The sequence below is a fragment of the Carassius carassius genome, chromosome 16 (genome assembly GCF_963082965.1).
Source record: "Carassius carassius chromosome 16, fCarCar2.1, whole genome shotgun sequence".
NCBI lineage: Eukaryota > Metazoa > Chordata > Actinopteri > Cypriniformes > Cyprinidae > Carassius > Carassius carassius.
In genome coordinates, this window is record NC_081770.1 from 4364026 (window position 1) to 4436114 (window position 72089).

Below are 72089 nucleotides of genomic sequence, written 5' to 3' on the forward strand. Positions count from 1 at the left end.
TTTTCGTATCGCGTTAAGAGACAATGTTATCGGGAACGCAGCCCAGGTATGTTGCGTAATGGAGATTCCAAAGCGCTCTTCTTTGGTCAGAACCATCGATAGCGATTGCGGATAGGTCTGTCCTATGCACCGAAACTTTTAACAATGCAACAAAATATTTAAAGAGCATCAAGCTATTAAAATCTATATTATGTTTACGCATAGAGAATATAACAGTAGGCTATATGAGTCAATATTTTTATTAGGTTAAGCAGTGATTGGATAATCTTTTTTTTTTTTTTACGTTTTTAATTTAAGGCCCACCCACAATTGTTCTGGCCCATCCAAAACTGGAATCCTGGTGCCGTGCCTGGGCCACACTGAGCTGTGCGAAATGCCCACAGACGTGAAGTGAATCATACAGATGCTGTCCTGTACTGTCTGTAATTGCTAACTCTGTGGCGGAGCATGTGCAAAACAGATTTAACTAATCATGAAGTCAACCAGGATACATAACACAGCCTACTATAGGCCTACACCCAACATTGTCTGATGAAATTGAGTTACTCAGTTTTGTGGTAACGTTAGCCATGTTGTTTATGTACAGGCTTTTTGACAGCTTTGGCTGAGGTTGTCCTTGCGTTAATGCCAAAGGCCGTGTATTAACTTCTGTATGACCTGGCAATAAAATTTGAAAAAAGTGTGTCTAATGTGATTGGCTTAACTGATTTGATTTCGGGTGCGGGTCGGGTGCCGGTTCTATTTTGAGCGGGTCGGGGGTGCGGATTTTAATTAGTGCTGCTGTCGGAAAACGGGTCGGATGCGATTTTAAGCACTGCGGGTACGGGCGGGTGCGGATTTACAAAATCGGACCCGTGCAGCTGTCTGATACCACACCTGTGAGGGGGATGGATTATCTCGGCAAAGCAGAAGTGCTCATGAACATAGATTTAGACAGATTTGTGAACCATATTTGAGAGAAATAGGCCTTTTTGTGTACATAGAAAACGTCTTAGATCTTTGAGTTCAGCTCATGAAAAATGGGGGCAAAACCAGTGTTGCGTTTATAATTTTGTTTAGTGTATATACTATTTTATCATATTGTCTCTCCCCCCATTTATCAGTTTTTTTTTTTTTTTTTTTACAAATTTTTGGTTCAGATGGACACAAATAACCGCTTGTGTAATGATCAGTTCAGACCTGATTACACAAATTACTCCAGTGAATCTCATGAATCCTGTCCTGTCCTCCGCACGAGTCTATTTATGCAAAGCACTTTCATAAAAAGCTACTTACGTCTTTATTAACGGCTTTATTTCTCGTCTCCTGTTAAGGCGCAGCTGTGTGTTTTTGTTACACGTCATGCTCTGGTGGGTTATCATTCAAGTCATGTGAGCTTGAATTTACACACACACACGGAACTAATGAAGATATGCAGCAGGTAATGAGTGCAGGTTTCATTTCACATCTCTTCAGTACGAAGACAGCTGTGTCTCTAAATATCTCAGAGCATAAGAGGATTCATAACTTTATGAACGACGGCGTGCGCAGTGCATTATGGGATCTACAGTGGCACCAAACAAATCCTAACTGACATTTCATTTTAGTTGTGTGAAACAATTAGCCGATATTTTAAAAGCCTAATTGGTTTTTAATCAGATAAAGGCACATTTAGAGTGGCTAAATGTCAATGAGGCTTCGATTTGACAGAACAGCTCTACACCAGATTAATCTTTTTGCCTGGGATGATTCATGGTACTTTTTCATAATGGTTAATTTTTAATGGCTCTGGTCTGGAGAAAAGCTTTTAATCTTTTCTTTTGTGATCATCTGAAAAGAATAAACAGCAATTTACTGACCTCTGAACTTTGGAAAAGTAGTTTCCAGAGAGCAATTTATAAAAACGGCACATTTTCAAGAGCCAAAGCTCGTTATAGGTCAATTGATTTTCATGACCATTAAAATCGTTTGTGATTACTGAATAAGGATTCGAAGATGCATTTAGGGAAAGTAACTAATTTGTAAACTTGGTCATGTGATTCATTACAAAGACCAATTCAAAAAATAATTTGCTCACAAATGGAAATCACGACATAGTACTGTAAAGATGAACAAACCTAGCCAATTAAATATTTTTAAGGAAAATATACAAATTCAACATTGAACACTGACTGACTTTGTTCATTTTTTTTATGAAGGATTTACATTATAAATTTTACAATATTTTATTATTTATTGATAATTATTTCTACAATTACCTATTTATTATTCATTCCTACTTATTTTTACTGGTATTATTTAAACCAGGTTTTTATTGCTTTTTCAGGGAAATAAACACTGTCAGACACAAAGCACCATTTCACTTCACATTTTATTAGAATCTTTCCTAGTACTTCTGCACAGATAAACATTTGCCATCATCAGTATGCAAGCTGTGGTGGGTTATTTCAGTAAACCTGCCCCTTGTGACGTTTTTTTTAATGCAAAGCAGAAACCCCAGAAACACGGGAGTACAAATGCCATTGACACACTGTGTCTAGTGTCAGAGCGGCCGTAGGCAACTGGCAGGCAGAAAACAATAAACAGTGTTGAGATGAGAATGGTGGTTGTCACATTGAACGGAAGGAAAGAGGATGCACTCACTAGTTTCATAATCACTTCATTTTTTAAAGGTGTAATTCAGAGTTATGTTATTATTAAAAAACATGCTAAAGGAAAGAGGGAGGAATAATAGTATGAAAAAATCATGATGTAAGAGAAAATATATTGAAAAAGAAGGGCTGTCAACTTAATATTTAATAAGTTCATCTGGGGTCTTTCCTTGTATTAATTTATCTTGCATTTTTAACAATTCTCCAAAATCTTTGGGATGCTAAAGTGAATGATTATTCCATCTAAAAATATTTGGCCGTTATTTTGGTTTAGAAAAGAATTGGGAGTGAGGGATTGTGGGAAGGGTCTGAAGAGTGCGCCATCCCCCAAAGGTATGTACTGGGTTCGTTTTGGCTTCAGTCTATAATGACGATCCTGTCTGTAAAGGTCTTATCAGTGTTTGTTTACGAATCAATCAAGGGGCGCTGAAGCAAATTCTCAATGCTATATGGATGATGAACCTGCAAATACCGGTGAAGGAGGTGTGCCGATTGATAATCACTCACATCAGAAAATGAAATAAGGATGGGCAAACAAAATAAAAGAGAAAAGAAATCCAAAGCGACAACCAGACCCTTTATTCCAATGTGACATGGCATTTGTAAGACTTAGAAGTTACACTGAAGAAACTTTTTCCAATTCGTGAGCAGGACGTCTAGTATGTACACCTCATTGTGGGTCACCTGACCCAGATCGCCCCTCAGTAGTCTAAGACCTCTATAGCACCTTGAGAAGGCGGATTGCGTATCTGTTTAATATCACCTATGACTATACACGCTTAAATGTACGCCACTTCAACCTCTTGAATAAAAATTATAAACTCAACAACTTTTTTTTTTCATCTTACACATTGTGTTGCAAAGATTCATCAAAATAAAAATCATAATCATAACAACAACAGTAATCATAATAAAAAACAGACCAGGTGAATAGTATTCAATATCAACGTCTACCAAGTATGCTACAAAAACAAATCATCTGTGGCTGAAAAAACATTTTATCGTTGATTATAGAAGGATACATGGAGACGCACAAATCTATCGTAACACAAATGTGTACACTAACTGAAAACTGTAGCTTCCGATGCTGCAATAATGGATTTTCTTTATACAAATATTTTAAACCTATATGTGACAAAAGACATTTAAATACTTATTAAATCCCATGAGCCCAGCTAAACTCTTCCTGTGACCTCCCCGCCCGAACACTTGAGTACAGAGAAAAATACCTGAAACTGTACAGATATAGACTGTCTATTTGAACTGTGACCGGGTAGCATGATGTTTTGGCTTGAGTTAGAAAAATATTTAGCACTCGTTAGAGAAAAAAAATCAGGTATAAATTTAACAGCACATACAGTGAATGATTATCCCATCTGAAAATGTATGGTGGCTCTTTCCGTTTAGTGGAAGAACCAGAGAAAGGGATAGTGGAAATAGTTGGAAGAGTACGGCATCCCCCAAGGCCATGTACTGGGTATGTTTCGGCTTCAGTCTATAATGACACGCATGTGTCCCACACACACCATTCATGGGTGGGAGACACAGATTAGCACAACAGCGAATAAATGAAACAAAGACATGCAGTAGATGAATTTAAAGTCTGTATGAAGCATTGACAAATAGCTGTTAGCCCGCAACAGTGCTTCAAAACATAGGCTCAACGTCATGTTCGCCCTCTTCTGGAGGAAAGTCAGAGTTGAGGAGAGACTCCATGTAGGCTATGTAGCTGGAGCTGTGGGTGTAACTCTCACTGGGTTCTGGGGCAGGAAGTGTGGGTGCTGAAACAGGAAGTGATGTGGTTGGAGGCAGGCAGGGGGCAATGCTGGTGTTTGGAGTAATACTAGCGGGCAGAAAAGCGGTGACTATTTCTGGAGGTAGCACCGAGGGCTCAATGGCTAGTGTGGGTGGCGGTGTTGGCAGACGTGGGCGTTTCGCGGCCAAAGGTTCGTCTGATGGTTGCGCCTGAGGTTGCTGTTGGTTCACAGTTGTCTGCTGAAAAGAAAAAAAGACAATAATCCTTCAGCGATGTCAGTCAGAACTCTCCAAATGGACTCCAACTAGGGTTGCTCCGATCACGATCGGCCGATCGTTATGCGCATCTCGTCAGTAAAGCCGGTTCTCTTATCAGCAGTAAATTCCCTCAGGTGCGTGATTTCACATAGAGCAGCTGATACTACACGGAGCCATTGTTAACTGAGAAGATGCGCAAATCCACTTCATTTTCAGCGTTTATTTGCGCATCTTCTCAGTTAACAACGGCTTCGTGAAGTAACAGCTGCTCTATGTGAAATCACACACCTGAGGGAATTTACCGCTGATTAGAGAACCGGCTTTACTGACGAGATGCGCATAACGATCGGCCAATCGTGATCGGATGAGCCCTAACTCCAACAGCACTGTTAGCTTGAAAAACCATGAAAGCTGTAAAGTGTTAAGCCTGCACTTTGGTTTCACGTTGATGAATTCTGTGTGCAGAAACATACGGTACTTGGCCGAAGTGAATAAAAGCGCTTACCATACGAGACATGACCCTCTTAGGCAGCTCTTGGTTCAGAGAGTGAATCTCGCTGCGCTTCAGTAAGATCTGTGTCTCATCCTGAAACTCCACCTGGACAGAAATACAGGCAGTTTAGATGCCTCGGATCCTTTTCTTGTGTATATATATATACACACACACACACACACATATATATATATAAAAGCCATGTATATTTATATTAATATATATATTAATTAATATTAATATTTGATTAATTATTAATATCTAAATACATATTAATTATATAGTTTTTTTATACCACAATGTAAAAATAATTCTATATGTAAAAAAGAAATGAAACTAATGTATTTAACATTTAAATATGTATTATATATATTTACATTTATTCAAAATGCTCAAATTTGCACACATGTACTACAAAATACGAATTTCATTTTAAATATGCATTAAATATTTAATTAAATCAATTATAAGTACTGTATAACCTATATCATTTTTATTTTCAAATGTTGTAAATGACATGTTGTACGTATATTTTTATTACTTTAAATAATTTAAATAAAATAATGATATGAAATGAATTTACAGGTGTATATATATGAATTTAAATATGTACAAAATATTCAATCATATTTTTTATTATAAAATGCCGAGCACATATCCCGACAATGCATCAATCCACATGTATTGTATAATGCAAAATCTAGTGTCAGTGCTGTTGATAGAGCTGAAAAAAAAACTACATTTAACCCAGATCATTCCTTTAAAATCTCAAGAGCATCCAACAATAACATAAGCTGCAAACTTTCCACCAGTCTGCAATCAGCACCCTGTTCCAGATCAATTCCCAACGGCTTCAAGACCTGTCAGACTCACAGGCATCCAGTTACAGATCGCCCACAGCGAGTGGGAGAGTGTTTGTCACATCTTGCAAAGGTAAAAGTGACGTCAAAAAAAGCAATCGGCACTTGTTACGAATGCCATGACTCACACAGATCTGATAAATAATGGAGTTGTGGCGGAGGACAGAATCAAGCAGTTCGTTAATGCTGACAGAGGAGTCTCAAGAGTTCAGCTGAGTAATGAAACACTGTGTGTGTGTGGAGTTGAGTTTTAAAGAGAAAGAATTTGACGAAGTCAAACTAGTTCATACAATGTGTCAAACAATGTATTAACATAGTTTGGTATGCCTCGTTTTAGGAGAAAAACTGAAAAAGCATGTTCGTTTAAGCTTTCTGGTAGTTTCTGAGTCACTTTTTCATTCAAATGTGACCCAGATGTGAATTAAAACATCGACCCATCACTGCACAAGAACACAAAAGCACTTCCTGTGAGGATTGGTGTGTGTGCGTGAAATAGCTGATGAATAGCAGTCTACTTTCCACGTCTGCGGTCCATCACACCTCATAAGCTTCATCTAAAGACTCCATAAATCCCCCATGTGCCACATCTGCCTACTTTTCTCCTTTTCCCATTAATCTCAGCTCCCCTCCGCTCAATACATCAACGGCTGCTCTGTGTACAAGGAAAGCCAACTTTGCACCAAATGTGGGACTCCTGAAAGACTCGGATGAGATGTGGAATTACAAGAAAGCTGACTTATAGATTTAGGTTCTTAAAATTGGGTGTCACTATGGGGTCTTAACTATATACTAACTATAATACGGTAGAAAACAAACAGTAAAACAAACAAAGCAAGCAATGAAATGGTTTGGTTTGAAATGGATAACTCTTTATATATAAAGGCATAAATAATTACAACTAAAAATTGTATACGTCATAGCTACCTGGTAGTATCGTTGGACATTTTCCTTTATGAAAGACGCGTTGAGAACCCGTCCATCGAATGTATTGACCACCACGTGTTCGCCCAGTTCTGGAGGGCCGTTCCTCAGACAGTCGTGACTCTGGAACAGAGAAATCAAACAGATGATGGACCAAACAAACAGTTGTAGCTCTAAAATCTGATTAGATGAGCCGAATTAATGGGCCAACCATAATAACCTAGAGGTAGATTTAGCCAATCTAGACTTTGACCAATCAGCATCCAGGACCAGACCTATGCATTTTTGACCACAATAAGCCACAAGATGCCAGACATTATTACAGTTATTTATTTATTTCCATTTTTTATTTTCTATTTAGTGGTGGAAATGGGCTTCAAGGCCAAAGCCAATTGGCAACCATGATCACCATAATAATAATAATGTGAAAACATTCTCACCAGCAGGTTCTCTGGGAAGACATTATCACAGTAGGAGCCGTCATCGAAGTTGACCTCGTAGTAGTTCTGCGTGCCGATGCCGGTGATGGTGCAGCGATAAAACCAACCATTGCTGCTTCTGCCGATGACCTCCTGACCTAAAGACAGCTCACGGGTGCGGTTTTTTACCTGCAACGGAGGCAAAGCGTCAGTTTGAGGATCACCGTGTGCATTGAGATCCCTTCTAAAGCAGCTACGCACCTTCTGATTGGTCTGTTTGTGTTTGTGACAGGTGACGGACACCACGTAAGGCCAATCGGCCGGCTTCATGACGACTCCGGCGAGGAGGGCGCAGGTGACGTGGAAGGACGTGGAGCAGTTGTCCAACGAGCACTGGATACACGCACCGAAGATCTGCTTGGTCGTCTTGTGGCAGTAGACACACTTCTGCAAATAGTAATGAGGAAACATGAAACTTGAGTTGCAACCTTTGTAACATGACGAACTTCCATCATGACGAAAAGTGGTTTTATCCATCAGGCCGAATAGGAGTTCAGTGCTATAAAGCTATTAGACTAATGGTAAAGAGCTATATAAAAAAACAAACATTCAGAAATGGAGAACAAAGCAACAAATTAGTAAAAAAAAAAAAAAGCAGCCAGAATAAGACAAAGGAAACATATAGTGTAAGAAACAAGGAAAGAAAAGACACAAATGGAAGAATGAAAGAACAAACTAAAGAAATAGAAACAAAAAGAAACATACAAACATATGAGTGAAAACGTATAGAGAAAGAAACAAACTAAAATAAATGAAAACCAAAAATAGAGAAAGGAATGAATGAAAAACAAACACAATGAATGAATAAAGAAGAAAATAAACAGCAAAAGAAAGAGTCTTTGAAAGAAAAAGCTCAAGCCAAAGAAGGAATAAAAATAAACAATTAAAAAAAGATATGAACTAATGGAAACAAAAGTAGAGGGAATGAGCTAAAAGAAACTAAAAAAAGAAAGAAAAGAAAGAAGGAAAACAGATGTAGGTAAGAAAAAACTAAAAGAAACAGAAGAAACGGAAAAGAATAAAAGGAAAAATGATAAAGCAAAGCTAAAAAAACAAACCAAAGAAAATAAATGAAAAAGCACAAACAAATAGAGCTAAAAGAACCAAAACAAACAAAAAATATAAAACATGAAAGACAGATCAGAAACAAATTAAGAATAGAATGATAAAAAATCCAAATAAAATAAAGAAATGACACAAAAGAGAACAGAAACCAAGCTAATGAAGGAAAACAAACCAAAAAGCAGACGTTCACTAATAAACCAGATATTAAAGAAGGAAGTGAGATCATCATACCAGAACAGCGCCTGAGCCAAATGCCAATGCTAAATAGCTATTTGGCTCTTAGCTAACATTATTTCCATGTGTCAGCTAAAAATGAAAGTAATTTCAAGAGTGCAGCAGCAGCTCCGATGAAAGATTACAAAGATGAACATTTGCTACTAAAGCGAACAGCAGAAATGTTCACAAACACAGTCCATTTTGATTCAACGTTGACTTAAGAGGCAGAAATTAGGCTCGAATTTGTGGTATTTAAAATCAATGCACTTGATACCGCAGCATTTTTTACAAATATCCTCTCAAATGGAAACATGTTGTGTCCGTTCATCCCCGTCTCTCTCCTCTTCTCCTCCATTTGCGCCTCCAAACGTGCGCGCACACACACAGAGGAATATCGACGGGGATAAAAATTCTTTATTAAATTGTCAATACTTCATTTCAACTCCCTGTGGCCAAGCGGCCGTAATGTACGACGGCCTTTCGATGCGGCGCCAGCTCGGAAATATTTCATCGGCCTGTGAAAGCCTCTGATTTATCTTTCGCCAGGGATTGATTGCAAGACAGGCCAACGGACAAGAGAAGGGGAAAAAAAATGTGTGATTTACGAGCATCCAGCTCGCAGTTATTTATTCATACATCAAGAGCTGGCATCCATTTTGTGTCGTGGCGAGCGAGAAGATAAAGCAACCTCCTTTTAATCTACAACACAACGCGGTTTCTTGTTCTAGAGTGAAACTGTGCAAATAACGAGACTGAATGCTTGATGTTCTTTCGTTTCTCGCACTGATTTGTAGTAAACCTTTGTGTTTCTGCTTGCTAATGGCGACTGGAAGATGAAGTCAGATGCATGAACAGTACGAGAGGTTTATAGCATGTTTTTCATGTCTGAAGTTGCTTTGGGTTGTGTGTTTGTGCCGACACATTGAGCAGCATTCAGACGTAAGGCAGAAGAGGAGAAACCCGCCTATACAATCAATGCAGTTCATTTAGCACAGTGAGGAATGACACCTGATTATTCAAGTATTGCACATCATTAATAATGCATCATATCCTCTGAGAAAGAGAGAATGATGGAGAAACAAAAAAGAAGACATGGAAGATACGAACGAAAGAACAAATAAGATGAAAGAAAAAAACTAAATGAAAAACACAAATGAACAAACGAAAACAAGGCAAACTGATGAATGAACGAAAAATTTGGGAATTAATGAACAATGTACAAAAAGAACAACAGCAACAAGACAAAAAACTTTAACAATAGAAAATTATACTTAAATCTGAGCAAAACAGAACAAACTAAATAAAAACAGAAAGAAACAAATTAAAAATGTATATATTAAAATGAAACAAATGGAAAAAACTAATATAAGCAAAACAGAAAAACAAATTAGGAATTAACAAAAAAGCATAAATGAAACAGAATAAACAAAAGAACGAGCAAAAAATGTAAAAGTAAAAAAAACAACAAAACGGCAAAACTAAGAGAGAAAAACAACTTAGGAATGAGCAACAAAACGAAAGGAACAAATAAAAAAAATAAATGAACGGAAAATTTACGAACTAGCAAAAGTAAAAAAACAAACATTGAAAAAACAACAAAAAATTTATAAGGCCAATAAATGAAAATGCACACAAAAACAGACAAAACATAATAAGACAAAATAGGACGCACACTAACAAATGATTAAAAATGTAACAAATTAACAAAAACAAACAAAAGTTGAAGCCCAACAGGAAAAATAAAATAAATAAATAAGGAGAATAAAAGAAAACAACAACAACAAAATAAGTTGAAAAACAAATATAAGGCCAGTAAGGAACAGAAGAACAAACAACTGAAAACAGCCGTAGAAAATAAATGAAGCTACAACATGAACAAAAAAGAAGGAACAAAAGAAATAAACAAAAACACAAACGGAAAAATGAATGAGGACATCATACACAATGGAGCAAATCAATGGAGGCGCCAACAAGTGAGTGAACGAAACTGTATATAAGTATAAAACGAAGCAAAAACACAGAAAGCACAAAAAGGACTGTCATGTCATCTTCTGTGTGTCTTGACTCACCAGACTCTTCCTGGTGTCAGGGACGGCGGTCACGTCCACAGGCTCTCGCTCCACCGCGTTAACAAAACGAGCCTCGGCCACAGCGACGGCGCAGATCACATGAACCCACCTGCGGACGGGACACCAAACGCACGGTTTAGCAGAGTTCAGAGCATGGACAGATGCTTCTCGTAATTGACATGCGATATGAGAGAAACAGAGTTTGAGATATTAGACCTGTCATCTGTGGTTTTCTTCAAAGCTCCTCCTCTTAAACTGCACAAACAGCAGGCCTGCGACGAGAAACAACACCAATGAACACAATAATGTACTAAACTTTTATAAAAGAAATAAGACCAGTGAAGCCGTGGTTTACAGTGAATTTATAGCAGCTAAGGGGTTTGTAGGCACTCTGCTTTGCGTCGTTAATTGTTATAAATTCACTGTAAACCACGGCTTCTTGGGGTTTATTGCTTTATCAATGCACAGGTTTCTGCTTAGGAGTTACATGTGAACAGTCATTGTTAATATAAATGGTTATAACTAGTCGTAGGACTGGTCTATGTTTGCGTGAAAGGTGTTTGCGATACTTACGGCTGTCCATTCAGTCGCAGTACACCGAGAACACGTCCAGCCCTCCTGTTTCGTGTCTGGATTAACGCCGTAACAACCTGAGAGGAACGAGAACACGAACTTAGCCGTCTAAGAACGTAAAAAAATAAAATTAAATAATATATAAAGAAAATAAGCACAAACAAACGTACGTAGTTACAAAATAAAAAGGTTTTGTAATTTTTCATTAAAATCTACTTTATTCACCTACATTTAATACAATAAGAATACAAGACGAATGAAACAAAAGAAGAGAGCAAAATCGTATTAAAACAAAAATCAGAAGTCAAACCAAAAAGAAACAATTGGAAGAACAAAACCAAAGAGAAAAAGAATGAAGTGGCAAAAAAGCACAAAAGAAAGAATAAAACGAAGTAAAAACAAACAAAGCGAAAATAAATTAAACGTAGTATGTACGATTCACTAGCGTATGTTACTTAAAAAAATATGTTGCAATTAAACAAGCTTAGAAAGAGGAAAGGAACGAGGAAACGGCTATCATTTAATGAATCTGCTAATCTTCAACGCGTTTTACACTAAACAACACTTTTGGATTGAACTATTTTTAGTGTACCACAAAAAAAATGCAGTTTTATAAGAAAAAAACTTTTTCTTTCATTCCTATGGGATCTATAAACTGTGATTGAGTGTCACACAACACAACTCGACATAGTACAGGCTCCAAAAAAAAAAAAAATAGACGACAGCTATGTTTAAATGAGCAGAAGATCAAAAAAAGATTGTCCATCGTATAAATGATTCTGGTTTCGTCCATTAAAGTTAACCTTTACAAATAACGATCATAGTCCCAGATAGTGCGTGACTTAACATATGCAGGTAAAATCGGATTTCCTCCAAAAAACAACAAACTTCACAGCTAGCGTTAGTGAAGCGGTTAGGTGAATCTTTCTGCCTACACCCACAGAAAAATGTCACAATGTTTACTAACAGAAAATTTTGATTTATTTTAATTTACAAAAGCACACGCCTATTTTTACAGGAAGAAAATGGTGAATAGTAAGTAATACAGACCCTCTTCATCTCTCTATAGCAAGACCATCTCTGGTAATTACCGCAGACTCCTTGCAAACGCGCACAACAGGAAAATTAAGCTTGATATCGCGTGCATCGGAGGTGAAAGCTCACGAGAACGGAAAGCTGCTGTTGACATGCTGTCATTTACTGCTCTTCCTGCCTTATCGAAATCAGCAGCTTTCTGCAGGTAAACACGAGCAGCGGGACATCGCAGCCGAGCCCAGCCGGAGCCGTAATGGAGGACGGGATACACACACGGCCTCCGGGCATTAGTTTAATATGCGACACGCGCACATGTTCTGGAGAGCCATTTTCATAAGCTCTGTGAGTGAATTCAAGCGTACAAGCGCTTAGCAAAACCCAAAATAGCATGGAGAAGCAAGGAGGCAAAGACAGCATCGACTAACAAGCTGTCTTTCACTTCACAGCCCTTTCTTCAAGCCTTCGAAAAGCAAACAAGCTGGAGATGCTGCTGCTGCTGTTGTTGTTTTGTTCATTCGGGTCGGTGGTTCGCTGTTGCCGTTGTAAGAGGAAGTCGAGGGAATCTGAGCGTTTAAAACACCTCTGGGGAGCCGCGGGGAGCTCACGGCTTGGAGACAGTAAATGAAAGCACTAAGCCACTTGAGGTCAAAATTGAGTGATTTTACTATGGTAAAGGGATTTTTACTATAGGAAAGGGGCTTTGATGCAGTAAAATCCCTATTTCATACAGCCTTGAGTGGCTTATTAATTACATTAAACCAAGTTAAGAGTAAAATGATTAAAGACATGATTTTATTTTTTCCTTTGAAATATTTTGGGGGAAAATTATTAGATTAAGATTATACAAAAACAAAGCATAAACAACTAAAATAAAGACAGATGAATAAAAATAAAATATGAGAATAACAAAGAATAATGACAGTTTAATTTACAAAAAAGCTGAAACAGAAGAAAAAAAGACAAACACAAACTAATTAAATAATGCATATTTAAATAAAAATTATAATATTAATATATATATTTATTAGTATTAAAAAACAAATGAAAGACAAACTTTAAAGACAAAAAAGAAACTAAATAAACAAAAAATAAATAAACAATAGACACAAATTAAGGAGACATGACAAAAAAGAATAAAATTTTTTTAAATTTGCTAAAAATGTTTTGTGAAAAAAAAACTATGGCAATACCAAAAAAAAAGAGGAAAAGAAATAAAGAAAAAGAATGGCAGACAAATAGACAAATTAATTAAGCAAAAACAAAGTAACAAACAAAAGAAATAACATACAAAAAATAATCATACTTTATTATTATTGTTATTATTAAAGAAAAAAAAAGATAAAAAAGCACCAAAATAACCAAACAATAGAACAAAATATAATGGAAGAAACGAGTAACACACTAAAACAAAATACACAAATGAAGGAGAAAAGGGGGAAAAGAACGAGTGACAAAAATAGAATGACAAAAAATATACAAAAAGAACCAAATTAAGAATAAACAAAACAAAAAAACAAACAACACAAAATTAATTAATAAATGATCAAAAACAAAAAATGAACAAAAAAAAAGTGTTAAATGTACAAAAATCTAAAAATAATACTTATAATTATTATTATTGTAGTTTTAATAAGAGTTGCATAAACAATGCTTCCACTAGTTAATACAGTAACTGTAGGCCGTCTTCCTGTGCAATAATATATAACTGATAGGACATATGAACACAGGTGCACATTAAATATCAGCTATTTCTATCGAACGCGGGTCATCGGGTGATAATCGAGCTAGAAATATCTGTTTCACAAGCTGTGCTTCTTTCAGAAAGCTTGAGTGGAGCTGACAGCAGCACAGGTAAGATATGAGCAAGTACTCCTCAGACACACAGTGACGACTTGAATTAGTTTGACAGAGTGAAAACAGAGCGAAGGTAAACTGATTAGTGCTGCTAAAAGCAGACGAACACGCGACAGCTCATGCGAGAGCGATCGCACTTCATAAATCTGAACAACTCGCCGTGATGAACTTACAAACAGTCATCGAAAGGTATCTGAGCGAAACAGAGCGGTTTTTTTTAGCACGCTGACGTTCATCTGTCGTTCTTTCGCGAGTAAATCTAATCATACCGTCAGACGATGGCAAATACCACGGCTGGATGCTTCTGGAAAACACAAAAACATCAAGAAAACTGAAATAAGTTTAGTCTAAACTGTCATTTTCGTTTAAAGCACAAACGGGCCAATCAGAGTGCGGCGTCACCTCGGTGAACTCGCGGCTAATTGGCTACGCGGCTTAGACTCGCGCCGTGGAGAGAAACCGGCGAAACGAGCCTCTTTCCCGTCTCTGTTTTCCTCTTCGGGAGGTTTATTTTCTGTGCTCGTCTAAATAAATAACTGGAGTTCAGCCTGACTGACGGTAAATTGGCTGGAGTGACAGTCGGGCTGCCGTGAGACGCTCTCGCGGCCAGATGAAGACAGAATCAAGGGCGTTTATTAGCAAACACAGACACAGGAAATATGCAGATTGGTGTGAAGGAGGCAAACATACAGCTGGAGATACAGGTGCAGACGTGAAAAGATGGGAGAGTTTTTGACTTTTATTATTAGGAGAAAGGCCAAGAGACTGACACAATACTAACATTATATATTAGTATTATTAGTTATTATATTGTACAATAGTCTATTAAGGAAAAACAGTGGCAACCCCAATAAAGAAACAACAAATAAAGAACAAATAACCAAAGGCCTCCATCAATTCCATTTGTAAAGAAAAATGATTAAATGCCAATGCACAGTAATTCCAAACCATGTTCTGTCTGAGGCTTTAGTTGAACACAGTAACGCAGTATCAAGAGTGTGGGGTGTGTGACTCACTGGCGTGGACCTGAAGGCCACAGCTCCCGCAGGACAGCAGGACGCTGGTGCCGTCGTCATCGATGTGGGAGTTCGACGGCAGCGGCTCGGTGTTCTCAGCACCCGCGCTGAAGCACATCTCTGGAACCAGCGGACGCGTGCGACAGCCGACCCGTGACACCAGACCGGACGTGTCCGAGAGCTGGAAGGGGTCCTTCACAGGCTAAACATGCACAAAAACACAAGAGAGGGGACAGCATGCTAAACCAAAGAGAAATAAACATGGATTCAAAACAACTTCCTGTTCAGTCAGGCAGTTTTTGATTAAAAAAGCATTGAAGTGGACCGGACTTTGTGACGATAGTCTGATAATGTATTATGATATACACAGTATTTCAGTAATTTGCTACTATAGTTGCGCTCAGTGCATTACCTGTGTGTACGGACAGAAGAGCATGCAGACGGCGCAGTGTGGCTCAATGGTCGCCATCGCAGCATTGAACTGTTTCTCGGACAGGAAGTTTGGCACGCGGTTCTGCCACAAGGCGCTGTCCTCTGACTTCTTAGCCTCCGGCTGCACGCCGCCACCTACAGGCAGCCCAGAGTACAGCTCTACAGAAACAGATCAAGAGAGAGAGAGACGACGTGTGAGAGAGAGTCACTGTACTATCTCACTATACATCACCTCACAATCAATAAAGAATAAAAGAACAAAACTGATGAATGAATGGATGGATGGAGGGAATGAACTTACAATAGATGGATGGATGGATGATAGAATGAACAAACAATAGATGGATGGATGGATGGATGGATAGAATGAACAAACAATAGATGGATGGATGGATGGATGGAATGTACAAATGAACGAACGACAGACACACAGAGATAGATGGATGGATGGATGGATGGATAGACAGAATGAACAAACAATAGATGGATGGATGGACAAAATGAACAAACAATAGATGGATGGATGGATGGAATGTATAAATGAATGAACGACAGACATACAGAGATGGATGGATGGATAGACAGACAGAATGAACAAACAATAGATGAATGGATGGATGGATGGATGGAATGTACAAATGAACGAACGACAGACACACAGAGATAGATGGATGGATGGATGGATAGACAGAATGAACAAACAATAGATGGATGGATGGACAAAATGAACAAACAATAGATGGATGGATGGATGGAATGTATAAATGAATGAACGACAGACATACAGAGATGGATGGATGGATAGACAGACAGAATGAACAAACAATAGATGAATGGATGGATGGATGGATGGATGGATGGATGGATGGATGGATGGATAGATAGATAGATAGATAGATAGATAGATAGATAGATAGATAGATAGATAGATAGATAGATAGATAGATAGATAGATAGATAGATTGATGGAGAAAATGTACAAATGAATGACAGACAGACAGACAGACAGAGATGGATGGATGGATGGATGAATGGATAGAATGAACAAACAATAGATGGATGGATGGATGGATGGATGGATGGATGGATAGATAGATAGATAGATAGATGGAGAAAATGTACAAATGAACGACAGACAGACAGACAGAGATGGATGGATGGATGGTTGGACAGAATGAACAAACAATAGATGGATGGATGGATGGATGGATGGATGGAAAGAATGAACAAACAATAGATGGATGGATGGATGGATGGAAAGAATAAAACAAACAATAGATGGATGGATGATGGATGGATAGAATGAACAAACAATAGATGGGTGGATGGATGGATAGAATGAACAAACAATAGATAGATGGATGGATGGATGGAATGTACAAATGAACGAACGACAGACACAGAGATAGATGGATGGATGGATGGATAGACAGAATGAACAAACAATAGATGGATGGATGGATGGATGGAATGTACAAATGAACGAACGACAGACACACAGAGATAGATGGATGGATGGATGGATGGATAGACAGAATGAACAAACAATAGATGGATGGTTGGATGGATGGATGGAATGTACAAATGAATGAACGACAGACATACAGAGATGGATAGACAGACAGATTGAACAAACAATAGACGGATGGATGGATGGATGGATAGATGGAGAAAATGTACAAATGAACGACAGACAGAGATGGATGGATGGATGGATAGAATGAACAAACAATAGACGGATGGATGGTTGGAAAGAATGAACAAATGATAAATGGATGGAAAGAATGAACAAACAATAGACGGATGGATGGTTGGAAAGAATGAACAAACGATAAATGGATGGAAAGAATGAACAAACAATAGACGGATAAATGGATGGAAAGAATGAACAAACAATAGATGGATGGATGGTTGGAAAGAATGAACAAACGATAGATGGATGGAAAGAATGAACAAACAATAGATGGATGGATGGAAAGAATAAACAAACAATAGATGGATGGATGGATGGATGGATAGAATGAACAAACAATAGATGGATGGATGGATAGATGGAATGTACAAACAATAGATGGATGGATGGAAAGAATAAACAAACAATAGATGGATGGATGGATGGATAGAATGAACAAACAATAGATGGATGGATGGATAGATAGATGGAATGAACAAACAATAGATGGATGGATGGATTGTACAAATTAATGAACGACAGACAGACAGACAGACAGAGATAGATAGATGAGCGATGTTCTCTTCCTCTGAGCCGTGACTCTACAGACAGCAGGTGAAGATGTATTTTTGGAGAGTTTTGATGCCCCTCTGTCTGTATTTTGCCCCCTACAGTGACAGTGGGTGGTGCGGGTTTACAGCTGTCTGTCTCTTCATAACTCACAGCACAGACAAATCAATAACCGTCTTTCACCCGCCCCATCTTATAAAGCGCTGATTGTTTGTGGCTGCTTTCTTTCATACTTTATTGCTTTTTCTCTTTGTGCTTGCAAGTGCACACTTTCACAACAAACAAACATAAAACAACATCTCGCCATCAAACCAGAACACTCCGAAATGAAACGCCGGCCTGAAATGTTATAGAAACATTCATATTGTAAAAACATATCTAACTTTTAACATTTTTTTCTTCAGTGGAAAATATGCCATCAGACATTTAACCAGGGCGCAGAGTTTCTTTTGTTCTCCTGAACTCCATTTGATAACAAATGCTGAATATTGTAATTTAATAACTTGCATTGTCATAAATTAGGCCTCATTCAAGAAGCTAGTAAAACAAATTTACAAATCGTTTCTAAAACCTTTCTTCCATAAAATGTTAACCAATAGTTTTCACCAATTTATAAAATAACGCAAATTGTATACTTTTTAAAAATCTTTTAAGAACATCATTTTGAAGTTCATTCATGAAACAATGAAATGTCACTGATTTAAATTTACATAGGATGTTTTCTTTTACAAACAATTCTGCAAAGTCATTCGATTTAACAACATTATGACTACAAATAGTATGGTCATTTATGAAACTAGCAAGACAATTTTGCATCATTCAATTGAGTGCCACTCAATACTTTTAATGGACATTATTGGATTAATTTAAGAGCAGCTTTATGAACAATTTAAAAATTGTCTAATTACAATTTAAACATCATTAGTTTTTTCATACATTATTTCAAGTGTAATTTTTGAAGCATAAGGAAAAAACTAGTTTCTGTGCATGCAAGGATGGCTCCATTTTCATAAAATCATCTGATGTCATCAAGAACTTTTAAAATGATTTAAGAGTAATTTATGCATAATTTTTTTCTGAACATCATTGATTTTATTGGCATTATTACGAAATACATTTTTAAAAACAAAGCAAAACATGCAATTTAACAATAGCTTTATGAACATTTTAAAAATATAATTAGATTTTACGACTGCCATTGCGAACACTATCTATGAATGTGGAGCAAAATGAATTCAGGAAAAACTTTTATTAAAAATATTTTTAAATTGCTGCATTAAATTTATGCACATTTTATACAAAGTTGTAAGAACATCCTTAGACTTTTCGAATGTTATTTCAAATGTAATATTTGAGGGATTCGAAAAATTATTTTCTGTGCATGAATGGGTTTATAAACACATTTACATACAACAGTTGATTTTACAAATGTAATTACGAACTTAATTTGAAACATGAGCAAAATTAATTGATCAAAATTTTTCGTAATACTATTCTAATGCAAATTTCTACATTAAATTCAATGAACTATGCAAGAACACTTTACAAACATTCCATTTTACGGACATTGCTACAACCTACATTTAAAAAACATGTAACTCTACTAACAATTAGAAAAATATAATTAGGAATAACCTTGAAATCATAATATTTTGCAAGAATATAATTTTTGCATGCAAGAATGGCTTTATGGATATAATTTTGAGGATGTCATTATGAAATTCATTCGAAACATGAGCAAAACAAATTTGAGAAAATATTTTGTAAATTCATTCTTACATAAAATGTTACACAGAAATTAAGTGATAGCAATTTGTTTGGAAAAACATTATTAGAAATCTGCTTACATTTCATGAATGAGGATTCAATTTCTAACTTATTTAAATGTCATAGTTAAAGTACCCATGACATCAAAATTAAACATTTTAAGGTTATCTATAAGCTAGAAGTTTTTTGGCGTCACATCATACTTCATCTTCTCATCAATTCTTCTGACCAATCGAATGGTCTCTAGAATCCTGCACTATAAATACAGACGCTGAATTTCCAGCTAAGGTCAGTCACTTGTTCACAGTGTAGTATTTCCTGTACAGTAAATGGCTCGTAGTGCACAATATAGATGATAGGGAACGATTCAGTGTAAATATGCTTTCTGTTGGTGCAAATGAGGTCTGCTTTCACATTGTTTCACACAAACCACTGCAGCACACATCTGGACTTTAGCTCCGGTCCAGAGACATGAGCATTTATTAAAAAATATATATATTTTACTGAGAGTTGCATAATTAATTTAGGAGTAATCTATTAGACTGTGGCTGACAAATGCAGCTTTACCAATCTTAGCTGTTCTGGCTGGCCCAAACAGATACAGTCAAAACGCTATTGGCTATTTAAAAAAAAAGGACAATATGTCCCGCCCTTTCTTCAAATGAAATGATGTCACCACATAGAATGTCACACATATTGATATTACTGGAACTCCTCTGTCATATCTATCTGGACGCAGTCAGCATATTCAATTAAAAGGTTTTAGTTCAAGAATATCTACAGTCACCACTGGTGTTCCCCAGGGTTCTGTTTAGGGCCCGCTTCTTTTCATTATATATATGCTCCCTCTTGGTTATATTTTCTTGGTTATATGTGGATGACACCCAACTTTACCTGTCTGCCAAACCAACCTGTTCTTTTCCGCCACCATCTTTGTCAAGCTGTTTAGCTGAAATTAAGGATTGGCTTTCAGCGAACTTCTTGAAGATAAATGGCAACAAAACTGAGGCTCTGCTTGTTGGCACTAGATCTGTTGTGTCTAAATCTAACCGTTTCTCTCTATACATTGACAATATTGCAATCTGTCCTTCCTCTCACTTCATAATCCTGCACCACAATACCTTACTCAACTTCTCCATGTTTACACTCCTTCACGTGCACTTAGATCTTCATCTTCAATTTCTCTTGTGGTACCTCGGATTCGACTTACTACCATGGGTGCCAGATCTTTTAGTTATGCTGCCCCCCTGCCTATGGAACTCTCTTCCCCTCGATGTTCGCGATAGCGAGTGCTTGTTGACTTTTAAAATGCGTCTTAAGAAATATCTTTTTATACAGGCTTTTTTAAAACATGTTTTATTGAGACTTAAATGCACTTTATATGTATATGCAGTTTGTTTGTTGTGTGTTTTGTCTTATGCAGTGACCTGTATATTACTTGTAAGGTGACCTTGGGTGTTCTGAAAGGCGCCATGAAATAAAATGCACTATTATTATTATTATTAGAAAAACACTGCTTGTTTCAAAGCACTTCGGGGGGGGGGGGGGGGGCTTTAAAGTGCGCTTAATGTTTATTGTTAATGATGTACTCACCCTCATCGCTGGAGGCTTCCTGTTTGACTATGGAGTGAGGAGAGCGCATGGGCGGCTTGCTGATCGGATGTCTTCGACTCTTCTTCACTTCAACTTTCTTCTTCAGCTTCGGGAAGGGACTCAGCTGGGAACAAAAACATTTAACGATAAATTTCCTCATTGTTTAAAATCCCCTAAAAACCCTTGGGATCAGAGAAAGCGCTGACCTGTAGGTCTGGAGTGGCTCTGTTACTCTCAACATCACTGGAAGCGAACTGCTCAAACACCTGCTGGAAGGAGAGCTCGTCGGGATGCTTTGGCTTCTTCTTTTTCTTCTTCTTCTTCTTCTCCTCCTCCTCCTCCTCCTCCTCGTCCTCTCTGTTTTCCGGCGGAGGATCCTGGGAATCTATTTTTCCGTCTTCTTCACGGAAGATGGGAAAAAAACACATTTACCATCACACATTCAGTAATAACAAGGTGTGTTACTCTGTGGTTTCTAGGGTTTATGGGGTGGTTTCTATATGTTCAATGTTCACTCCTGTCACCTTCTTCCCGAAGCGCTGCTTCCGCCTGCTCCTGCTCCTCCCTCTCCAGTGCCTCCAGTGTGAGGAGTGCCTCCCGCGCCATGCGCTCATCCCTTTTCTGCCGTCGCTGCTCCTCGCGCTCCTCCACCTTGCGTAGATACTCACTCATATCCAGTGTCACTCCCTCCTCCACCAGGACCTTCACCTCCTCTAGCTTCAGACGCCGAAACTGTTTCATCCTCGCCTGAGCTCTACAAAAAAATAATGAAAACGGTCAGCAAAATTATTTCAACTTACACATTTCCCACTTCATAGTTCTTATTTATTATGATTTGAACTGTAATGGTAAAAAGTCAATAAAAACTTTGTTGGAGCTCTACAAAAGACATTGCAAATGGAAAAACGTTTATTTTAAACAAAACGTTTCCTGCTTGATATTTTGTATTTATTACAATTCAAGCAAATTTTACAATTCAGTTAATGGGTCAATAAAACTTTGCATAAGCGTGGCAACAACAACACAAACAAACTTTTATTTCAAACAAAACCTTTTCCGTATTTACGTATTACGATTCGAAAATGAAAGGTTAAATGTCAATAAATACCTTGCAGTGGTCTACAAAAAACATCGCAAATTGATAACGAACTTTTATTTAAAACCAAATATTTTCCCATTTGAATAATAAAAACATTACCTAAGCTCTATTTAACCCTCCTACTCCCCATCCCAAAAAAAACAAACAAACAAAGCAAATAGATAAACTTGTATTTCAATTCAAACGTTTACTGCTTTGTAGTTTTATTGTTACGATACTAATAGTAAAGGTCTAAGGTAAATAAAAACTTCACCTGAACTCTGCAAAAAAAAAAAGCAACACAAGCAGAAAACAAACATTTGTTTAAACCCAAAAAGATTTCACTTGATAGTTTATTACAATTCGAACAGTAAAGGTCGATAAAAACTTTGCCTAAGCACTTAAAAATAAAATCCTATGGATAATGACCTTTAATTTCAACCCAAACATTTCCCGCTTGTTTTTTCTGATTACGATTCAAATTGATTCAAAATGAAACAATTAAAACCATTAAAATTAAACAATGATTTTTTTTTCCAGCTGGAAAAACCTCAAGTTTTCTGACTTGATAAAATTATATTTATTAAAATTCTAACAATAAAATTATATATAATTTCACTTCTGTGGCAAAATATCACAGAGACATTGTTAAAACAAAACAATGCATGTACCAGTAACAAAAACTTTTTAAATTAAATTTGTCTGTATTACAATAGCTGTTACTATATCTGACCATATATGTGTCCATAGTGTCATTCCTACGTCACACTATCTAAACTTTTTACTTTTATCTTTCCATAAGATACTATGAGCGAGCAATTTAACGTTTTGTGTTTTGCATTAAAAGCACATACTGTACTCACTGCTTCCGAAAATTTTTGTGGTGACATGTTGTTAAAAAATAAAGAAGTTTCCATTTAGCATTATTCCATTTATTTTTGTTTTTAGTTTCTAAAATCAACGAAAAATGTCAACCAGCAGATTTTTGCCAAAACCAAATAAACACTGAAAATTGCCCAGCACCTGCGCAGGAGCTTCTCTCTGTACGTGACTCTGGTTTTCCTCCAGTGCTCCAGCTCGGGGCTGGTGAGGCTCGTGGGTTTCAGGTGGTCCAGGACCATGTTGTCTTTCCCCTGTTTCCACAGCTCGTATCGGTCAGGCTGCAGACAGCGAACGAAGACATCCATGGAGATCTTAACCATGTCCTTACGGCACGAGCACTGCAGAAGACAAACGACAACCAACAACATTAAAACAGTTATGTCTCGAAGTTTTGATTGCATAATATATGATGTGACACAATGACGGCTAATCAGAATGAAAGTTTATTACACAAATACGTGGAGTCATATTGGAGACTAATGAGATTCCATGGTGGGCGGGGCTAATCAGCACAATTATTATTTTTTTTTTTATTGTATAATATAATTTGCAAAAATTTTATTAATTTAAATTTATATTGCATTATATTATTTTTTCATTCAGTTTTAAAGTACACTTTTGCATAAATGCATTTTTTTTCATTTTGAGATCTAGAGTAATATTAATAAAATGCTAATTAATTTAAAATGTCTTAAATATGTATAAATATTATAAATTAAAAATATTGATGTAATTATAATGATGAATTAATTTAATATTAAAACACATTCATTGTTATAAAATAAAGTTAAAAATGAATACTATACAAATTTAAAATAAATATATCTAACACAAATACTAATTTAACTAAATTAATATTTTAATTAAAAGAATAATACAAAGTAATCTTAATTGAAATTAAAATACATAAAAATACTAAACATTAATACAAATATTTAAATAAAAAAACAATGTAGAGGATTTAAATGCGTAAGTAATTTTAAATCAATTTGCTAGGAGCCGATTTGAATGAGAACAAAATATTATGTTTTTCTAATATATATGCAAATTAACTAAAAAAGGACCTTAAAAACAAAAAAGTATTGGGGTTCAATAAGATGAAACTATATAACAGATGAGAATCAAATAAACTGCATCATTGGAGTCATGTCTGAAACAACGATTGATGAAGGCGATAGAGAGGAGATGTGATGATTAGATGAAACAAGTCTTCACGCAAGATTATTAAACGATCAGCGCCGACGACTGGAAGGAGAAAAAAAAACAAAACAAGGTTTTAATCACAGAGTTTGCGCGGCGTGGACCAAAGTGAAAAAAAAACGCACAAATCAACATCTCTCAATCAACAGCGAGAGAGAGACGGATGGAAATAAAAGTAATATTCCTGCGAGCTGCAGTTGGCTGTATTACATCGAGCCGTTATTTCCTGCGCCGCGCCGGAGCTGCTGTTCAATTACCAGAAACATTCTGCAGCTGAAGTGAAGACAAACACAGCAAACCCTGTGTGTGCGTGTTTGTGTGTGGGCATAATAATGGCAACAAGCGCTATTCTTCACTCCGAAATGTCAATGTCTCGCAGCGTAACTCCAGGGCTTGCCATATTATGCTCTGAAATGCAATTCCAACCCGACTGGAAGGATCCGAGTCCACCTGGAAAACAAGCAGCGCTGAGGAGAGGAACCAACCAAAACTAAGAGTACAATCACACTGTGAACATTTTTCAGGAGCATAACTGAGACTCTGCTGTTTCCAAAACACTTCTACATTTCTTTAGCAAAGATTGTGACAATAGGGATATACATGTGTGTGTGTGTGTGTGTGTGTGTGTGTGTGTGTGTGTGTGTGTGTGTGTGTGTGTGTGTGTGTGTGTTTAAGAATATGTTTAAAAAGAAAAAATGTATTGTGATTATTTTAGACCACAACAATGAAAAATTTAATGGGAAAAGGCATATAAAAAGCATATATTTATAATGCATTCAAGTAAATTAAAAGAGTAATACAAAATAATGTATAATAATTTAAAGTAATAGGTTAAAATTAAATTTATAAATATAAAATTAATAGTATAAACTAATTCAAATAAATTACATAAAATAAAAAACATTTTTAACATTAAATTTGTAGTGGAATACTTCCTTAATTGGAGGAAAATGATGAAATAAAATTACTAGTAATAGTTGTAAAAATGAATATATATACACACTACGGTTTAAAAGTTTGAAGCAATATTTTTTTCTGTTTTTGAAAGAAGTCTGTTCTGGTCACCAAAGCTGCATTAATTTGATTAAAAAAAAAAAATAATAATAATAATAATAATAATATAAATATAAATATATATATATATATATAATATTGTTTGTGATACAAATTAATTTTTCAGGATTCTTTAATAAATAGAGAGCTCAAAAGAATAGCATTTATTAGAAATAGATATCTGTTGTAAGATTATAAATGTCTTTACTTTAGCTTTTGATCAATTTAATGCATCCTTGCTTAAAAGAAATATAAAAGTTTTGCATTGTAGTGAATATTTAAATTTAAAATGAAAAAAAAAAAAGAATTAAAGATAAAAGTGACTAAAAAGTGAGTATAAAAGTATTTACGCCGTAAAATAAAGTTGATAAAAGAACAAAAAAAAAAAGATTATTTTTGACACTGAACTCTCTGAGATCAATCTCTTTTATTGCTGCATTTCTCACTGCTCAACCAGTAAATAGAAAAGGAGAGAGAAACAATCACAGGCCTCTGAAGACACCAGAGCAATGAAGCTGCGTCTCATTTCTGAGATGAACATGTTAATAACTCTGTAAACTCATCGTGTCTCTCTCTCTAGACCAGGTCTGGCCATTACACGAGCCGCTGCAGGTTTCTCTGAGATCTCACACATGATGGGCGATTCATTCACAATGATAAAAAAAACAAGTAATACTGTGAATATCACAATGATTTTAATGTGCTATTTTTTTTAATCTGGTTAAAAGATTCATTCACGGCACCATTAAAAAAAATTAAAATTTTCATGCATAAAAATGTATATATAACAAATATGCATATTCACAGCATCAGCAAACACCGTTTCTGCACATAACAGATTCTCTAAGAGGCCAAAAATCAGTATTTTGTCATGAATGTGCAGGTTTCAAGATCTCTGACTAATGAGGCCCTCCATCAGACGCTTGCAGAAGAGGAACGGAAATAATGAGAGCGACGCGAGAGAGATTCACACACTAGAGCCGCTCATGCGCTTTAATTAGCCGTGTGTCTGTGATCCCACATTCAGCACATCGCTAATCATTACAATACATCCAGATCATCACGTGTGACGAGTCTCTAAATGCCAGAGTGCAACACAGGCAGGAAAAACCACTCGCACATGTGTAATATTAGAGAAAGAGAGAGAGAGAGAGAAACGAGAAGAAGGCAAGCAAGGAGGAACTGGAAAAGAACAAAAAAACAAACAAAAGGAAATAAAAAGAACAATCAAAACGAAAAAAACTAAGAAAAAAGACAAACAAACTGAAAAAGGACACACAAAAAGAACAAACAAGGACAAACGCAAGGAGAGAAAAAGAAACAATAAATAGAAAGAACAAACAAAAAGAAAAACAAACAAAATAAACGAATGAAAAGGGCAAACAAAAGTAAAGAACAAACAAAAATGACAAGCAAAATTAATACACGAAAGAACAAATGAAAAGAAAAACAAAAGAACAAAAAAGACAAAAAAAGAAGCAATAAATGGAAAGAACAAAAAAAGGACAAACAAAAAAAAACTAATAAAAAGGACAAACAAACAAACAAAAAAACTAATAAAAAGGACAAACAAACAAACAAAAAACTAATAAAAAGGACAAACAAACAAACAAAAAACTAATAAAAAGGACAAACAAACAAACAAAAAAACTAATAAAAAGGACAAACAAACAAACAAAAAACTAATAAAAAGGACAAACAAACAAACAAAAAAACTAATAAAAAGGACAAACAAACAAACAAAAAACTAATAAAAAGGACAAACAAACAAACAAAAAACTAATAAAAAGGACAAACAAACAAACAAAAAACTAATAAAAAGGACAAACAAACAAACAAAAAACTAATAAAAAGGACAAACAAACAAACAAAAAACTAATAAAAAGGACAAACAAACAAACAAAAAAACTAATAAAAAGGACAAACAAACAAACAAAAAACTAATAAAAAGGACAAACAAACAAACAAAAAACTAATAAAAAGGACAAACAAACAAACAAAAAACTAATAAAAAGGACAAACAAACAAACAAAAAACTAATAAAAAGGACAAACAAAAAGAGAAAACAATAAAAAGATAGAACATGAAAAGGTCAAACAAAAATAAAGAAACAAAAAGGACAAAAGAAAAGCAAACAACAAAAAGGACAATCAAAAAACAATGAGAAGGACAAATAGAACGACAAAAAGAAAAGGAAAAAGAAACGAAAAGGACAAACAAAAAGAATGAACACAGACAAACGAAAAAGAAACTAAACAATCAAAAAGAAAGATCAAGTGAAAAGGACAACAAAAAGAACGAATGAAAAGGACAAACAAAAATAAAAAACAAACAAAAATGACAAGCAAAATTAATAAACGAAAGAACAAATGAAAAGAAAAACAAAAGAACAAAAAAGACAAAAAAAGAAGCAATAAATGGAAAGAACAAAAAAAGGACAAACAAAAAAAAACTAATAAAAAGGACAAACAAACAAACAAAAAAACTAATAAAAAGGACAAACAAACAAACAAAAAACTAATAAAAAGGACAAACAAACAAACAAAAAACTAATAAAAAGGACAAACAAACAAACAAAAAAACTAATAAAAAGGACAAACAAACAAACAAAAAACTAATAAAAAGGACAAACAAACAAACAAAAAAACTAATAAAAAGGACAAACAAACAAACAAAAAACTAATAAAAAGGACAAACAAACAAACAAAAAACTAATAAAAAGGACAAACAAACAAACAAAAAACTAATAAAAAGGACAAACAAACAAACAAAAAACTAATAAAAAGGACAAACAAAAAGAGAAAACAATAAAAAGATAGAACATGAAAAGGTCAAACAAAAATAAAGAAACAAAAAGGACAAAAGAAAAGCAAACAACAAAAAGGACAATCAAAAAACAATGAGAAGGACAAATAGAACGACAAAAAGAAAAGGAAAAAGAAACGAAAAGGACAAACAAAAAGAATGAACACAGACAAACGAAAAAGAAACTAAATCAAAAAGAAAGATCAAGTGAAAAGGACAACAAAAAGAACGAATGAAAAGGACAAACAAAAATAAAAAACAAACAAAAATGACAAGCAAAATTAATAAACGAAAGAACAAATGAAAAGAAAAACAAAAGAACAAAAAAGACAAAAAAAGAAGCAATAAATGGAAAGAACAAAAAAAGGACAAACAAAAAAAAACTAATAAAAAGGACAAACAAACAAACAAAAAAACTAATAAAAAGGACAAACAAACAAACAAAAAACTAATAAAAAGGACAAACAAACAAACAAAAAACTAATAAAAAGGACAAACAAACAAACAAAAAAACTAATAAAAAGGACAAACAAACAAACAAAAAACTAATAAAAAGGACAAACAAACAAACAAAAAAACTAATAAAAAGGACAAACAAACAAACAAAAAACTAATAAAAAGGACAAACAAACAAACAAAAAACTAATAAAAAGGACAAACAAACAAACAAAAAACTAATAAAAAGGACAAACAAACAAACAAAAAACTAATAAAAAGGACAAACAAAAAGAGAAAACAATAAAAAGATAGAACATGAAAAGGTCAAACAAAAATAAAGAAACAAAAAGGACAAAAGAAAAGCAAACAACAAAAAGGACAATCAAAAAACAATGAGAAGGACAAATAGAACGACAAAAAGAAAAGGAAAAAGAAACGAAAAGGACAAACAAAAAGAATGAACACAGACAAACGAAAAAGAAACTAAACAATCAAAAAGAAAGATCAAGTGAAAAGGACAACAAAAAGAACGAATGAAAAGGACAAACAAAAATAAAAAACAAACAAAAATGACAAGCAAAATTAATAAACGAAAGAACAAATGAAAAGAAAAAATAAAGAACAAAAAGGACAAACAAAAAGAAGCAATAAATAGAAAGAGCAAAGAAATAACATGAAAAGAAAAACAAAAAACAAAAAGGACAAACAAAAAGAGAAAAAGAAGAATAAAAAGAGAAAACAATAAAAAGAAAGAACATGAAAAGGACAAACAAAAATAAAGAAACAAAAAGAACAATCAAAAAACAATGAAAAGGACAAATAGAAAGAAAGAACAAACAAAAAAACAAAGAACAAATGAAAAGAAATAAACACAAAGAAAGAAGAAAAAAGAACAAAAAGGACAAATGAAAAGAAACGAAAAAGAAAAAGAACAAACAAAAAGAATGAACACGGACAAACGAAAAAGAAAGAAAATGAACAATCAAAAAGAAAGATCAAGTGAAAAGGACAAACAAGAAGATAATGAAAAGAAAGGACAAACAAAACGAATGACAAACAAAAAGGAAAATTCAACTGAAAAACAAACAAAATTGTACAAAACCCAAGAGAAAGAAAAAAAAGGTGAAGGGCTGTGAACGAGCAAACAAAAACAAACAAAAGCATCAAATGAAAGGACGAATGAATCAGGAGCGAAGCAGCAAGAATGAATGAAAGTATGTGAAGTATCTAACGAAAGCAGAAAAGAACGAGTGAAAGAGTCGTGTGTGGAGGTATAGTCGCGCTCACCAGCGTGGCCATCTTGCCGTAGTCGACCCAGCGCAGGGTTGCGAAGTTCGTGGACTCGGCACAGTTGAAGCCGTGGTTGAATCCAGCGTGATATCCGTAGGGGAACGTGATCATGAACTCGCCCTCCTCCTGCGTGATCTACGAGAGACAGACAACAACAGCTAAATCATCACAAAATCTACGTCACTGTTTTACGCCATCTGTGCTGATTATAATGTCGCACAAAATTAATACAATGCAATACGTAAGTGGGAGATTTCGATTCTTACGCCAATGTTGGAGAACTGTAAAAAGTACAGCATTTTATAGCAAAAAAAAAAATATTACTAAAATGGTATTCGATAAAAAGCTGTGAAAAAAAACAATGAATTTATTTATTTATTCAGTTTTTAACTCCATGCTAGCATCATGGTGATCTCTGAAAAAATTACACAAGGTATACGAAAAATTAAAGAAATCATGTGAACAAATTGACAAAACAAAAAAATAAACAAAAGGAACAAACAACATTTATTAGCTATTTATTTGATGAATACTTAAAAATAAAAAGTCAAATTACATATGAATTAATACTTTTAAATTAAATTGACTTATAAAGGGAATAAACTACTTTGATTATTATTATTATTTAATTAATAAATTAATGATTATCAACTAAAATGTCAACTTAATGCAATTAATTTAATTTCATAAAAAGTGAGGTATTAACAGTAAAAAAAATTAAAATTAAAATTTGATAAATAATAATAAACTAAAATAAATTAAACAACCTATTTCTTTTGTTACTTTTATTGTTTGAATTTTTAACTAATAGATGAACACTTTAAAACAAATTTAAATAAAAATTATTTCGTCAAAGTAAAAATAAAAAATAAATGACAAAGAATTATGAAGTTGAAAGAAAAATTTAAGAAAAATGACAAATGAAAAAAAAAAACTTATGTGTAATTTAAAAATGAATGCATGGATAATTAAAAAATAAGAAATAAAAAATAAAACAAAAAAGCAAGAGAGAATTATGAATGTGAAAGAACAAAATGAAGGATTAATGAAAAATTATGAACAAATTAAGGAACAAAAGCATAAAAATACAATACAAATAAATGATAGAATGAAATGAAATATACACACACACAAACACACACATTATATATATATATATATATATATATATATATATATATATATATAAGCTCCAGTGTCCTTGCAAATAACTGGAGTCTGAATGTCAATATGTGCAGCACTTTCTTGTGAATTCTGCATGTGTAATAATCATGAAGCTCTTGCCTGATCCTCATGGGACGCATGTGTCTCTGAAGATGGAAGCGCTAGATGTTAAATTTTTTCCCGGCTATTGCTCCGCTTCCCTACATATTATTAATTTCATCCGGCTGCACAGTGATCTGGGCGAAGGCAACATTTAAAGGACTCAGTGAACTGTACTTTGATGAAAGAGCCAATAACTGCTGAATTAAGCTGCAAACGACACTTCAGAGGGAGAAAAAGCTGTCGCGGGAAAATCAGCCGGGACCGAGAAACACGCCGGCTTCCAGCGCTAATATCTGCAGCCATTAGTGGCTGATGGGAAAAGAAATTTGCTGTGAGAAATCCTTAGCCTCCCCTCAATTTATCGTCTCCTTCAGACCTCGGGCCCCTCAGCCGCAGGCCAAACGAAACGCTGGAAAGACATTTCCAGATGCTACGAGCGCAATTAAGGTGGAGGCGTGGAGCATGGCCGAGAGTTAGCCAGCCTTAGCTAATTAATATTTTCATTTCACTCCGTTTTCTTGCTTTGTGATCAGTGGAGTCACTCTTCAGCATCACACTGGCATCCATTAGAAAGAAAGTCAGATTCATTAATGCTGTTTGGAGTTATATTTCTCTGCTACGTGTCTGGTTTTTCGTAGAATTAGTCCTCAGGCATTTCTACCGTTAACGAAATTAGATTAATTCCACACTTGTAGAGAACGCGATACTGTGTTAGTGACGATTACAGCTCAAACTAACATAAATTAAATAAAATACAATAAATACATTTGAAATAAAATATAAAAACAACATTAAAGTAAAAAATATTAAAAATAATTACAATGAACAAACAAAAGAAAAAATGTTAATGTGTTAAAAAGCACCAAAAATAACATGAAAAAGTATAATAAAAATAATATGACAAAACTAATTTTTACTGGAACTGAATCGAGTAATAAAAGTTAAAAGTTAAAAGTTAAAAGTTAAGTTTTAATAACTTAAAATTTAATTTTATTTTAATTGTAAAAATAAAGTCTGGTATTATGGTGTACATTTGCATTACAAAAAAATCAAATTGCAAAAAATATAATTTTAATAAAAATACATTCAGAGAAATTCACTGTCAATGTTGTACATTTGTATTAAATAATAATATAAATAAATCTGATATTATTTAAATATCATATATATATTCAATGTACAAAATATTTAATACAAATGAAAATGACTAATTTTGCATTAATGCATTGTTAATAAATTAAAAATGTAAAATATTTTGAAATAAATAATAAAAAGTATTTATTTTAAATAATTATTAAACCTAATAGCATATTAATGTGTCTATAAGTTTTGAAACATTTTCCCACCAAATATTAACGCAAGTTTACAGAAAATGAAAGAACCAAAAACAAGACTCAAAAAGTCTCAAAAATCTGACCCGCAAAAAAAAAAAAAACGTTGAAAAGTATTTTACATCTCTTAAAATTAACATAAAATATTTTTTTTGTGTATTTTAGAGTGTAACAGGTTGTTCAACAAGAATCGAAGTACATTTTGATTTCATGTTGACATTACATTAAGGTACTTAAAAGAATACCAAGGTATAGCATCCGAGAAACTTCCTATATATTGGTATTAAGTGTTGTGGTATGTTTCGTGCAATCTTAACTGTCACCATAATGGCAGAGCGGATGAGATTTAATGCATGATTCCTGGGTTACTCCTCACACTCTCACCGACTGTTCACTAGCAGGAGTTTGAGCTGAAGCTCTAATAACGTCCCCAGACACACGGAGAGAGACAGACAGACAGGAAACCTGCTGAAATCAACACTTCAGCTTCTCCCTGTCTGTTTCATCTCACTCCAGCTCCACCGAGTGTCACATCGACTCAAAAGTGACAATAACATCCGTCGCATGGAGGAGCAGTGGAAGTCAAAATCAGGATTGTAAGGGTTGAGCATAACGTATAGCTGTGCTGAACTTTATCTAGCCTCATTACAGAGATTTATTCCCGGTTTAATCTCACCGCGAGGGTCTCCGGCTCATAACAATGGGAATTATCTGTGGAAATGACTAATTTGCATGGACGGAAATGGGCGGCGGAGTAAATTGAAATGTAATCCGTGGCGCGGACGCTAGCAGGGGTCCGTGGTTGGCATATAAAGAGCGTTTGTTGAGCAAATATACTTAAAATTGTGTGTGAAGTTTAGCACCCTTGCCATCTTTGAATGCAAAGCTAAGCACTATAACACTACAATTTCTACATGCAGGCGGCCTGCAACATAAGCATTACATAAGCCTACATTAGAATTAGCATGCATAACGTATCTTCAGAGACTCCCACAACTGTGTGAAATAGATAAGTTACTAAGAGTAGCTATCTCAGATGCATTTTCTTTAAGAAAAACCATGTTCACGAAAAAGCGTGCACTGGAAGCAATGTCAATTTTGACCGGTTGATGAAAAACAAGCTTATGTGGATTCTAGACATTTAAACAATCCAGATAAGTTATCTAATAATATTTTGGAAGTAAATAAAATACGTTATCATTATTTAATCAATTATCGTTTGGACTTAACCCTTTTCTTTATTTAAAGTCTTTATTTAAACGTATTTTTCAACGTTTTAAGCTTTATTTGAACATTTCAAACTTAGTCATGTAGTCATTTAAAAACAATTTGGTAATGTTATTGTTTTAGTGATAATGCAAACAAAAAGTCATTTTATTTGTTGTTTATTTTAAATATAAAACTTGCAGAAGGGATTTATGTGTCAGTACTTTTTGAACATTTCCAGCACGTTTTAACAATACCGTGATGATATAAATAACCGTAACTTAACCGATAATCGTTAACCGATAACTGCACTTTAGTTCATTAATTTTGGACACTATAATCATGTTTATACATTTTCATAACGTTACATGCCTTATTAATTTTTTTTAATAACTGAAATGTATTATGCAAATTATCAGCATGATCACATAAATTTTATAATCAAAATTTATAATTTATTATTATTAATGATTGCATAATGACAAAACAATGACCCATTTCTTTATTTAAAGTCTGAAATGTGAGGTTTACCTTTTTATTAAATGTTTTCAAATGCTTTATTTGAACATTCGAACATGTTATAAGACAAACTTTTGTTAGTCATGTTTTCATTTAAAATCTAGACATCTTTTGTAATGTTGTTTCAGTGATAATGCAAATAAAAAGTCATTTTATTTGTTGTTCGTTTATTTTACATATTAACTTGCAGAAGGGATTTATGTGTCAACATTAACAAATGTAGCAGATTCAGATACAAAACTGGGAAAAATCTTTGTTCACAGAAGTTTGATACTTTACACAGAAAAAAAACGGGAACATTAAAAACCGTAAAGCTAGGTGTCTTATTGATTACAAATGAATAGATTGATAATTCATCAGCTCGCAAATATGACACACGTGTAAATTATATCTGATCCTCTTATATAGCCCACCTGATCTTATGCTGATCTTTTATGGCTTTTATAGATTTGCTCTTTGCGTCTCAGTCAATATAAATTGCACTGTTGGGTTGCTATGGATGCGCTGATCTCTATAAGTCCCATCAGATACCATTTCTATGGCAACATCGAAACACACAGACCAACTTATATAAACTGGACTATATTTAGATCATTACTGAATCAAACTCTAAGAACATGAAGATCGCATGATGTTGCTGAAGGAGAAAAAGTATATATAAACTGGCATTTAAAAAAAAAATATATATATATATTTTATATTATTATTTCAGAGTTGGTAAAATTTTAATAAATTTACAGTTTATTTTATTTCAATTTCAAATGTTTTTTAATGAAATTTAAATCTGTTTAATTTATTTCATTTTATGTGATAATCCGAATAATATATAAGAATTAAATTAATATACCAACAAATTGTAAATGAAATCTTATATCAGTGATATTTATTTAAAAATAATAAGTACATAAATTATTAAAAGCAAAGTTTTTTAACTTGCATACTTATTTACTTTTTATTAATTTTATATTATTACTACTGTATTTATAATTTAGAATTATTAATAATGATTCCATAATGACATAAAACTAAAAATACTTAATAATCTGCATAATACAATTCTAATTATATTAACAGAACATTAATAAAATAAATAGAATTAATAAATTAAATTAATAAATTAAATGCATATTTTTGTTGTTGTTATTATTATCATTTCAGTAATACTTTATTTACTAACAATATTAACAATAATAATGCTAAATAAATAATTAGAATAAAAAATTTGCTGTACTGATAAGTTTTTGATTATTTAATTATTATATAATGTATTGAATAATATTACAAAAATCAATGTTTGATTTCGTGAACCACTATGCTTATCGTTTGCATTGATAAAATCATATTCAATTTATTCCAGTTATCACCAGCCGTATTATCTGAATTAACATTTGTGCTGTCCGAGTGACAGGAAGTGATGCAACAATGTGAGAATAACTCACCCTATCAAATGGGATGCTGTATTTCTTCAGGATGGATGGCGAAAGGAGGGTCATCTTGTGACGGAGAAATGCGTCGCAGCCCTGAGAACTTCCTGGGAAAAAACCTGCAGAAAGCCACAAACAGCAAAAAGGGCAAATTTAAGACGATGCCAATGTATGAAGCCCTGAAATAAACAGACTGAAGATCTTTAAAGGACATTACAGACAGACATTATTAGAGGATATTATGTAATTCATTGTTATTAACTTCTATTATGATAATGCATTAACAATAACAATTCATTTTAATTCATAATAAGATTAGAATACATTAGAAATAAAATAAATTAAAATAAAATAAATCTTTATTAGATTAACAATCATTATTAGTATGATATTATTATTGCTGATGCTGTTGTTACTACTTATACAATTAAATCCTTATAAATACATTTTCAAATATTATAAAATCATTTGTCCTATACATGAAAAATATATTAAATAATGTTCAATTAAAATTAATAATTTGTATACTAATAATACATTTTAAATAAATTAAATATATTACTCTACATATTCATTTATTAACATTATTATCATGATATTATTATTATTATCATCATCATTATTATATTCAAAATCTTTTTATAAAGCGGAGAGTTCCGGTCCTTGATTCTGATTGGTTGAGTCGCGTTCAAAGCTGTTGTAAATTACACTACAAACACACACTGTGTTTGTTTACATTTGTCTGTTGCTCGGCAACCACTCTGTTGGAACCACAACTGTTTCTGAAGAACTACATTGTTTGGTGGAAGAATACTGTTTTTAATTTAGACCATTACACTTTATTTGCTCTGTTTTATTCTGTGAAAACCTTACTATGTAGATGGTTTACAGTGAATTTATAACAACTAAGGGGGTTTAAGGCACAACGCAATGCCCCTTAGCTGTTATATATTCACTGTAAACCACGGCTTCATGGGGCACATTGCTTTAATATAGCCCCCCAAAAATGGCGTAGTGACACCCATGCCGGTTAGCATACTGTCTAATGTAGTTGGTACAGAGCAGGGCTTCAGCACAGAACCGATGTAAAGCCATTACAGTGAAATCATTTGTGGAGATTCAGTAGAGAGTGCTTATTAAGCGCAAAACATATAATCGCCGGTTTTGAGGATATGGGTAAAAGCTGCGTCGGTGCGCCGTGGGTCAAACACATCAGCCGCGCGCTGAATCATGCTGAAAGCCTTTAATTATTATAATTGTCTCCACATTCCTGCCCAAAGATAACAATAAAGGTCACAACGACACAACCAAAACGTCTGATAAATGGCACAATAGCACAAACACACCATTTTAGAGCGTGATTCATAAGCAGCCTCTATCATTAGCCACAAAGTGGCTTAAATACGGCAGATTTTGAGTAATTTTCACTTAGCAGAGAACTTTTGCCACAGTAACTTGACAGTACGATAATTCATCGGCCATTTTCTCCTTGTTTAGCGTGCTATTGTTGAAACACTCGTGCTAAAACAAGTGAAGTTTTGCTTCTTTTTGAACAAAGCAGTGGTTTTCCTGCGCTAACGGTGCAAACGCGTGTATTTGTGCGCAAAACCAGCGTGTGAACGGTTTTACACAGAAATCAAGATTGATCAGCATCAAGTTACAACTTAAAACTTACTCTGAATATATATATATATATATATATATATATATATATATATATATATATATATATAAAAATCATCTTGTGTTTACATTTATATAGATGCACAGATATAAAAAAAAATAATAATACAATTGTACTACTATAAAAACATTATTACAATGATTAACATAAATAATAATACAGATAAATACAATAACAATTAAAAAAAAACTTTTGCGTCTGTTAGTCCATGTTTGTAGTTTAAGCTCATCGATATAAACTACATAACCTCTTTAGCGCTGAACATAAAACGTTTCCAGCCAAAAACACTGGAAATCATGCGAGTTACAGGAGTTGTTCCTCCTGCAGGAGAATGGAGCGGATTGACTCTTAGGTGTGAAGAGTGATGCTGAGGTACAATACTGTCATTTAGAGCCGCGACTGCCTTTGTTTCGTCTTTCAACGCAGAATTAACAGACGAAAAGGACGTGGCGATGGAGTGTGAATTCATATTTTTATGCACAGATATGAAGTACAAGAGTTTTGCATACACCATTAGAAACGCGCGTGTGAAGAGTTTCACACAGAAATCATGATTCATCATTGTGTTAGCACTTCAAGTGTTCACCCATAAAATAATAAAATTAAGGATATTTATAAAATGTTAAAATGTTTTATATACATAGTTAGAATACATATATAAACATAAACATTAGAAAGTATAAATTTGTATGAAATGGTGCTAAAATGTTATATAGATGAAAACAAAACAATACAGTTGTTAACATATTTAATATAAATACAATAAAATGCATATTTAAAAATACAGATCTGAATATTTCAAAAATAATCTTGAATCTATATCTATGAAGAATAAATGAAACACTATATTCAAAAGAGAGATAAAATATGTATTTTATATAAATATACGTTATGAAAGCACTTAATTTTATTTTCATTATTATTATTTGTTAACATTTACTATAAATAATAATAAAAACAAAACAACAAATAAAAATAAATAAGAGCAAGGTTAATAATTATTGAATATAATATATATAAGAACGGAATAAACAATACTGTTCAATAATAACATATGATATTAGTATTTTTTTAATATAATACAATCGTGATTCATCAGTAACTTTAATTTAAATGTAGATATATATATATATATATATATATATATATATATATATATATATATATATATATAGTATTTAAATAAAAACAAAATAATACTTAAATTAAAAATGTACATTTTTATTTGATTATTTAAAAATATATATAAAATATTCATCACGCAGACTGCAAAAGAGATGACCCAAAAAGTGTTCCTGAAGCTCAATTGGTAGAGCATTGCCTTATCAAGCGCAAGGTTGGGGGTTCGATTCCCCGGGAACGCATGAAAGGTAAAAATTGATAGCCTGAATGATCTGTAAGTTGCTTTGGATAAAAGCGACTGCTAAATGCATAAATGTAATTTAATTTATAAAATATATAATATATATATATATATATATATATATATATATAGTGATAAAAGTCTTATTTCAGATTTATAAACATGAAGTGCAAGCTTGATGAAAGTAAAATATAACATTAATCTTCTATCAAAGGATAAAAAAAAGACGAATTGTGGTATGAAAATGCTGTAGGTGTTTGTATATACGTCTGTTCTCTGTGTGATGTCTCAGAGCTGATCACTGAAAGCAGGGTGTTTGTTTAAGTGGGACAGGAGTTTGTGTACGTGGTTTATGGTAGCGTTTTGAAGTACAGCAGCCTCAGATCTAAGAGACGCACAAACATCTTCACATCTCATGATCCACACAACCACAGGCAGACGCCAGGGCTTTCCTAGACAGCTCCGCAAACTTTCGAGAGGTGCGGAGAGGATTTTCTGTCAGCACCGTCTCGCACCTCATTCAGGATTACGGCAATGTTTTGTTTGTGTAATTTGGGGCAGGAAAAGACCAGCAGAACAGGACTTTCCCTCTCAGACCGGAATCGTTCATCCGATGATGAACTTCTGCCATTATTTATACTCAAACCTGTATGATTTTCTTCCTTCAGTAAAACAAACTGAGATCAATTTGCAGGATATTCCTCACACAAATTTATTGTGCAATTACAAAAGACATGTAATACAGCGTGCAGCTCATATACACTACTATAATGGTGCTTTATATATATTTATTTATTTTTATTTTTTTTGCACTAAAGAAGAAGAACGTTTCCAACATTTCTGTTTTCACTCCTTTTCCTTTAAGACTTTTATATGCAAATGACCTCTATTTTGATCGGCTAACCCACCATGCTCCATTTCTGCATGGAGACACGCTAGCGAATGGAGGTCTTACCTTGCGCCAGCCGCTCCAACCTCTTGCCGTGCTCGGGAGGAATGGCATACCTGTGGAGAAGAGGAAAAAACCGAGATCAATTAGCAGGATCAATGGAAAAAGACGAGAGGGAAAGACACTTGAGGGACGCGCAGCGAGACGTCTCTGTGAGATTCGCTGTCTGATCATCACACAGCCCTCGAAATCATAAAACACACAGAGAACATTTCACCCCTATTTCACATTCACCAGTCACACGCTAGTTTAAAGACAAAGTACTCAAACGTCACTGAGACAAAGCCTGGAAAATTACTGCGTGAGAGCCAATTTATTTTGGCTAATCGGCTCAAACACGCGCAGTGCTAATACTGATTGTGCTGTGCTGCTTAATTTGAAATGATTTTGCTGGAGAAGGAAACAGCACAATATCTTCTAAAGGTTCAATTCGCTTGACGTTGTTATTGACGTTGTCTGTATTAGCCTAATTATTTCCTCAAGTTTCCGGAGAGCCGAAACCCTCCCGAGGCCTCGAACGCAAATCCGGTGCATCACCCTCCCTTGGGCTCAAGCTACAAATCACACATTCACAATGAGGGAAACATGGCTTCAGGAGGGTTTTGAGCAGCGTCACACTGCCCTCTACTGGCAGCAGGAGGCAAAACGGGTGATTTTATGGGCGAGTGGCACTTTCTAGTTAAACACAGGCCAATTTCACAGCAGTGGTTTTCTCTACACAAGCGCAGGATCGTCTGAAAGTCAACTGAATACCAAGTGGATGGATTAAAGGTTTGTTTTTGTATGCAGCTAATGTAATGTAGAAGAAGAGATTTGTTTTATTTTACAATGTGTTGTTGCTTTTACTGAAAAGTTAAAGGAGAAAAACTACAAGTATTATGGAGGGAAAACAAAGAGGGATGGAAACTGGCTATGAACTAACCAAACGGGAACAAGTACAGGATGGAAATAAGATCTACGGAGATGGAAACTTGCAAGCTAAGAAAGCTGCTAGTTAGCAGCATGTGTTTCCCAAATTCATATAATTATGGAATTGGCAGGAGCACAATCTCATAATTAACTGAACTGTCTGAAATAAACTATACCTCCTGAATTTGATGATCCTGGACTCGGCATATATTTTAGAAACAGTGCCATTGTGTTGGCAGTTTCATGTAGAAATTACTCTACTAGAATTGCATTCAAAAATATTTAAGACCAAGCACAATTTAAGTGCACGCGGGGATCCGGACACTACTTAAACCTTCATACAGTGTCTTAAAACAATGCAGGACACTAAAAAAACTGAAGGATGCCACTAATAGGCCTTGACCCGCAACAAACATGAATTCTAATCAATTCCCATGATGACATGCATTTTTTGCATCTATTGCTCCGAAACACCAAAGACGGAGCCAATGAAAGGCTGGGCATAAGCACCCCAACTCTAAGGACACTGGTTGTAGTAGATTCAGTATGGTCTTTGAGGTGCCTCCACAAATCAATAATAATTGCTTTTTCTCTCCTTTTCTTGCACATAAAAAGCTGGATCTGATGGGCAGCTGTAATTAAGGTATGAATGCCAGCAAGAGTATCCTTACACCCCACTAACCCCACCAGATCAAGCTAACAGTAACTCTATCTGGCAACCAAAAGTTGCTTTATTCGATCTGGAACTGTCTGGGGAGGAAGGCAAATATTGATGAAAATCACACCAGGGGCACCATAAATCAAGGTAAATCCAAGGTGCTTGACTTGGTGTGACTGTAAACACCCACTTGAAGGATAGCCTCCAGTTTCTGTAGGTTCCTCTAGTACCACCGGAATGATGAAATGAACACAAAGCACCTACTAAACACCGTTTGAGATTTTGATACAAGGGAACATAGGTGCCTGGGCTTATGTAAGGGACGCATCCCATTTACCTTGTTTACGGCCCATGAAAAAATTCCGTACTTCACTTCCCAGAAACAATCTCTCTCCAATCCCACGGCGGCAACACAAAACCCCTACCTGCCAAACGGCATCGACACCACCGGCAGCTTTAAGGTTTTATTTGTCATCGTCTTGAAGAGGACAAGAACAAGAAAACAAGCAATAAGGATAAAGCTATCCTCTCAGCTGCAGCATTCCCTCGCTCAGCGATTATTTCCGGCAGCATGCACACCACTTCGGGCCACTCCGCAATCTTTAAGAATCTGACACTAGATCTCAGGAGGCGGCGAGAATTATGACTTTGATGGGAGGAGAGTTGGAGGCGAATGAAGTTAATTTCACAGTGGCTGAACAGAGGGTTAGGCAAACAGCTACCACACACACTTTAACATACTGTAATTACCAGAAAAGTAAAATGGATTCAATTTCAAAAGCAGAAGGGGGTGTTTGGGTGGGGAGGATGAGCGCATGCATAGTTGCATTAAGCAGAGTTGAAGGGTGAGTAAATTTTCCACACTTTCCTTTTTTCTGAGCATGAGCCTAGCCGTTCTCTGCTGTGCGGAAAGTTAACTTGAGATAAGGCCTCCAGAGAGCGGGAGAAAGAGAGAATACTTAGCTAGAGACATCAAGAGCTAACACTTCAGAGATATATGAGGACACAGAAGAAATGGAGACGGAAAAAAACTCAAGAGAGCAAGCCAAGACTTACACAAGACCTCTTAAAGAATCACAGTTTTGCACCCTTATCCATTTGGACACCTGTGCCTACCGGAGCCAAACATATGCTACGACCCTTTCAACATGATTCATGTCTATGCATTAAACTCTACAGAGACAAGCATCAAGCACTATCTTTAAATATAACCTTAATGCAACTTTTAAATAAGGGGTTCTTGATGTTAACTCTTGCATTTACCATTCACGGTTTCATTTGGGAACCAACTTTGGATCAGGGAACTAAACATTTTCATTATAAAAACATTATTTTTACATGTAGACTCTGATGTTATGAGGTCTCTTTTGCAATACCTACACACCACAAAATGAAAACATTCTTTTTAACATGAAAACTTTGAAGTTAAATAAAGAATAGAACAATGTTTCTTAAAGAAATAGATGCAGTTTTAACTTTTGCATTTGTGTAACATTTACATTGGTGTATTTTTGTACTTCTGAGTAAACTGTGCGGATAAGAATGACTGATGTTTGACAAAAACGCACCTTACCGGAGCCTTTTTGGTACAAAAAGCACTAGTCGTTGTCTGTGCACTTTTATAAAAGGATCTGACAAAAGAAAGTTTATTATGAAAACCAATTAGATTTTATGAAAAATTAATTAGTTTACAATCTTGAACAACTGCAAGAAGATTTGTTTGCATTTTCTATTAGACTACGTAATGAACAAAATGTAATTTCTGAAGTATTTTAAATACCTTCTTGTGACCTATGCATTTCAATGACTTTCCCAGTTATTTGTGATTATTGGTGCACGTTGTATAGATTGCTCTCACAATAAATATTAAATTTTAACACTCAGCATCATTAAAAATATGAATAAATAAAAATGTAATCACTTAATAAACTTGGCTTTTCAGTCCTGGATAATACTCCACCATTTTGTGGAAACCCTGCTGTTTACTGCAAACACTTCCTACTTTCCACTTCAAATCACAAAACCTTCCTTCCTTGATGCAACCTATTATGCTTTTCATCTCATGCACGTTTTGAAGCCCCGATGTTGTTCATTTTACATTTTCACCAGTTTTAAATAAACTTTTCCAAGGCTGAAAACACCCTTGATTTACTACTGCTTTCCAGCTTGATTAAAAGACACACAGATGGATGAAATATCCCTCTGTTCGACAGACTGCGTCTAATGTTCAGGGTTTCTTTAAGACAACACAAGCCAAGGGCATCAAGGACTTGTGTGCAAGTGTGCAAAACACACTTGCATCTTTCTCTTACGAGGGAAAAAATGAGAGGATACACCAGGGAGAAGATGCAACATGAGAGCGAGGGGGGATGTGATAAAAGAAAAAAGTCTCACATGTGGAAAAAAAGGACACTGAAAGCATGTTTATTTGAACTCTTTCAGCACCAGAAAGACGCCCAGCCGGAAAATTGTGTATTCTGAACCTCAAAATACAGTATTAAAGCCTCTATCCACAAGAACGGAGAGGAAAAGTCAAGCTGAACTTCAGGAAAACAAACCAACAGAATACCAAGTCATTTCAACAGCATTTTGATTTCGATCAAGGGATGTTATGCTTGGATTTCACATCTTTTAGTCAATTATTATCAGCTGTTCTTGTTAAAACCTTGATTTCAATGTACATTTATTCTTCTGTCTATTGAATTAAAGCATGACACATATTCTTCAGCATTATCTCATTCACGTATATCATCCCTAACGATTCTCTGGAGGATTTACTTCACAACCAAGTTCTTCTGAAAAGCTCTGCTCCATTATAAAAAGCCTGTTGTGTGTTTAAATGCGGCAACAGGGAGATACAGTGAGACAAAGCACAAGGCACATAATTCATCTCTCTCGATGACATCATCCTGAATGTCTACAGCTGATGTGAATGACAACAGCGCCTCCAAGAGGTCCAAAGCAGATCTATATTTAAGTTCCTTCATACTGCACCCATGGCAGGTTTGTACTGTAAAATCAAGCATAAATCTAGTTTGCTAGACACTCATTGGGCCTAAATGTCAATCAAACTGATGGATCATAATTATATCTTCACAAATGTTGTATATTGCAAGCGTCAAGCTATATTTTGGTAAAATTCTGCCAAAATGACCATGTGTTAAAAAATAACCAATAAACTGCTTTAAACCTTCTAAGTTCAACTAAATGCACATATCAAGCCTATGCAAAACATAATAAAAAATAACTTCTTAAACTTACTTTAACAAAATATTGTAATACAGCATTTGTGGGATAATATAGTGTACCAAAAAGAAATTGATGCCTAAAATATATCATATAAATATATAATTACACACATACATTGAATGCACATGAAAAGAAGACTAATATAATTTTAACTGCTATGCCTTTGCCTGTAAGTAATGCCAAATAATTTATAAACTTCCAAATATCAAAATAGTTTAACAAAATATTGTTAAATGTTTTCATCAGCATTTGTTACATAATACTGTTTATCACATTAAATTATTCCTAAGACATAATTAAAAAAAAAAAAAATAACTATAGCAATACACAAGTTTATTGAATGCTAATGAAAATAAAAGAAAAGAAAAAATAAATTTTTGTTTAATTTTAAAGTGTTGCTGTAATATTAATTTTTTATTTTAAGAGTATATTTACATATAATACTGAAAATTAATTGCTTTAATGTAATACAAAAAAACTAATACTAAATAAGCATGAAAATAAGTCATTTATTTGGTAAAATACTGCCAAAATGATCATACTTTATCACTTTGATCTATTTCATCAGTTAAAAAAACTATGAAAAAACAAACTCTCAAAATTTTTGAACTCAACCAAACGCACATATATGGTGAACGTAGGATGCTCACCAGGACTTTGGTTGGCCGAAATGCAGGTAGTTGATGCTGTAGAGGTCCATGTCCTCCGTGTGCCAGGCGAAGGTGGTTTTCCACATGCCGAAGTAGAGGTATGGCGTGTTGACGCCCTCAATGACGATCCCACACTCCTGCTCCACCATGTCCAGAAGAGTGTTCAGATGGCCGATGTTCCACTCCGTGATGTCCTTATGAAGAAAAAACATCATAAACACATGCATATGTCTACTAATCAGAGTTATTATAGTAACTAAAACCCTAAACAAATCATATTTGTTAGTTAAAATAAAATCAACTTTAACTGAAATGAAAAAAAAAAACTTTTATAACACCTAGTTGCCAATGTCAAACACTAATCACAGTAAAGGTGACTTACCGGGTCATAAAGTGACCCGCTGATGTCGGCGCCGTAAATGGGCGACATAAACGTCAAGTTTTTCCAGTACTTTCTTTCCAGGTCGTCAAAGTCCTTGTGTTGAGGGGTGCAGTACCTGGGATCAGTCAAGAAAATACAAAGTTAAAGTATAAATTAAGCTTGAAGGACAGAAGAAAAAAATGGCTGCAGTAAAAGTGCACACTTAGTCTCACATTTATATACAAACATTTACTCTTCTGTCAATATTTTTTTAAAAATACCCCCCAAAAAACAGCGATGTTAATTGTAAATTAAAGTCAAGTTACTGACACGAAGGTCCAGATAAGCGAGGACAAATTTTACAAAGAAACTACATTGCATGTAATAAAAGAATTGGCTTTGATCAAACAAAGCATACTTTTTACTATTGGCCAGTTTGCGATATTCTCCAACCGTCATGGACTTCTTCTGGATGTTGTATTGAGTGAAGAGTCCTGATTGGCCGGTCACCACTTGCATGATGGGAGCGGGAATGACCATCTCTTCAATGGTCTCATAGGAACGCCGCGGCTTCCACTCCTTCGGCGGAATAACCTTAATAACAACGCATGAACTTTAGTAACTGTGACCAACAACTGTACAATTAGACAACTGATTCAAGCATTTCATTGTGTTTGTTCCTAAGTCCTTAAACTTGGAAAAAAATATGAATAAATGCATTTACAGACCTTTTAATTCAATGTTGATTTATAAATATATAATTGTTAATTATTGTTAATTAATACAACTTGAAATGTTAAAAAAAAGTTTAATTAGGTTGTGTAGAAATTCGCATTAACCAATATGGTTAAATGGCCTTACAGTATTATGTATTGTAATTTTATGTGCATTCTTTAATTTTAATGATGAGCAAATAGTTTGGAGAATGTTTATAAAAAGTCTTTAAAAAGTAAATATTATTATTATTTACTGATATACATCCGAACACTCACAATGAAAAGACATAAAAAAATTGCTACATTTTATTAAAAAATGTTTTAATTTTAAAAAATAAATCTTAATAATACGTTTTTTAATTAGCCAGTGATGATTCAGATATCTACAGTACTGATATAAATCTAATATATGTACACACATAATTTAATGAAAGCAACAGAGAAAATTGCTAAATTTTGTGATAAATAAATGCTGTAAACGTATTATGTTCTGTACTATTATGTATTTGAATTCTGCAATTTAATGAAAAGTAAAAAGTTGAGAAAATAATTTAGATAAAAATTTACTTTAAAAATGAAATATTGTTCAATAAACATTTTGTTTTTCAAATGGCCAAAGGGATACTGAAATTTACAATACTGATAAAAAACTAATATATGCACCCACCTAATTTAAGAAAACTGCTAAATTTTGTGATTTTAATTATATATTGACTTATAATTTTTACTAAATTGAGCTTTGAATTAAATGTAATTGTATTTTACAATTAATGCATTGTATTATTAACATTAAAAACAAAACACTAGTTTACTATGTTGATGTCATTGTTTTATAAAAAAAATAATAATAATCCACTTGGGCAAAACTTTTCATTATAAAACGGACAGTTCCGGTCCTTGATTCTGATTAGTTAAGCCACGTTCGACTTTATTAATATGTTTTATTGTGTGAAACCTTACTTCCTATATGGAAAAACATTTTTAAAAAACAATAAGCCCAGTGAAGCCGTGGTTTACAGTGAATTTATAACAACTAAGAGATTTTAGGCACGATCCAATGCACCTTAGCTGTTAAACAATGGCTTCTTGGGGCTTATTGCTTTAGTAAATTACATACGTTAACATTAGATAACACACTGAAATAAGAAATTACAATAAATAACACTTTTACATCATTTATTAATCTAATTTTAGGTCATTATATTAGTATAACATTCCAAGTTGTAGGGCTGAACGATATGGACAAAATTTCATTTCTCGATTTTCATGCCAGATATCTCGATATCGATACAATACGATATGACTACGTGTTCTTTTGCTAAGCACGACCTGCACAACACGTCACTCTAGTCTTTTCTGAATCCAAAATACTTCCAAATTATGGAAGATGATTTATGGTTTGGCACCAAGTCAGATTCTGCACTGCCACCAGCCACATTATCTCCCGCACTCATTTTCTTTCTTTCTAATTTATCTGCTGTCTCTGTACAGTGTGCATAGACGTTGGAACGGGGGGGCTGGGGGGGCGGCTTCATATCAAATACATTATTCATATCAAATACACATTGTGAAAGTAACTTCAATGTTTACTCTATTCTACTCCCAGTTCACCAGCCACTTACTTTTAAGTATTTCGGGAGAAGTGGATGAATTCACGTGTTGTAAACATAGAGGTTGTAAATCCAACAGATCCGATTCTCTGAACTGCGTCTGCGGCACAAACTAACACGGCGGCGCCCATCGCGCATACAGCTCAACTAACGCGATCGTTATAAAGGTGTATAAACAACAATATACTTCCACTTGCATGTATTTGACAATCGGAATATCAGATATTTCATATAAAAGCAGATCATCATTCATTCGGCGCTGTTGCTGCTGCGGTGTGTCACGTGACAAGCAATGACGCGTCACCATGGAAACGCCGCCCCCCTTCTCACAATATAGTTCCCACGTCCCTGGTAGTGTGTGCGCGCTGGCTTTAGCAGTGCATTCAAGGGCACTAGTAAAACTGATGTTTGTTGTGACTGCCAGAGTTGTATGCAGGGCGAGCGTGGAGAGGGGAAATCTATATTGTCTATATCGTTGCTTTTTTCGATAGTAATATCTTGAAAGTTCATATCTAGATATAGATACGATAACGATATATCGTTCAGCCTTACATATGTAAGTTGTACATATTAATTTTAATGAATTATGAATGTGCATTAATTAACAATAGCATATTTATAAATTAATATTTACCTAGATTTATATACTGTCAAAAATGTTGTTTATTGTTATTCATGACATTAACAAATGAGTAATAAAATTGTACATTTAAATTCAAATGTAATTTTTCCATTTAGATTTAAATTTAAATAAAAACTTTAAATTTAACTTCCATTCGATACCTTTGCCAGACCAGCACGATGAGCTCCTTGGGTCTCGATGTAAGCGATGTACTTCCCAAAGTCCTTGAACTCCTCCATGGTGGGTCTGAAGGTCATGATCTTGTAGGAGTTGGCCGCTGGGGCCGGTACTGGGGCTGGTGCCTGTTCTGGGATCGGTAGTTCTGGTGTAAGTTCTGGTGCTGATGGTTCTGGCTTTATTTCTGGGTTCGGGTTCAGTTCTGCAGAGGGTTCCGGGGCCGGATCTGGAGCTGGTTCCAGGCATGGCTGCTGGTTCAGATCCAGGGTGGGTTGGACTGGAGAATCTTGAACGGTGTCTGAAGTGACGTCTGTAGCCGGTTCAGGCTCAGGATTCGGGTCTGGAGGTAAAGCCGGGTCCATGACTCCAAGTCAGCAAAAGCTGTGGACGCAAACACAAAAACAACACAAATCAATAACCAATAATCAATTGTAAAGTATAAAATAACTGTTTTTTTTGTTAAATTCACTCAAACATAAATCATTGTTTATAGTCATGGAATAACTTTCCTGTAAAAGTTAAATTTTAAGTTTCAATTTATATAAGTGCTGTCAAACAATTAATCGCGATTAATCGCATCCATAATAAAAGTTTTTCTTTGCATAGTATGTGTGTATATACTGTGCAAATGTATTGTGTATATAATGAATACACACACATACAGCATATATTTCGAAAATATTTACATGTATTCATATTCATATAATTTATATTATACATAAATATATTTAAAATATAAACACCATATTTTTCTTAAATATATACTGACTGTGTGTGTATTTATATATACATAATATTCATATACAGGATACACACATATACTATGTTAACAAAAACAATTATTTTGGGTGCGATTAATCGTGATTAATCATTTTACAGCACTAATATTTATGAGTGTATATGAAAAAGTTTATTAACTTGTCCAGAAATACCAAAAAGCCTGAGAGTAACTAATTTTTTCTTAAACTTAAGTATAAAATTAATCTATTTATCAATGTAACTTTATCTTCATTTCAGTCAATCATATCAGGTAACTGATGAATTACTTGTCTGTGAAGTTATTTTTTAACATCAGTATCTCAACATGTACATGTAAACATATATCAATTTTAGGATAATAAAGACAATAATGCATAAAGCCTGAATGAATGAACATCACTATCAGTAACCTGTTTTTCAAAGGTTAATAAACACAACCAAATTCATATTTTTCTAATTAAACCATTTAGAGAAAAACTGCTGAAATCAAAAGTTGGAAAAACGAGTCAATTATAAAATTAAATATGAAGCTAAACCTTATTTTGTTATATTCACCCAATCATTAATTAAATTACCGTAAAAAAGTTTTATTTCCTTACATCAATATTTCAGCTCTCAATTTATTTGAATGAATGAAAAAAATTTTTAAAATGTATTTATTTCAAGTTTTTACAGACAGAAATACTAATGCTTAAGTCTGAGAAGAACTAAAACGTTTTAAAACTAAAACTAACAACTTAATATACAGATCAATATTAAAAAATGTTCAATTCAGTCAATCATAAATGATAGTTGGTAGTTGAAGAGTGTCTTTGCTGTGATTTATTTATTTTTCAGTATCAATATTATGTTTTAATTCCTATGAATGTATATGGAAAAGTTTAACTAAAATCTATTCATAATTATATTCAAATTATAACATTTACAACCTACTGTTCAGGGAAACAGTCTGGAAATTAACTGAAAAGATGAAAACTATAAACGTATCCATCAATAAAACTAATTAATAAAGGCAGTCAATCATAAATAGGAATAACTCAACTCTCATTAAACTGCAAAATATTTATTTTCTGACATACACTGAATATACAAGGGAAAACGCACATTTAAGGTCTTGTACTTAGCTGCCTTTTCACACATTTTTATCATATATCTTCAGTAGTTAATTTGAAAGGCTCTGCAATGTGACAAATTTATTTTTTAAGTACAAATATCTCAAAATGAACAATTAAAAAAAACTGCATGAATACAAAAGAAAATAGAAGAACATTGCTTTAAGTATTTGTGGATTAGTTCTATAGCATGTACAAATTATATGTTATTTAGGATTTATTCTAGTGGGAGATGGGTTTTAATTAAAAGGACAAGCCATGAAGAAATGTATAAAAAAAAGCAATGTTTGATAAAAGGAAATTGTGTTTATTTATTTGAAAAAGCACTGAAAAAGAATCTCACAGACATTTTTTTTACAGTCACCAAGCTGAAATCCTCGTCTGACCTGTTGCGTTGCACACGCTTTCATCAGAAACAACCAAAGGAATCATGCAAACACTCTAGTCATGAAAAAGAAATAAAACCTGGATATTTGCATGATTTTCCATAAGAAATCCATTACTCTTCACAGCAAAAATAAAGATAATGCCATTCAATTTACTAATGCAACCTGAATGGACTGAATTGGAAAGTTCTAGAAATGGAAATATTCTTTAAAGCACATTTTCAAACAAAGATACAATTTTGAAGTAGAGTCAAAGAAATCTGAAATACACAGAAGAGTTACAAAGATTCTGGCAGCCGTGATGATTTGCATTATATTTTCTTATGCATAGGTAGATTTTAATGGGCACGTTGCTCAAGGCATTAATATTAAAAAATGGCATGGAAATAGGCTACTTTCGTTTTATATAGGGCTGCACGATTCTGACAAAAATCATAATTGTTGATTATTCCCTTGAAATTGTAATTGCGATTAATCATTACAATTATCACAATTTAAATTTAAAAATGTTTATACCATTGTTTGATGCAACCGCATACCATATTTTTATATTAAAATAAGCTGGAATCACTCTTACTGAAAAACTTTTAGCGCGTTTCTATACTATTAAGCCTCAAATGTCAACTATACATCGGATTGGTTTCTTTTTTAAATGATAAAGTAAAAATATGAACAGTATTATAATGTTATAATAAAACTAAAATCAAAATAATGTGAAAAACTCTTAAGATAAAACGTAGAAAGAAAAAACGCATCTTAAGCATGCAGAATAACATAAGTGGATTTAGAGTGATTAATTACCGTTTTGAACGATTACATAATTGTGGCATCCATAATTGTAATCGCGATTAAGAAATTTGATTAATTGTGCAGCCCTAGCTGTAAATACCGAATTCTTACAACTAGCTATATAAAAAAATTATATTAATAAATACTGATAGTATGAATAATAGATAGAAACTAAAAACAGTTTTCATGCGCTCTCTGGACAGCCAGCCATCACAATTTTTTATTTTGATTATATGGTATCATGAAGATCATGTATGCATGAATTCAATAATCGATAACTGAATAAAAAATCATCCCAGATCACGTACAAACCAAGCAGACATGCAGTACAACTAGGGCTGAAGCGATTCCTCGAGTAACTCGAAGACAAAAAAAAATCATTAGTTTAGTCCATTTACTGTAACTACGTAAGGAACACTGTGTTTCCCCACGGACCATTATTACTGACGCACAAGTATTACATCAATTAATAACATCTTGAAAAGTCAAAATATGCATGCAGATTTCTCTCCTGATTCAGATACAGACAACTTTTTCTCTGGAGAAAGCATTATTATGGACACGCATTTTTGTTAAAATCGTCTTGATGGATTTGTTTCATACAAACACACAGCTTTTCTCTTCTTAAGATGTGAACTGATGGATTGGAGTCGTGTGGATTATTGTGATGTTTCTATCAGCTGTTTGAACTCTCATTCTGACGGCACCCATTCACATCCATTAGTAGGCAAATGATGGAATGCTACATTTCTTCGAATCTGATGAAGAAACAAACTCATCTAGATCTCGGATGGCATGAGGGTGATTATATTTTAGTAAACTGTACATGTTTGGGTGAACTACTCCTTTACACACACAGACAAAAACTTAGCTACATGCAAACTGCATCGATTACATTTAATTTAATTATATATTACTAAAGTGTCTGTTAACATAAATATAACGCAGATAAATATTCAATTATTGCACGCAAAATTCATCTCAAGCACGTCTTATTAGCTTAGACAGTTTTCTATCACTAACTTTCGCTTTCTCTAGTTTATTACATATATATTAAAAATATGCTTGAAGCTTAACCATAAAGAACATCCACGCATGGACGAAAAAGAAATGGCCAATCGATGCAAAATGCACGTTAAAATCCTAGTGTTGAGCTCAGCTCAAGTTCAGTCAGCATGAGAGATGGAGGTTTAAATGGCCTTTGTGTATGTGTTCAGCCTACAGCAGAATGCATCATGGCTACCAAAGCGAAATGCATGGAAAAACCACACGGGAAACAATTCAAATAACACAATATGCATCACACACTTTGACATATGTATCAAATGCACGCCTGTATCCAAGTGCAAATGCTTTCGTGTGCTTATATTTGTCCCCAGCAGCGTTTATGCTCCTGATTTGACAAGCTTATCAACTCCGCTGCTCTGTAACATCAAACAAATAACAATAAAAACTCGTCCAGTGTCCGCTTACTCGACCCGAAAGCGCTATAGAGATAGTATATATCGAGTTACCTCCAGCTCTGGCTCGTTTTTAGCTCTTTTTGTCGCGGTTTTCTTCTCGATTCTATTCGTTTTCTGGATTCCAAAGGCTCGGTTGTGTTACAAGCAGCGCTGGGCCGCGTCTCCGCCCACTGCAGCGCGACGTGTGTCGTGATTGGCTGGATCGCACCAAAGCGTAAGCTCCCATTGGCTGGTGCGCTCGATTGACGGCTCAACCGGTCTTTCACGTTGTGTTTGTACAACTACTATCACGGAAATCACGTATTTCACGTAATAATAGTGTGTCTTCCTGTACGACATACTTTACTGCACGTCTCCGTTTGATATGAAATATATGCCTTTTATATCCCACATTCTTCCGGTTTTAAACACGTTTTGCGAAACCCTAAAAAAAACTCTCGATGTAAAAGACGTGGAAACGTGTTCAAAGAATATAGATCACATACGTTACACAACATATCTATCTACCAGTTTATATCCCCATTTTTCTTTTATTTAGGATGAAATTTAAATTTGGGGCTTAACCTACTAATATTTTTAGATAGTTAAGAGCTAAATAATCTATGTCGTTACTGACTATACAAATATCTTGAGTGCATTGTAAGCTTTTTTTAACCTGTTAACCGTCACTGGCCCACCGGTGGGTCCTCTTGCAATTACGTTTTAAACCGTAATATCTTAGTCTGAACCTAAAGCTTAAAGACTGTAGTTTTGATATTTAGTGACTTATTATATAAATATATATATATTATATATATATATATATTTTTTTTTTTTTACAGAATAACTAATTTATTGATATGCAAGAAGAGTACTCATCAGAGTCAGAGAGTGCGTTCTGACCTTTACTTTTTAAGTAGTGATGCATAGATGAAATTATGAAAAAAATCAGTGAAAATCATTATTCAATTTCATGGCGTTAAAAAGATATCATTGCCTTTTTTGAGAGAGAAAAGGTCTAAAAGTGTTTTGAATGTATAGTGAATGTATAGTGTTTTGAATGTATAGAAAACTATAGATTATCCTTGTTTTGATGCATTGTGAACTATAACGCAAGTCCAAGGTTCTCGTAGCATGTCTTTTATGTGTTTTTTTGAGGTTGAATTGAAATCAAATACTGCCACACTGACCCTTAATACTTATGAGTGTGATGTCTACTTCATAAATATTGAGAAAAGTATGGAAAAACATGTTTCAGGTCACTAAAGCCATTTATGGAAATGAAGGCACCCTTAAATGGTTGCTAATGGGGCTTGATTGACCTAGTGGGAAAGCTTGGTACTACGCCCAAACAAAATCTCAGAAAGCTCCTTTTTTGAGATAGCAATCTCAAATGTGGAACATAACTTGTTCAGAATATGGTTTTTATTTAGGAGTAAAACATGTTTTGTAAAATATACATTTCATATAAAATATTAAAATGTTATATTTTTATGAATGTAAACTTCCATAACTTTGTTTAATAATCTTTATAACTTTTTCACTTCTACAATAATCTGCCAAGTGTCTGCTTTAAAAAGAGACCAACCTTTAATCTGTGGGCCAATGCATTCAAAAGTTATAACCGTTAAAATTGGAAATGTCATTTTCACTTCTATGCTCAAAAAGTGTAAGTGGCAGTTAACAGGTCTAACACACAGTAGCAAGAATGTGCGCGACTTCCGGTGTCATTAACTTTTTTCTGAACAAAAACAATCCATTATGCTGCATATTACTGCAAATTGGTATCCATCACTTTAATTTTAACGCTGATTTGTATCGCTAGCGGTTTTACCATTTACTGGACTTTATGTTCATGCTAACGAATCATGTCATGCACATTCAAATAAAATAGCATATTTGTTGCAAAATATGATACATAGCATTTTAAGAAGAGAGCAAACACACAGATTTTATTTTTATATAAAAGTTCAATACAGTTTATTGAAAAATATAGCACTCATCCCAGTGCAAGAAAATAGCTATGCACCGACCACTACATAAAAATGGCTAAATACAAGTGCTAAAAAATATACAATTTCAAATTTCAGAATATACAGCTCCAGTCTATGCAAATATTAGAAATAGTTGAGGTATAACTAAAGAAAACAAATAAAACAAAACAAAAAAAGGTAATTATCTGCAGCCTTAGGCATTTTATTTAGCAAATACTATAACAACTCTTACAACAAGCAAAGAACGTCAACGGGCGAAAAAGACGATACAATTAAATACTTCCTGAATGAGAATCTGTGTGTGTTTGTGCGGAAAACGGTTCAAGGATTTCTCTCGAAAACCTTCGAAGAGTCAAGGCAGACCAGGAGCGCTTAAAACCAGATCTGGGATCGACTGAAATGCAGATCGCGGACTGGTTTTACACGCATGACCACTGTTTGCATAACGGCAGAAGTTAGTGGAAAAATGACGATCCATTTCTAAAGCACACACAGCAGTTAAACAGTAAAGCAAATAAACAAAACAAACAAAAAAAGAGGGATAATATCTATTCATTTCAGAGCGTATTAAAATTTAATTGCTTATCAAAATGGATAAGAAAAAACAGGATAAGTTTAACAAATGTATTTTTTTTTTTACGTAAATTACTAAATAGGTTAAAATGATTTTTTTTTTGGATTAAGTTTTATTAGTTACCAATAACGGCAGTACGATAAAAGATTTAATAAAGCCAAAACATAAAAACGTTTGTGCGCTAGTAAAGCTACGGCACCTTAAACTCACAGATCTTAATAACATTTGTGTGAAGGCTTGTATGAAAAACTGCTGGCAAAAAAAAGCTGAGATAACGTCGCAAACATCCTCATAGTGCATAGCTAGTTTATTTGAAATTTAGTTAGCGCTAACCATCGTACAGTCAAAAATTATGGCTACAGCACCATAAACTCTTGGACGTTAACATTCGTACGAAGGTTGTTAACGTACTAAGTGGAAAAACTTGTTGTGATATTAGCGTTCCAAACATTATATATAGTATAGAGCTATTTTTTTTTTATTTAGTTAACGATAATGATGGTACAGTAAAAGCGCAAACGCGCTGGTTCGTTTTAACAAGTCTCTAGAGCCAGCACTTTCGCACAAATCAATGCAATGTCAAATTACTGCTTGCAAAAAAAACATTAGCTAAAATCGCAACACAATGGGACCGTTTTAATGGGATTCTAGAGCCAGTACTTTTGGACAAATCATCATAAGGACAATTTACGGTTTGTGAAAAATTAAGAAACACCATAATAGTGCATAGATCTTAGTTAACAATGGTAAAAACGCTACTCCTAAAGCACCGTATACAACGATTCTAAATAGCATTTGTACGAAAGCTTGTTTACATCAAATGGCAAAAAAAAAAAAAGTTGATACGATATTAGCATTCATTAAATTCAGTTAGCACTAACGATGGTACAGTAAAAATGTCAAACACACTTAGGAAGCAACAAGATGTTTTTAAACAGGATTGTAGAGCCAGCGTTTTCATACAAATCATAGTAATGACAAATTGCTGAGAAAAATTAACGAACATCGTAATTGTGCATAGCTATAGTTCATTGTGCTGGTGTAGGGTACAAGGAGGCAATGATACGTCACTTGAAGCAGCTATAGCTAAAACACGACTAGAATCCCTTTACTCGTAAATACGGAGATTGCAATTCAGAAGAAATAACTACAACGTAAAGTCAAGTGGCTAGATAGAGGCAGATCACAAAACAGGGCCAAATCAAGTAGCGGTGTTCAATCAAGGCAGAGGCGTTTCCATCAATCCTACAACCTGATGCATTGTTAAATATATATAAAAAAACGAAATCCATGTTTAGTTTGTGAAATTCTGTTGCGCCGCACCACTGTGCCGAAAACATCAGCGTCAACACCGACCGCTGCTGTATCCAGGGAAGAGCTGAGTGAGGATGCCTTGGAGAGGTTTGTTCACCGTCATTTGGTAGTTTTTGCCCAGGTCGTGTCGGCAGGCTGGACAGGTGTAGACCTCGGCTTTGAAAGACCGCTGCAGGCATTCCTGCGAAGAGAACAAGACTGTGTTTATCTTATTCATAAATGTACAAACTATTGTACATAACATTGACGAAAGTTGAAAAAAAAAAAAAATCAAAGAGTAATTCTCAATTTGATAAAAATAATTATATTAAATGAAATGTTGTACTTCAGCAGGAGTGATGAAAAGACAATTAAAAACAATTCAATTAAAATAAAAACAATTAAATGATTAAATAAAAAATAATTACTTAAAATATAATTTGGTAAAATGAAAACTTAAAATAACTGACAGGTATATAAAAAAAATTAACTAAAACAAAATTAGGTGCAATTAAAATACATTTGCAAAACATGTATTGTGTAAATTTAAAAATACATAATATAATTTTACTAAAGCACATTTTAAAAAGTATAATCAAAAACGAATCGGAAAATGAAAATGAATAAAAAGTATAATTAAAAAAAATGGAAAAGGTATTATACAGCAATCAGCATTTGAAGTGGATCAAAAAAAAAAAGTTACTCCAAGACAAGACCACATTTTGGTTTTAGGACAAATGAAAGAATAAAAAAAAAATATACATTTTACTAAAATTATTTTATTTTATAATTTTACAAAACTTACAAAATTGATTGAAACAAATGTAAAAATTCTAAAAGTAGAGTTATCAAAAAAAAGAATTTAACGAATACAATTACAATCAATAACCAAACCAGAATAACTAGGAAAAAAACATGTATAATTAAAAGAAAAACTTAATTTCAAGTATTTTACTCGCATTCACAAGTAAATGTAATAGCGTTCTATTGTCCACTCTAAAGTCCGTTGTTGCATTATAACGCAAGTTTGTCCGTGGTTTTGTCTCTTACCCTGCAGACGTTGTGTTGGCATTCTGTGGTGATGGGCTGATAGACGACTTCTTGGCAGCAGATGCACAGGAAAACCTCCTCCACTTTGTTGATGAAGCGCTACAAGTGCGTCACAAACACATTAAACCAACAATCAGAGCAGCTTAATTACAAGACAAGTGAAAATATCGAAGGCACTGTGGTCTGAACGTACAGGTCCCAGGTTGAGAGACTCCATGGCTTCGTCCCACAGCTTCTTGTTGAGCTCGTCGTCCTTGATCAAGGCCTTCTGCTCTTTGCTCAGTTTGTACGCCTCCACTTTCATCTTCTTAGGTGTGTTTTTAGCCGGAGAGCTCTTCTCGTCCACTGCGATGGAGAAAAGCGAAGACATTACGGAGAGATTCGTAGATTCAGTCTTTATTAAATCAGGATGATTTTACTTACCGGTCTGGGATTTCCTCTTCCTCTTGCCCTTGGTGGGTGTTTCTTCAACCTCGTCTTCGTCGTTCTTGTTCTCTTTCTCCTTTTCTTTCGCAGCTACGGCTTCCAGATAACCTTCAGGATACTGAAGCACCAGAGAATGAGGATTCAGAGTGATTCTCAAACCAAATGGGTGAAACTTGAGTGAAATGTGGCAGACGTTACCTGCATGGTGAGCCCCAGTTTCTTGACGCGCTCTTTCCCGTCACGAGTCCACGGTGCAGGTTCATCATCGTTACGTTTCAGCAAGTATCTCCAAACGAGGAAGCCAGACTTGCCCTTCTCTGGCCAATACTTCACCACCTAATTAACTCGCCGATTAATTAATTCCCACATACAACTGCATTAAATAAAGTATTATAAAAACAATGTATACTTTTTTTTAAGTTTTCAATAAAGTATTAATTGAAAAATAAATACAAGCCTGGAAAGGAAGGAATAGGAATGATAAAATAAATAGTGTTATTAATAATACAAATAATTATAATTATTGAAGTAAATGAATAAATGTTCCTGGGAATTAATAAAAATAAATAACTAAAAGTGTGCATATGTATAAAAAACTAAATACAATTAAAAAGTAAAAATTTAAAACTGAAATGCAGTATAACTAAATTTTAAGCAATATATAATAATCAAAATAACTTCACTAAAGCATGATTAAAGTATAACCGAAACACAACATGTAAAAAAAATAATTAAAACAAATCAAAGTGCTTGAAATTGTATAATTAAAAAAGAATATATATAAAAAATATTAAAACAAGTTACTTAAATTTGTATTAATAAATGACAGAAATGACTAATAATAATAATTACTAAATAAATGCATATTTAAACTAATAACCTAATTAAAAAAAACTAAAGTTTAATCAAAATAAACTCAAAATCAAGTAGAATTAAGTGTAGTTGAAACGGTTTTAATTTAAAGATATATTTTTTTATTATACAAAAAGTTCATATTTTTTTTAATTATGGTCTTAAATTTGTAACAAATTACAAAAATAATCAAATAACAAATGCACAAATAACCTAATAAAAAATTTTATATATATATATATATGAACAGATGTAACCGATGCTCACCTTGTAAATGCCGTCGTAGCGGTTGCCGTCTTCGGGACTGAACTTGCTGTGTTTGCGTCCCTTGGAGCTGCGCACGACTCTCACGGGTTTCCCAGCTTTCCAGTCTTTGGCCTCTGCGCCTTCCTTATCGTTCACTGCTGCGTTGCAGTTCAGAGCAAGAGCCCTACAAAATCACAAACCAACAATAAAAACAAAACAACTCGTACAACATCTTGCATTTCTACCACGTTTGATGCAATCTCATCTTCGCGACATTGATATCTTCCATACTGCATAAAGCGCAACGCAAATAAATGCAACTCCAAACAGCTAAGCCAGGAAATGTTTAATAACGCGAATGTTCTCGGACCTGTTCATGTTAGTGAGCTTCTGATCGCAGGACTGCTCGGCCGTCCTCTTGTTTCCCGAGAGGTCGCGACCCCCGGATCCCGTGTAGGTGAACTCGTTACCGTCGTCCTGAGTAAAGACAAGGTCACAGGTGAACAGAGGAAGAGAAAGAGCTCTCAAAGGACAGTTTTGGACCAGAATCATAAACGTACCACATCATCTTCGTAGCCCCCAGCGAGAACCAGAGAATAAGCGCCGTCGTTACTTCTGCCGTGAATCCCAGCGACGTGAGGCCTGTGAACGCCCGATTCACTCACCTGAGCATCAGAAACATGAAAACATGAGCCCCAAGACAATTAGAAACACCTTGTATTGGTTTAAACATATGGAAATAATTCAAACATGCATAAATGTATTAAAATTAAGTTTTGCCTTTAATTGCATTTAAATGTAATCAGCTTGTTCATTATACAATTTTACATAATTGTTCTAAACATGCTTATAAACCACATTAATTGTATAATAAAAGCTAAAAATTATGAAGTTTGTATAAAAACTCAGACAAGGTGTGCCAAAAAAAAAAAAAATTGCATTATTTACTAGTTTTATATATATATAAGGTTAATAGGTTGTGACCAATTGAGAGGCCTACTTAAAACCACACACAAAAACCCAAACCTGCACTCTGAACTTCCACAGTGTTCCCACAGGGACTCCAGGAACAGGGCCGTAATGGTTGGAGGGAACGATGGTGCACTGTTTAGTGCGGCCGACACACGCCATTCCCTGCCAAACGAGACACCAGGCTCATAAATACTTCATCTGAACCAATCCCACATGGATGTTTGTGATTTGAAAACTCGGTCTGAAACGCACCTTCCCCCAGTCTCTCTGACTGGACGAGCTCGCCGACGCCATCTTGGCCTTCTTCTTGCTTTCCTTCAGTTTCTCTCCGGCCAGAACCACCTCGCTGGCGTCGTTGCGGCATTCAGGACAATACCTGCGAAAGAAAAACACATTTAGAGTGAAATCGACGATTGTTTTATTCTTAGGTTTTAGGAGTAATTAAATGTGTTTCACATTTTACATATTCATTTTTGCCAAAGGTTGTTGGATCAAATCCCTTAAGAGTTCTTTATTATGGTCTTTGACGAAGGTATTAAATAAATGAGTAATTGACAAAATGTATGGTTCAACGAACAGCTTGCGAACGATTTACACGTTCAATTTACAAATTATTTTAGATCTTTCACAAAAACACATGATTGTTTTGAATCTTTAACATTAAAATATTTCTTGAACAAAACTGTACGATACTGAAGCTTAAACTTTTTCGTTCAAAATACAATTCAAGTATTTAGGTTTGTAGATCAATTTAAACGGCAAATTGTGACAACAAAAACTTCTAAAGCGAACAAGTTTATTTGGTGTTGTCAGAAGGTTGTTGGTTCAAATCCCTCAAGAATCAATTTGTTGCTTTGGATGAATGTATTAAAATGATTACGAGAACAAATTTAGCAGTCTGTCGCAAGAATGGTTTTACGAACAGCTGACGAGCAATTTACGCAAATTCAACAATTTACAAATTGTATTTTCTATAATGTTATCTGATGTATAGCGACATCAAGGGTCCAACTGTAAATTTACGAAGCTACGAGAATACTTTGTGAGAAAAAAAAAAAATGTTTATTCAACAATTCGTCTCCACCACATCACCACCCTAAAGCAGCTTTTTTCGTGCACAAAAAGTATTCTCTTAAGCTACTTACTTATCTAAAAGTAAGTAGCTTATTAAAATTAGTTGAACCCCTGAAGTCACATGGATTACTTTAGCGATCTACTCGCTACGTTTCTGGACCTTGATCTCTTTGGGAGGGTAAGAGAGCTCTCGAAATGCATCACAAATATCTTTGTTTTTGTTCATAAGATCAACAGGATCAACATGAGGGTGAGTAATTAATGACAGCGTTTTCATTTAAGAAACATACATTGTGAACATAATAGAATTATCAAGAATTATCAAGTTTTTGATGCCGCTAGAAGGTTGTTGGTTCAAATCCCTCAAGAGTGGATTTATTGTTGCTGTGGATGGAAGTATTAGATAAACTGGTTTACCAGTCCTCGTCCTCAGGGATGGTAGTGAGCGGCGGGTTCAGGCAGTACATGTGAAACGCCATGTCGCATTCATCGCACAGCAGCTGTTTGTCGGGATCCTGCTTCACGCCGCAAACGTGACAGTTGCACACGCGGCAGTTCTTCTTCGGGTCGTCTTTGCAGACCTTACACTCAGGTCCATTTGACCCTGAATCGACAGAAACAGGAACCTTATTGTCTATGCTTAACATTGAAAAAGAATACAGCAAAACCGAAATGTAGGTTCGATTTGATACCAAGTCAGACTCACTCTTGAGAGGGCTGTCGGAAGAGGCTCCTGGACCCTCCGAACTTCCTGGCTCCTCGATCTTGTAGATTTCGGTTACAAACATGATGCGACAGTCGTTGAGAGAATCGCCAGCATCTCTGAAGAAAGTGTGGGAAAACATTATGAGCGAAACAAAGGAAATAACCAGCAGAAACAATGCAATTTTAAATACTTTGATTTACATGTTTACAGATGATTGTTGAGCTTTAAATGTATTAAATTTGTAATACACTTAAATATTCTATTTTAATATCCATTTTAATTCTTTAGAATACTTACGTTCTTAGGCACAATTTAATCAAACCACAAAATTGACCACTTTTGGTTTGGTTTTGAAACCATTAAGTCTGCAGATAAACTTAAGCAAAAAAAAAATATAAATAAATAAAAAAGGTAGTTTTCATTAGAATTTAACGCAAACTTGCTCTGTTAACTGGAAGCAACACCTTACGTAGAACGTGGTTTGGTAAACATTCCTTTTTGCGTTGAATGACACTTTACAACATATTTTAAAAAAAGTATGATTTAACCCATGCTATGTAATAGTTTTAAATCTTTTTAAACACATTTTAAATTGCATATTAAAGCTTTATTAAGTTCATAATTTACCATGCCATTAAAATCCTTAAGTTCATAAATCAAAATGAGAAACTCATTTAAACTTCATTTAGACCAATAAATGAAAATGGTCAGCAAGTGGAATAGACCATTTTTAAGCAGATTTGAAGGAGCAATTAATGCAAATACATTATTCCAATTCAGCGCAGCTACTATGTAAAATGTTGGCCAAACCACACTTTATGCATTTTTTTTCTTGCACAATAACTTTTTTCCTACATGGTTCGGCTAAAAGCTTTGCCTAAGGAAGTGCAAAAGATATGTTGAAGAATGTTGGTAACCAAAGAGTTGATGACTTTGACTTTCATAGTATTTTTTTTCACCATATTATGGAAGTCGATGGCTACCGTTAACAGCTGGGTTACCAACTTTCTTCAAAATATCTTTTGTGTTCAACAGAAGCATGAAACACGTTTGGAACAAGTGAAATGATGGGTAAATTAGTGTTTTCAAGTGGTTGAATAAAATCAATATTTTTGTTTTCTTTGCACACAAAGTATTCTGGTAGCGTCGTTCACACCAAGAACAATAACTATAAAGATAACGAGATTAGCGTTTACACCAGCGAACGATAACGTCTAAGTGCACGTTCATCTGTCGCTTTAAATTATTGAGCTCGTTACAGCAGGATGGATTCTGATTGGACGTCAATGTTTGTATCATTCATAAGCTGTAAAAAAAATCATTTTGAAAGTGATCCCAACGATAGTTTTTCTGTGCTTTTATCGTTATAGTTGTGGAGTGGACTCTGCTATTCTTTCATATTTAATAACTATATCTACTTATCTTTCTAGTTCTCGTCCTTTGTGTGAACGGGCCTTTACAGGTTCTGAATGACATAAGGTTGAGTAATTAATGAAAATTTCCATTTTTAGATGAACTAGCCCTTTAAAGACTAAAACATGGTCCTACCCGAGCAGGATCTTGCCGTAAACCTCCCGCTGGGTGCGTGTTTCCCTCTTCCTCTGGATCTCGGCGTCATACCAGTAGCCGCGCTCCTTGGGCTCGTCCGGGTTGTAGTTCACCATCACGATCATGCCCTTCTCCAGCTGGTGCCACTGGTAGACTGTGCGCGCCCTCGGACGGACGTCTTTCCCGCGCAGCTGCACCACGTCGTTCTCAGGGTAACTGCACGGAGCACACACACTCCCGCCATTAGCATTCAACAGCATGGGACGTTTAAACAGACCGCCTTTGATAAACAGCTTAAGACAAAGATGAAAAGAAAGGAAAGACTGAAACTGGGAGATGTTAACAGGTGCACGAGGCACTCACGAAGAATCCAGGTGTTCATGCTGAAAATCGGTTTGAATTTGGAGAAGAAAAAAAACTAAAAAAGAAAAAAGTACATTTTGTAGATATTTTGAGCCTGTTTGGAAAAGATAATGTTAAATGTGTTATTCATCTTACTGTTTTACACAAAGTCAGTCTTTAAAGTCAATTCAGCCTTATAACTGGGTCATAAGACCTGAGTGAAAATGACTGATTCAAAATTATTTTAATTTGTTCATGATTTATTGATGTCAACTGTATTCGTTGTTAAGCACACATGACAGTGAAGGCACAAGGATTAATACAGAGTATCCTTAAAGACTTCTGCATTTGATTTAGCTCACAAGCTAACAATTTTTTTTCTGATTTCACTTTTAATTTGGGCATATTTCAGTTAAAAAGTCCAAGGGATTCTCTCAATGCTGATGTTGTAAATTCAACATGAATTCAAGCCAGTAACTCAACTTTAAACAACCCATTTACATTCGATTACATTGTATATTCATTTTTGTGTTCAGCTCGCAAGGACGAAATATAAAGATGTTTATGATTATTTTGTCGTAAAGAAAATATTGGTGTCATTCAATACTGACGACAAACTCACGTTCACAACTCAAGTTAAATATGACTGTTTGCATTGGAGCAGGATCAGTGTGATATGTGTTTGAGTATTTACTTACTCTTCATATTTGACATGGTAAATGATCTCCTCTTCCCCATCGGACCCTCCGTCTTCACTCAAAGACTTCGTCACGTTGACGATCTGCGCCTCAAACCAGGCTCCCATGTTCAAGTCTCGAGCGTCCACAAACTCATTGATCTAGGTTAAAGAAAATACATTTACCATCAGATCACGGAAAAACAAAAATGGCAAGACATTTGTAGTGGAATCGATGACATGCAAATGAAACGTGACTATTTACAAAAGTTTGACAATTTCAAAATTATTTTAGAGTCTAGCGTAACAAAAAAAAATTTTTAATCTCTTTAATACATTTAAATACTGAAAAATTGCTTTTTGAAATCGCTTTGGATAAATTTTGGAATTGTTCATTATACAAAGTGTTTTTTGTTACATTGGCCTTTTTAAACTTATTTTTACTTGTATGGATATTTAAAACGTTTATAGAACACACACAAAAATGTTTTTACTATTAGAATTATTACGTTTGTAGATCATGTAAAACAAATACGACAAACTTAGCCAGCAAAACGTCAAAGAACACGTCCAATAACGGTCTACAAATTATAACATGCAACAATTTGCCCAAGAATAATAGTTTCGGAAGCATTTAACGTAAATTTGCGCTTAACTGAATTGCGACAACTTACACACAAAGTGATTTTCCAAACATTGCCTATTAGTTCTTACAAAAGGATAGTTTTACGAATGCTTAACCAATTTATGCAAATTTGACAATTTAGAGAGATTTAAGAGCCTAGTGTAATAAATTTAATTTGGATAACTATGTTCAAAGATAATAAATGTCAATATATAAAAGAGACAAACTTGAATCAACGAGGCATTTATAGTGAAATTGACAACTATTAAATTTGATTTGTCTTGACAATTTACACAAGAACTATTTCATGAGTGTCCGACAAGGTTTAATCTCAGTATCTCACCTTGTAGAAGCCAAAGCCAGGGTCGATGAGATCCGGCGTGTCGGTCTGGCCCGATGTCCCGGCGCTTTGGCCGTCGCTCTCGCCGTGCGTGGAGCTCTTATCAGACTCGCTCTGGGCCGATCCGCAGCCGGAGTCAGAGTCAGACAGCTCGGCCTCTTTGTCTTTCGGCAGCGGCGCCGACGGGAGCTTCTGACGCACCAGAAGTTGCACAATGTCGTTTAACCCAACATTATAGTCAAAGATTGTGTGGCCATCTTCCATCTACGATGCCCAAAGAAGACGTTAAACGTTAAAGGGCAAGTTCACTTTCAGAATAAAACTTTCCTTAATTTACTCTCCGTTTAGTGGACCTCAGTGGTGCTCAATGGACTGAAGGTTAAAAATGCATCTTCAATGATGACAGATGATTTTTAAGGTGGAGGAGAATTAGGGAGTTTTTAACCGAAGAACTAAGCATGCGTGATCTTTCCAACAGGATTACATCGTGTGAAAAGCAGAGAATTTGTTATTGTTATTTTATTTTTCCAGGAAATGACAGATCGTTTCGCTAGATAAAATCCTTATTCCTGGTCTGGGATTGTGAAGCTGCATTGAATCGTTGGCCACCATTGAAGTCCACTATACAGACAAAAACCATGAAATGTTTTGCTCAAATAAGCTTCAGTTCTTGGCGACTGAAGAAAGACACGAACAACTTGGATGACATGGTGGCGAGTAAATTATCAGGAAAACAACAATTCACAAAATAATGCTTCATTTTTTATACTAGCCAATTAATTACTAACAGATAAAACTAGGGATGCACCGAATATTCGGCAACCCAAAATTATTCGGCCAAAGATAGTATAAAAAAAAAAAAAAATCTCAAAAATGGCCCAAAAACATTATTTTTACTAACTTTTTAGTTTGAAGTTAAATTGTGCTTTGTTGGTATAATGTCTTCTAGAATGTACTTTTTTTTTATTAAATATTTGAATTATTGTTTTGTAATTAATTTTTTATTTGAAAAGCAGGACAAAACAGTAAAAAGCACATTTTAGCCATTTACTTAAATGCAATGGTTGAGAAATAAAAAATAAAATAAAAAAAAAGGCAAAATAGGCCTATATGGGGGAAAACGGTGTTCAGTATTCGTCCCAGGGTTTCATTTTGTTCGGCTTCGGCCAAACATTTTAATTTTGGTGCATCCCTAGATAAAACCAATCCCTGTCCACTTTATGGAAATAAAACTGCTTATGAATTCCACATCACCTGTTTGCCCCTGTAAAAGAGTCGCTGCCTCTCAGCTTCAACGTTGAAGAGCTCTGCGATCTTCACTCGCAGCTCGTCCACCTTGGTGAGCTTGGACAGGGAGTCGACCCGATGGGTCTCCTTGCCATCCATAGTGCGCACCTGGATCCACATGGCGGCAAACCTGCAACGAGCGACGTCAGTGAGTCAGACCGTTTCCCCATCTTGCTTTTTATAGCTCGGTCCGTGGATCTGAGCCAAGAGCTTCAAACAAGCAGGAAAAAGGTGTTCGTTTCACAGTGACGTGAGTGACACGGGCAGCTTTTTCCTCATTCGTCTCCTACGGCGCTTTAAGGGTTGATACTCTGAGAAGCTGCTTCAAAGCGCTCAGTTTTTTTTTTTTTTGTTTTTAGAACTTTATGTAGAGTTATGTTACCTTCACAAAAAGCATGATACAGTGATAGCACCGAATGACAAAACCCAAGGTACTTTATTTTCCAAGCATTTCCACACCATTTTACTAATTTTAGTTTCTTAGTTTTCCAATTTATGATTAGTGCATGGTGTATATTTATCATTGAGCTAAGTTATTACAATATTTATATCACATGATTACAAAAGGCACACCAAACAATACTAAAGTAAAACATGGTTTTACCAAGGTACGTGCCTGAAAAATGCAGTTTTACCATGGTATATGCCCAAGAAAAATGTTTTTACCAAAGTACATGATCAAGAAATGCAGTTTTACCATGGTATATGCCCAAGAAAAATGGTTTTACCAAAGTACATGATCAAGAAATGCAGTTTTACCATGGTATATGCCCAAGAAAAATGGTTTTACCAAAGTACAGGCCAAAAAACATTGCATTACCATGATGGATGCACAAAAACATGGCTTAACAATGGTGCATGCAGAAAAAAAACAAAGGTGTTACCAAGGTACGTGCCCCAAAAAAACTAAATATCATCAAGGTACGTGCCCAAAAAAACATGGTTTACAACAATGGTACATGCCTAAAAACCAAGGTATTCCCATGCTACCCATCTAGATCGAATTTCAAATTGGTGTGAGAGCTTATTTTCCATTCCTACGGGTATGATAGTATATAATAGAGAAATAAAAGACCTTGTTGACAACCAAACCACGCCTGTTATTGGCGGAAATAGACGGAAACGCCCCCTAACGCCATTCAATGGTAGTGCATTGAATGAAATAACATTTAAGTCTTTATGTTGTCGAGTTTAAACCAACAACAGGATGCTGAAACTGGACTTGGACTTAATTAATGAGTCTATTTGGAGTTTATTTGTAGAAAACAATCCGTTTAGACCTGAATTAACGCAAATCGCGTTCATTTAATTAAGGGGTTGTACGCTGGTCATGATGTGGGTGGTCTCGGATCAAACACAGACACTTAAATGACAAGTATAAACCAGGAGCAACTGAAAATGAAAACTAAATGAGTCAAAAAGCTAAACATGAATCATTTTAATGACATAAATGTAACTAACGCCAACCGATTCTGAACTCCTGCATTACTGCAGTTACACATTCACAATCACTTTCCTGTCTCTCATGAGCTTGTTTTGAACTCCACTTGCACAAATATGAGGAATTATTTCGGCCCTCAAGACACTGCTAACACAAATCTTATCTTATCTAATAGCAAAAATCGTATTAACCTCACAATAAAGACTTTATTTAAGGGCACGGGGCTGATATAAAATAAATACCAAAGAGACAAAGACAGAAAGTGAAAGAAAGAAGTGTCTGAAAAGCACTAAATATGACGTAACTGTTAACTTGCACAAGATAAACATGCAAATTTTTTCATATTTACACAGTAAAATAAGGCGCGTAAGCGTGGTTTTAAAGACAATACCATTAAAGATCAACCGAAACTGATTTTAAAAACGGCTCTTTACCTGTAATCTTCCTCTTGAGAACTGAAGACGTGGTTTTAATTCAATTAAAGCGCTAAAAGTTTATAAATGTGGCACTTTTGTTACAGTTCAATCTTGCCGCGAAACGCACTGGGACTCGAATCAATAAAAGTGTTCAACAACGTGTTTCCCCTCCTGCCGCGGGCACGGCGCGTCGCTGATTGGCCGAGCGGAGTTCTGAGCCGGCTGCTGATTGGTCGAGCCGCGCGTCACTCACGAGCGTCGCCGGAGCTTAGGCTCAGCGCGCGAAACCCTGCTCTCGTTATCGCACATGCTTGGCTCCTTCTGTAATCTCGCGACATTTGGCGGTTTATTACATAATAAAAGTACACATTTTTAATTTATATATTTTTTATTATTATTAAATTTATAAACAAAATTAAATATTCCAATATAGATTCAATGTCAAGTAATATGCGAACATTATTTTTTATTAATTATATAAACTTCTTAGTGTTAAATCGTAATGTTATATAGTTTGATAACCAAAAAAACGTTTTTGTTTCAAATATAAATAATAAAATCACTTTTATTTTCTCATGTTAATATATTTTTTTATTTAGCAAAATGTAGCCTAAACTAATTGCAGTAGAACGTGCTGTAACGTATTAAAAATAATAATAATAATAAAACGGACAAGTAAACAACAACGAATCTATTAAAATGTATGCTAAACAACGTAAAGGAAAATTCACAAGAGGTAGTTCTATTCAAAACTTTTCCTAGTCAATTTTACTGCCATCCTCTGGTCATCTGTCCTACAGAAGTCATTTTTTTTGTTTTACCTTCTTCCGCATTACAAGAGAGAGCGAAAAGACAAACATTCAGTCTTTAAAACACCCATGTTTTAGATATAAAACAGCCGCCACCATAAACCTCTTTATGTTAATAATCAGTCCACTTCTACTAATAGAACGCCACTAGTAATAATGTTCTCAAAACGTTAGCACAAACATTTTATTGATGCATTGTTCATGGAACGATGTTAACAGAAAGGTTTCTCAAACATTTCAGTTGATTTCTTTTTTTAAATGTCTGATAATTTTAAATGTTACTACTCGTTTCAGAACGTTCAGAAAACATTCTGAAATAATGTTTTAAAAACGTGTTTGCAAAATGTAAAAAAAAAAAAAAAAAAATGTTAGCAAAACGTTTATAGAATATATTTTGTTAGTTTGGGAAATATCACAATGTTGAAATAGACTTCACTTTGTATTTCAGCATTCAGGAGCTCACACTCATCTAAGTGAGTTCAGATTGAATAGAATGGCTTGAACATGTCACACGAGAGCACATATTCACATATGAACGCCTGTATTTGTGTAATGAATGGCAGATGGTGGAGCAGAGCATGTGGATCAAGGATTCGCAAATCTTTCCAAGGCATTTGAGATCATTTCACAGGCTGGTCATGATTGATGGGTCAGTCTGACGTTCAAAATGGTCCACACACGCGGGCCGAGGAAATGGTAAATGCCATGTGCCTAATTCTCCTTAAGAGGATTGGAGATGTGCACTCTAAGCTAATGGCTAACAGCGATAGCCACATTTGAAAATACTTAGCCTAAATGGTCAAAATGCATGGAGAACGTGTGAACAGTTGCCACATTGGCAGTTTTAAGTCAACAGACGGCAATATGTTGTTGGATATCGCAATAAATTTTGCCGTTTTGGTGCAGGAGAGATTGTGTGACAAGTCGCTACAAGATCAAGCATAACACAAAGCTCTCAAATCGAGCAGAATGGTTGGTTTGCTATCTTTAGACATCGAGGAAGAAGTAAAGCAAGTTTGTGGGCCATACTTTATCAATGAATCCAACATCGAACTTCCTACCGAAACGTACAATTTGACGTTGCTAGGTCGAAACAATGGTCCTCCATCATCTCGGCAATCAAGCTCGCATTACAGTATCAAAATTAGCTTGCCAGCTGCTACAGAATCCAATATGGATGAATCAAAGCCGATGAATCTACGAACACCAACAGATGGTGAAACTACAACCAATCAAGATCAACTACGACATATTTGCGCAAAAAACCAGCTACCGACAACAGAAGTCAATTGGGCGACAGTCGAAGCAGTGTTTAGACCACAGTGGAAGCTCCCAACTTGTGACATCCAAAAACATGAATCTCAATTTTTCGTCCACCCCAGATGATTGCGACAAACTTCGAGCTCAACCACTAAATGCTAACAATCACAAACCGACAACTTATCTTATCAGTTTTAGCTCTCCAAAACAAAGTCAAAGCGACGTAGAAGAAACGTTTTACGACTTTGTGATCCTTCATGAAGCTTAATACGCAGACGAGGCACAAAGGCTCAAGGACAAACTAGAACGTATAATTTTTTGAGTTGATGCAACTTTTTCACAATCAGGAAGGTCAACGTTGCGATGTATTGAGGATGCCAATGAGAATTCAGCGTTCATGCTGCTGCTCACCCAGAACTTCAACTCCAACCTCAGCGTGACCAGCGACGATTCAGCCATTGTGTATTCGTTGGAAAACCATCCATCTCCACCACATGGAGCAATGCATCCGCAACACGGCGCATGGAGGCAACAACCATCATGAAAATCAAAGTGAATTCAGAAATAACTCAACGATGAATATTGACCAATAACCATGCTAAAAACTCAGCCGATGAGATAGATTTTTATCCCTAGGGGTGTTTAAGATGCTAAGTGGAGCTTAAAGTCAAAACCTGACTTGAAATAACCTAAGAAATCAATCGGGACTACATCGGATTCATAAACAACCATTTAAGTTCACGCTATCTCACTAATTCTATCCAGATTCAATGAGTCAGGATAATTTTATGTGCATGCTTATTCTTAAGCAGCTCTTAATGTCGATTATTAAAATTAAATTAAATTTATGCATTTAGCAGACGCTTTTAACCAAAGCAATTTACAGTGCATTCAGGCTTTCAATTTTTACCTATCATGTGTTCCCAGGGAATGAAACCCCCAACCTCTCGCTTAATAGCGGAAAGCACTACC

At 34.7% G+C, this 72089-nt stretch overlaps 2 protein-coding genes and 1 pseudogene across 3 annotated transcripts; 1 reads left to right on the plus strand and 2 right to left on the minus strand.

The window, feature by feature from the left end:
• Window positions 1-2332: 2332 nt before the first annotated feature.
• On the minus strand, window positions 2333-53408 carry LOC132159467 (lysine-specific demethylase 4B-like). Of its 2 annotated transcripts, XM_059568985.1 has the most exons (22): window positions 53259-53408; window positions 48683-49079; window positions 45992-46167; window positions 45595-45709; window positions 45213-45406; window positions 39753-39802; window positions 35766-35869; window positions 30002-30139; window positions 23360-23556; window positions 21783-22012; window positions 21465-21655; window positions 21259-21382; window positions 15637-15815; window positions 15225-15426; window positions 11320-11396; window positions 10963-11018; window positions 10747-10855; window positions 7598-7783; window positions 7358-7525; window positions 6921-7040; window positions 5149-5241; window positions 2333-4625 (listed from the first exon to the last, which is right to left on the minus strand). In XM_059568985.1, the coding sequence occupies exons 2-22, from the start codon at window positions 49058-49060 to the stop codon at window positions 4278-4280; spliced, it is 3435 nt and encodes a 1144-aa protein (XP_059424968.1). In that variant the 5' UTR covers window positions 49061-49079; window positions 53259-53408; the 3' UTR covers window positions 2333-4277. The 2 variants fall into 2 exon arrangements, with proteins under 2 accessions (XP_059424968.1, XP_059424967.1); XM_059568984.1 differs by having other exon boundaries at window positions 7358-7783.
• A 2421-nt stretch (window positions 53409-55829) lies between these two features.
• On the minus strand, window positions 55830-69223 carry uhrf1 (ubiquitin-like with PHD and ring finger domains 1). Its single transcript, XM_059568986.1, has 17 exons — window positions 69067-69223; window positions 67159-67321; window positions 65908-66168; window positions 64962-65101; window positions 63922-64137; window positions 62374-62489; window positions 62085-62271; window positions 60846-60969; window positions 60648-60755; window positions 60182-60286; window positions 59992-60098; window positions 59643-59805; window positions 58722-58859; window positions 58521-58641; window positions 58291-58442; window positions 58098-58196; window positions 55830-57249 (listed from the first exon to the last, which is right to left on the minus strand). Exons 2-17 carry the CDS (start codon window positions 67309-67311, stop codon window positions 57100-57102), a joined length of 2340 nt encoding a protein of 779 aa, XP_059424969.1. The 5' UTR covers window positions 67312-67321; window positions 69067-69223; the 3' UTR covers window positions 55830-57099.
• Window positions 69224-70413: 1190 nt separating this feature from the next.
• LOC132159309 (TIR domain-containing adapter molecule 1-like) lies at window positions 70414-71661 on the plus strand (annotated as a pseudogene).
• The last annotated feature ends 428 nt before the right edge of the window (window positions 71662-72089 follow it).

Bases quoted from the DNA above. Each gene is read 5' to 3' on its own strand.
- LOC132159467 (XM_059568984.1), bottom strand. From the start codon at position 49,060: ATGGACCCGGCTTTACCTCCAGACCCGAATCCTGAGCCTGAACCGGCT. The intron at 45,710-45,991 runs GTATGCTTTGTT...GACTGATCCCAG, and splicing joins AAACTGGCCAATAGTAAAAA to GTACTGCACCCCTCAACACA. The intron at 22,013-23,359 runs GTGCTGGGCAAT...ATTTTTTTGTAG, and splicing joins AGAGAGAAGCTCCTGCGCAG to AGCTCAGGCGAGGATGAAAC.
- uhrf1 (XM_059568986.1), bottom strand. From the start codon at position 67,311: ATGTGGATCCAGGTGCGCACTATGGATGGCAAGGAGACCCATCGGGTC. The intron at 58,860-59,642 runs GTGAGCATCGGT...CGAGTTAATTAG, and splicing joins GCTACGACGGCATTTACAAG to GTGGTGAAGTATTGGCCAGA. The intron at 58,642-58,721 runs GTAACGTCTGCC...CTGGTGCTTCAG, and splicing joins AACTGGGGCTCACCATGCAG to TATCCTGAAGGTTATCTGGA.